We start from the raw sequence: 72,089 nt of genomic DNA on the forward strand, positions 1-72,089 counted from the left end.
AAAATCATAATAATAGATATAAATCAAGAAGCGCTTAAGTATATCAAGGGCTTCTTAAATACTCTACTTTGGGTTGCCTTTTGGATTGCAGTTTGAGGAAACTGTGCAATACAAAAAGGCCCAACTTGTAATTGTATAGATTCTATACGCCAACTTTGCACTCAAATTGTGCAAATTTAGTAACTAAATTTCTCGTTCTCGTATGGGTTTAGAGAATTTAGTAACTAAGCCCTGGAGGGAACTGAACTCACACAGACACTTAGTTGAGGATTTAAGAGGGTGGGCTAGATACGTTTTTAAGACTAGAAGGAGATGAGTTGTAGGATCTTTGAAGATGAAATCTAACTAACTAATTTCTAATTTCATACAAAAGACTATTGAGGCAGTGTGAATTGAAAAGGTAAAAGTATTTTTGCCTGGACTAAACACCGCCCCCACTTCCATGTGCATTAAAATCGATTTAGATGGTGCTGGCAATTCGGACCACTCTTAGTGCAGGCTTTGCTTTTTCAGATGCACATTGGTACCTAAAGCGTAAGGCCCGGCCTACACATTAAGACCTAGAAGGGGTAACTTAACCCATAGTAAATATGGACGTAAAATTTGTTTTATGTTCGTGTAAAAACATGAGGTAAAAACATCAGAATGAGGATCCGAAACTCCTTTAAGGCTCCTTTGTTTTTCAACGTGCCGTAGAACAAATCTTAGGCCTATTTTTTCACTTGGCTGAAAATTAGGGAAAACAAAGCTCTATTTTGAGTAGAATTTTATTTTTCCTACTGTTACAAAAAAATTTATTTTCCCTAATTTTAGCCACTTCTCACTCCCTCATCACTCATGTCCTCTCAACGCTCTCATTCTCTGTCTCTCTCCCCCCCTCCACCACTGTTGAAACTATCATTCCATGGAAAACGTTTTAATGGCCACCAAATGTGGCTTCTTTTGACAAAATTTTACACTCATTTTAAGGCTCTGTTTCTTTTGATGCAATTGGGTGTAATACTTGTTTCACACCCATTTTATGTCCAAAGACACCGACTTAAAAAAATATGAGATTCAATAATCAAGCGCCCTATAGTTATCAAACTCTCACGAGTCGTACAAGTCATCTCTCGAGTCGAGTCACTAGGCTTTTTAGGCGAGTCGCATGGGTGACTCGCAGATTGTCAAACTCTTACGAGTTGTAGTTGTACGAGTCAACTTCCGAGTCGAGTCAGATTGAAAAAATAAGACTCTTACGAGTCGAGTCGCTGGGCCTAGGCTTTCTTTTTCGATGGTTGAAAATTTGAAAGTTGGAACTTTGAACTTAATTATTTTTGTGCCTGCAAATTACAAGCATATAGTTATTTATATTTTTGGCTTAGCAATCTATCTTTGTGCTATTGGGTTATATTTTTTACATGCCTCATCTTTTGATATTTAATTATATTTTTTCAACTAAATTTATGTTATAGTAAAAAACTCTTACAAGTACGAGTCATAAAATTAAGAAATCGAGTCACAAGACGAGTCATGGGTTAACAACTATACCGCTTAGTATAGGCATAGTAAGCACATGTTACAAACTCAAAGTTGCTTGATTCATAGTCTACTTTGACCGACGGTTTTTTTCAGTTATTGGACCCATTTCACTAATCTCATAAACAAAGATCAATCAGGAGATCATCATTCTGTTACCATAAATATTCAGTAATACTGTACTAAAATTCTAGTATTTATCACCTACGGAGAAGGAACGGGGTCTACAATCCCTAGCGTTAATTTAGAGAAGTTTTATATGGTAATTATGTTATGCACTCCTCATTTTATTAAACACTTCCTTAATTAATTGTTGGCAACTTATTGCGAAATTTGACATCCTTTTAAAATGAAAGTGTTAAATGAAGAGATGAATATGATCATTAAAACAAGGGAGTGCTGATATCATTTCCATAATAATAACAGGAAAAAATTCTGTTGATTTCATCTAGTGCAACATGAAACTCTGGAATTTTTTGTTCAGCTGCTGATTCAATAATTGGAAAAATATGGGATCCATAAAATGATACGAACACTCCAATAATCCAGTCATCTTGGCTGTAATCTGTTTTATACTGTAACTTTACAAGAGAGAAAGATAAAAATTTGAGCTTGAGAGAGCAGTCAATTTTAGCAGAGGAAGAGAAGAATATAAGAATATTGAAGAGGAACTTGCTCCATGATAGCTTTCTCAGCTGGATGACCCATAAACCAAGATGAGATAGATCACAAATCTTAACTGTCCAATCGGTGATAGGCAAATGGACAATCAAAACCAGAAATGGGCAAGAGTCTAAACACAAACATTCAAAAGCCCATTGATGGGATGGCTAGTATCATCTAGCCGATGAATCTTTTCAGCCGCCTACGATCTACAATAGGTCCCACTGCATGATCTTGATCACTGTACACATGGCAACATGTACAGTGGAGAACGTATGTCGTATAATTTTCCTCCTCACATATTTAAATCTCTTTCTGGGAGGCCATGATTTCATTGATCAGTTAGATTGCTCCCCTACGACGCTGAATCACTGTACAAGTGGCCACATGTACAGTAGAGATTGTATGACCACTTGCTCCTCCTCACATACATTGAAATCTCTTTCCAAGGAGCCATGATTCCACTGATTTGTTAGATTGCTACCCTGAATTGAACTTTCATTGATTTTTGCATTGCCTGAGCTTTCTTTCCAAGGAGCCATGATTCCACTGATTCTGATCCTAGATTATACACTAACTGCTGATGTTTGCAATTCTAATTACCCTGTATTTTGTTTGACAAGAATGTAAAACAAAATTACCCTGTATTTTCTTTCCAAGGAGCCATTTTCTTTTATACTTCAACACTACTCATGTGTGTCCCCTCTTTTTTAGGGTTGGTCATTACATATGAATTTTAATATCAAGGAGCTTTGAACTGAGGACCTTTACTCCGATACCATGTGGCTCTTCTTTTTCTGGGTTGGCCATACACTTGGGACATGTGGCCCCTCTTTTCAGTTGTCTTTACGAGTGTACTTTTAATATGGAGTTGTGAGTTTTGAACATAGGCAATTGCTCTGATACCATGTGAAACTACCAATTACTCACTCCTCATGTGTGGCCCCTTTTTTTAGGGTTGAATTTTGCCAGTCAATCAAAAACCCTTTTGCCTCACTCCAGTTAATGAAACTTTAGCCGCATCAATTAATTATTCGTTAGAGTCCACTCCTTTCATTGGTCAAGTTCTCTTCCGAGTTCATTTTAAACAGTGTGAAGGACTTGAAATTCTTTATCTGTTGCATTTAAGGTTGTTTTGATGGTGTGTTGTCTGTTACACTGTATATTGATGTAACTTGATCTTTGCATTGCCTTTGTTCTCCAGTTATCAAGCATAGTCTGGTGGGCTCTCCTTAAACCCTAGCTTGCCATACATTCACATACGTGAAAAATGAGCAAAGAAAGAGCTTGATGACAAGATAACTAAAAGAGTTCAATCTAATAGAGAGACAAAGAAGCTGGACATCTCAAGGCTTCCCAGGTTTTAGTATCTTTCCACTGGAAGGTGACAGCAGACCCATTGAATGTGTGGATTATTATGATGGACAAAATGACCATTTACCCCTTGATTCCCATGAAAAATGCCCATGTGAGTTGTGAATCACATGGGCTGACAGTCTTTTTAGCAAAGGTGAAAATTAGTAGTTAGGTAGAATATAGCATTTTGCCCCGTGCCACCCTCGCCATCCTTTGGACCTTGTTTAAGGGGTGAGATTTAGTGCCCCCACCTGGGCACGGCACGTGGTGATAATAAATGTGTTTTTGAGAGAAAATACAGGAAAATATGGGCGATGATAAATTCGCACCCCTTTGAAGGAGAGTATGTGGCAAACTTTAATGCTTTTTGACGTTTAAAGGTGGGTGCGAATTATCCTACAAGGGGTGCGAATTTATCATCACCCAAAATATGTTGTGTCATGCTATTCACTATTTAAACACAGAAATTGACACGCACCTGCCACGTGAATAGCAGCCACACACTGAATGTTGTGGGGGTAAATTGGTCTTTCTACCAAGGCGAACATTAAGGCCATGCTTGGCAACAATTAATTTTTTTTTCATGGAATATTAGCTTACCAAGTATTGAGAGAAGGGTAGGGAGAGTCGGTGAGGGAGGAATTGAGAGGGCATTAGTGAGAAGCTAGTGCAAAGTGACATGGAAAACAGGGAAAAGAAAAACTAAATAGAGTTTTTGTTTTCCATGTTTTTTCAGCCACTTCGCCCCATCTCTTCACACTTGGCCTCTCAATTATTTCCATCTCCCATGAATTAATATTTCATGGAAAAAACTCCCCATGGTCTAACATGGCCTAAGGTTAAATTGGTCTTTCTAGAATGGTGAACATTAAGCTCCCCATACCCGGAGGGTGAAAGATAAGCAATAGAATGCATGTAGCCTAATTAGTTTTCTCTTGAACATCCAAATCCAACTTTATTTGGGTAATGAGAACTACATTTTCTTTGTGGATCAGTTATTTTCATTTTCATTTGGAAAGAACAGTTTGAGAGATGTTTTTTTTCTTTTCGCCCTCTTTTTTTTTTTTCAAAGATAGTGCCAAGACCTAAGGACTTTGTGTCTTGAAGCTTTCTTTTGCAATACGTCTTCTTCACCACTTTCAAGAAGCCACACTAATTCAAACTCTTTCAACTTCTGCTATTTATATGGGTACGTTTCTGCTTCTGAAACTGAAGAAATCCTTGGGATTTTTATCTTGATGCCTTAAGAAACAAAAACCCACATCTAGTCCATCAGATATCCACTCAACTTTCGTACTTCAAATCGATTCTTTCAACTCTTTCCACCTTGTTTTGCTCAATTTGAGACTTAAAAATTCATAGCAAGAACCTGGAACAGATGTTCAAATCATAGTTTTAAAACTCACCCACGTCACGTCACGTCACTGTGGACTGCCCCGAGTCGACTCCTGTTTCCCTTGACCGCATTTCAATTTTTGCCCTACAGTTCAATAAAAACTCTTTTGACTCTCCCGAGTTGTGACCGCGAATACTCAACCGCGTTCTTGTCCGGGTCCGTGCCGAGTAGACCCAGGATTTTTCTCCGGCCGCGTTCTCATTTTTAAACACTCTTTCAAATACATCCTTCTTTTCATGGTTATTGTTTTCACTTGCACTGATTTGCTTGTTTCTCCTCTCTGAACTATTTGGGAGGGTGTCTTTCCAATCCTATTTACATCAACTCAATTTCACATAGGAAAACCAAAACCTATCCATTATTCTTGAAATTAAGCCCAACTGGCTTGATCACTTCGTAAGGATGAAGTCAAAACAAGTGCAAGTTTTGGCACCAGCAATTGAGTGCTCTATAAAAGGATGAAGTCAAAGTTAAAGATTGTTTTGGTTCCCGGACCGCTGATTATAGGAGCCGGACCGTCCGGCCTGGCCACGGCAGCATGTCTTAAAGAAAAAGGTGTTCCATCTCTTATTCTCGAGAGAGAACAATGCATAGCTTCACTATGGAAACTTAAAACGTATGATCGTTTAAGGCTTCATCTTCCTAAGAAATTTTGTGAGCTCCCTCTAATGCCTTTCCCACCTGGATTTCCCACATACCCCACAAAAGAGCAGTTCGTAAGCTATCTAGACTCTTATGTGGAACACTTTTCGATCAAGCCCATATTTGGGGAGGAGGTCCGATGGGCCGAGTATGATCCGAGCATTGGGTTCTGGCGGGTCAGAGCTAATGAGTCCGAATTTGTTTCCCGGTGGCTTATTGTGGCCACAGGAGAGAATGCAGAGGCCATTTTGCCGGAGATTGCTGGAATTTTGGATTTTCGAGGACGGGTTTTGCATACGAGTATGTATTCAAATGGGGCTGATTTTAAAGGAGAGAAGGTTTTGGTTGTGGGGTGTGGGAATTCAGGCATGGAGATTTGCTTGGATTTATGTAATAGCTGTGCTCAAGCTTCCATAGTTGTTAGAGATAAGGTAACTTATTATTTTCTTCTTTTTGCCCTAATTATTTTATTAGTTCATGCTCTTTCTATCTTGTTTCGTGCTATGGTTCTTTATTTCTATCTGAATTAGTTTTCTTTGGCTTCCTTCTTCCTATCTAATGTTTTCACTTAAATGGCTTTCTAGCTTTGTCACCAAAGGTTGCTTTGTTACGGGAAAATCTTTCAATAATTCCTTGTGTTGGGATTTCATATTTTTTAACCTTAATAACCTCTTGCATGATGCGACTCCTTACAATTGTTTTTTGTTTTCTTTGTGTGTGCCTATAGGGAGTTCAATATGGATTTTCTCTATGTTTTATTTTCCACCTTGTTTGTTCCTGTTGATTTGTTTCCATCATGTGGGTTTTGGATTTTTCTTGTGGTATTTCTCCTCTCTTTCTCCGGAGCACATGAGTTTAACACTTTACAACCTACGATCTTCCTTTTCTATAGTTTCGGATTTTTGTTGTCGCAAACAACTAATTCCACTTTAATCTCTTCTTCCTTTCCATTCCATGATGTGGTCCTTTCTTCTCTCTTTTTTACCTGTTTTCTCTCCTTTTTCATACGGGAAGCACTTTTTATGGGAAAATATCATTTCCAATATTTCTTATTATTCATTTTCAAAACCTTATTGTTTATTATGTGGGTGATTGGGCGGATATGATGTATTTGTATCTCACACTATTCTTGTTAATATTTGCTTTTCCTTTCAATCTTTTAATTCTTTGGAGGTTCATATCTTTAACACTAATACTGGATTTTTAGTACAAAATCTCATTATGGTGTGGGTTTTCCTTTTTGTTATCTTTTGTCGTCTTGCAGTTGCATATTTTGCCTAGAGATATACTTGGAATATCAACCTTTGGTCTTTCAATGTGGTTGCTCAAATGGTTCCCTCTACAACTGGTTGATAGTTTCCTCCTCTTCTGTTCATGGTTGATTTTGGGAGATACAGGCCGATTTGGGCTCAAAAGACCAGAAATTGGACCCCTTGAACTGAAGAATACGACAGGAAAGACCCCGGTTCTAGAGAATGGGACTCTTGCCAAAATCAAGACCGGCCAAATCAAGGTATTATTCCTTTTTTTTAATGGCATTGAGTGATGAATGATCTGTTAAAGTATAAAAGATAAAATAACGCCTTTCTCCAACAGCTTCTGGAGAAGTTGGAAAGTTATCATGGTATCAGAGGCAAAGTTATCATGGTCTCGAGTTCAAACCTCCCGGATAGCAAAAATCCACATGTGATGGTCAGCCCAAAGTGGGACAACATGTGCCACGTGTTTGCCAAGTGGGCCACACGTGCGGAGGAGTGTTAAAGTATAAAAGATAAAATAACGCCTTTCTCCAACAGCTTAAGCTATTGGAGAAGTTGGTAAGTTATCATGATCAAGGTATTTATCTTTGTTAGTTTTGTTCCATTACTTGGTGTAGAAGAATAAGACGGGCAAAAAACGAACAGATTATATGCAAAGTAATGAAAAGATAATAAAGATGCAAACAGAAACACAAATACAGCAGGTACGTCGTTTGACAACATTGCCTATTTATTGGGAGAGAACACATCTTCTATTATGAACAGTAAGTGTAAGAGATTACAAAGGCATTAAATATTTAACCTGATCCTTATATGTTGCTTGCTCATGACTCATGAAGATCAAACCCAAAAGTGCACCTGACTTCTAAGTGAACCTCCTTCTGCTTCCCACACGCCCTTGCCTTTTTTATTTCTCTTGTCACCTCACACAAGGTATAACAATATCTTATGGAGACAGGTTGACCTAAGTTTCTATATTTCCTTACTAATCAAACTATGATACACAGAATAGAAACTCCACAGTCTGAAAACCGTCCAAGACATCTTCGTTTCCTACTAAAATTAACAAGCTCCAAAAGAGAAATCATGCTCAAACTAGGATGAGTCCTACTAATGTCTTGTGGGAAACCACGATCCTAACAATCTCTACCCTAGCTAGTTTCCTAACGACCTCAAAATTTTCAATAAGCGTCTCTAGCAATCTGTTGTCCCACAAATCACTATTGACATTCTGAAGCACCAGCTACACATAATCGAATCATCATCATCCTGACTCTATCTGATTTGATCAATATGGCCAATACACATGTGTAGCCACTCGGAGTCAACTCACCTAGTCAACTCTGGAGGGGCAACTTGATTCATTCTCCCCACTAGTAGGAACTAATCTCTTACCATTGTCTTCACCCTAGAAACTCAATTATCACATCTGTCTTTGCTTTAATTGCTAAAGTGATCCTACACACGGCCTTGCCACTTTGTGCACTCTACCTTCTAGCTGACCATCTTGATCACCCAATGCCTCTAAACCATACTCTATAAAGTCTGTCGTCCCACACAAAAAAGAAAATTCCGGAAAGACAAGCATAAACTCCATACACAGTTCAATATAAACAACCTTAGATTGAGTAAAAAAACAATATGACATTGTAGATAAATTACAAAACTCCACCTCCAATAATAATATTTTGAATAAGATTTTTACCTCAGCTATTGTTCTCTGATTGGATTGTTCCAACAACTCTAAGGGCCAGCATCCATGCTGAGAAGATTTTGATTTGGATTTCTCACATTTGCAGCCCATTTTGCGTTGTGATTTGGATCCGGATCGAATCCTTGGATTTCCAAATCAGCGACTGAGAGTGAAAACAATTAGATTTCCAAATATGCTGTGGAAATAAGTAATTGGAAATCCACAGATCTGGCAGTTTCCCTCACCCTCTTTGCTCTTCAACCTCTCCCCTCCACTAGGAAGTACCCCCTTCCCTTTCTGTCTCCCTCAACATGAGCTGGCTGATCTATTCATTTTGTATTCAAAACTCAATTCCAAATCCAAATACAAAATATCAGGTATCCTAACGGGCCCTAATACTACTTTGTATAAAATAAATGAAGGGTAAAAATTGAAGCGTGAAGTAATAGAAAGATGATAAAGATGTAAACATATATGAAAGGTATACATCATTTGGAAACTGTGCCTACATCCACGGAAAAGAACTCATCTTTCACAATGAGCAACAAGCACAAGAGATTACAAAAGGATTAAACCATAATCACAATCCTTATATGCTCTATGCTCGCAAGTCGCAACCTAAGAAGATCAAACCCAAAAGCACGTCCAATCGAACCTTAGATCCCTAAGCCTTTTGTTTCTCTTCTCACCTCACACAAACTATAACAATACCTTACATTAAGATTAAGATTAGAACGTAATTAAGTCTCCATCTCTCTTCCCCTCCTGATCTACCTAACAAAGGAGAAACTCCACGGTTTAGAAGCTGTCAAAGACCCTCTTTGTTCCCTATTCAAATAAGGAAACCTCCAAAAGTGACACTTCTCTTACGGAAATGCAAGTGAAATTCCTTTTCCAAAAAAAAAATAAAAAAATGCAAGTCAAATTAGGATGGGACCCAGTAATATTTCATGAGACGAGACACAATCCCAACACTCAAGTGGCCGTTAGGCGCCTTTAGAAACAAATCCAAGTCCTAATAGTGTTTAGACTATGAGGCCTAAAACCAACCTGATCCATCTTATTGCATGCCTTCAATTCTAGATTGTACTCCTCAGGTGGTTCCTGGTATACAGCGGTTCAAAGGAAAAGAAGCAGAATTTGTAGATGGAACAGTGGAGGAATTCGACTCCATAATCCTAGCAACTGGTTACAAAAGCAATGTACCTTCATGGCTCAAGGTAAAATTCAAAAATCTTCCAACATTAAATTTATTTTTTCACATTATATTAAGGAAAAGGTAAGCATGTTTATCTGGGAAAATACAAACCTTATCGGTAGAAATATAATCAAGGATATTTCAAAAATCTGAGTTTTGAATGTTTTAGAACAAGATAATTAAATAAAAGAGAAAAGTGCTTAATTTCAATAATTTTTTTTGTTCTCACAGTTATGTGTAATATATATGCATATATGTACAATGGATGTATATTAATGAGAATTTTTTCCCTGGATATTGGTTTTTGAAAGGAGGGAGATTTCTTCAGCAAGCAAGACGGGTTTCCGAAAGTGCCATTCCCAAACAGTTGGAAGGGTGGGAAAGGACTATACACCGTAGGATTTACAAAGCGAGGGTTGTTAGGAGCTTCCATGGACGCCAAGAGAGTTGCAGAAGACATTGCATGCCAATGGAATTCTGAGACCATGCATCTGGGATTAGAGTTGTAGATTAAATGACATAATGTATTTTGAATCCATGTTTTTTTTATAACATTGTTCTAAGGGTTGGTCAGTGGTCGTGTTCCTGCTATTGTATCATCTTTCTATAGTTTTATTATCCTGGTAGGGATCTGCCTAACCCCAGCTTACCCGTAAAAAAAGAGAGAGATAACATTATGTTATTAAAACCCCTCTTCTTATGCAATATGAGATTTCAATGGCAAAGCAAAACGAAACAACAAACACAAGCAATCACACAAAAGACATAAAGATTTATGTGGTTCGGCAAAGCCTACTCCACGGCAGAAGCGACGAGAAAAATACAGTATAAGATTCAAAGATTACACAAGAAGATCAGTTTCTCTCACCGGCCAAAACCCACTAGAAACTCTAGCACACCCTTGCCCCCCTTTTGAGCTCTCAACCCTCTTTCCAAGACCCGAATACGAAATAAGCCCTAAAAGCCCCTTTACATAAAGAGGACCATAAGTTAGTCTTATCGGGCTGAAAACACATAATCGGGCCGGACATAGCTCACACATTACCAAATAAACAGGCCTTATCCGGGTAGCACACAATATTTCAGACCTTAATCAGGTTTGAATTCAAGACACCCAACTCAACACATTAAGTATTTCACATCCAGTGTTTAGAACTCTTCGAGTCAATCTTCAACTTGACCAAGTTGATTCGATTTTAACTTCTGCGGGTTGTCCTCCAAGTCCAAGTTTTGATCTATCAAGTCAAACAAAACTCCTTTACTCATGAGTTACTGAAAAACCGACCACGTCCGTCATTGGCTCATCAATTCAGCATTTCGAACCCACTATTTTAGAACACTTTGAGTCAATATTCAACTTGACCGAGTTTACTCGGATTTATCTTGGTCGAGTTGTGTCCGAGCCCAAATTTTGTTCTATCAAATCAATCAAAACTCCTTTGACTTATGAGCTGAAAAACTGACCCCATTAATCATTGACTCACCTGGGTTGAGCCCCTTTTACCTTGGCCGAGTTATTGTCTGAGTCCGAGTTTTGAAACACTAACTTAGAAACCCCAAGGATGCTAGCTTAATTCAGCCTCCAGTACTATATATGCTAACCTCCTTGACTGGAGAATGGATTTAGTCGCTATCGGAGGACCCACATAAAACCCATTTCTTAGAAGAAATAGAGAACTCCAAAGCACGCAGATGTTTAAGATGGAGAAAGTAGAACAATTTTTTTTTGTTGGGTTCTGCAATGTCTCTTCGCACTCGCTGAGGCGGCCCACTCTGAAAAACAGTTGAGTAGTGTGGTCGCAGTTATGGGTTGAAAACCTAGTGGCAAGTGGTATGGTCCCCCAAACTTTATTTACTCACATCTCAGAAAAAGAAAGAAAAGATCCTTCCAATATCTATAAAGCTATGGAGTGGTCAATTGATTCTCCAAACGCATCACCCATATGTGTACCAAAAGCTTTCTCTAGGCTTATATTGCTTAGCAAAAGCCAATCTAGAAGTCACTGATATCTGTATCCAAAAAACAAAAAAAAAAGTCATTTATACCTACCTTTAATCAAGAGAACTGATACATCCGCCACCAAACACCCCTCCACCCACACACACACACACACACCCCCCCCCCCCCTTTTTTTTTTTTAATAACTTGGGCAGCCACCCCTGGTGTATCTATGACTGCAAAGGGGCTGATTTACTTCACGTGGGAAGGATTCAACGGGCTTGATTGCCACGTACACTGTAGTTGGCTGTCCCATGTAAAGAAAGGGGCGACTTTATCATTTCTCTTTAATCAATCTATGATATATTTAGGGAAATGATTTCAGCACAACTATGTTTTGATACATGCGCTCATGTATCTTGCCATTTAGTATTTAATTGCCACGTAAATGCTTTTTGGGAACCGTAAAAACCCTTTTAAAGCTCTTTAAATGCTGAAAGACAACAAATATGAGCGTCTTGTATCAAAAATGTTTATGTTGAAATCATTTCCCTTTATTTGAAAGTTTGGAAAGGAAAATTATTTCTAAATTTTCTTGCTTTTTTTTACACATGAAAAAAGATTACTTAAACCAAACCTATTCTTTATTTACGTAGATGGACCTTTAATTTATGATAAAATCCTCTAAGAACTTTTTTTTTCCCAAATCCACCAAACAGGTAGGCTAAATTTTGACTTTTTATGACATATTTAAAGGAAATATCCTAGTATACATTGGCAGGTGATGTGCTTCCGGGTATGCACCAACCCTGATAAACTTGCTGCAAAATACAACCTATGATTATTTTAAGCGTCGACGTGAATAGAATATAGATTCCAAGTTTTAAAAATATTAACTGCATTTATAAATTAAAGAGTGTTATTGAAAATGTTTATAATCCATGGGAAGCATACACGATAGAAATAGTAAACAAATCATAAGCCACACAATGAAGACACCAGTTGGAGTGGTTTGATGTTACGGTCCTGAGTGGGGGCCTGCCTAGGTATGAGACTGGGTGGGACCCAGCCTGGTATGGGACATGTTTAAAGGGCCTTGCCTAACGCGTTCCATCAGCTCTGGAGCTTTTATCGTATCGGTAAGGTACCTAACATTTGGTATTAGAGCAGCCACCACGTCTCATGTTCGAGTCACGGAAGGGGCGACCTGTGAAAATGGCTACCTGGAAAGGCCAGAGTGAAAGCCGTCACAGAGTGGGTCGTCGAGGACGGCGGATTCGGAAGCGTGGTGGTATGATACGGTCCTGAGTGGGGGCCCACCCAGGTATGGGACTGGGTGAGACCTAGCCTGGTATGGGACAGGTTTAAAGGGCCTTGCCTAACACGTTCCATCAGCTCTGGAGCTTTTAGCATATCGGTAAGGTACCTAACATTGACAAAGATTGCCTATATCTAGGGAAGAGAAATTAATCAACTTCTACTATGAGCAATAAGCACAAGGGATTTCATGGAGATAATCAGCAATCCCTCGACCCAATTTTACATACTCAATGCTCACAATCCAAAAGAACAGAGTACCCAACATACATGCATATATATATATATATATATATATATATATATATATATATATATATATAGAGAGAGAGAGAGAGAGAGAACGGTTCCTACACATATGTGTAGAGAGTTCTCTACACACTAGCTTAAAATACAGTGGAGGCCCACATTGTTTGGGTGATCCAAGCCATCCATTTTAAAGGCCCTCACATAGATAGGGTGTCTACAAAAAATCAGATCCATACGATTTGTGGAGGTAAAATGGATGTCTTTAAACCTTCACAAATTAGTCAATTTTTTGCCTCCACAGTTCGAATGGTTAGGATGATCCTATGGATCTGATTTTTTATGGACACCCTATCTATGTGAGGGCCTTAAAAATGAATGGTTTGGATCACCCAAATAATGTGGCCCCCACTGTATTTTAAGCTAGTGTGTAGATAACTTATCTACACATATGTGTAGGAACCGTTTTCTCATATATATATATATATATATATATATATATATATATATATATATATAGAGAGAGAGAGAGAGAGAGAGAGAGAGAGAGAGAGAGAGAGAGAGAGAGAGAGAGAGACCGCACCAAGCTTAGGTACGGTCGAGGGCCCCAAACTCATGTGAGCCCACATTGTTAGGATGATCCAAAGCATTCATTTGAAAGGCCTTTACATAGATGGGGTATGTACAAAAAATCAGCTCCATAGGATCATCCTAACCCATCCATTTGTGGAGGTCAAAATGGACAGACACCGTTTGCCACAAATCTACCCATTTTTGCCCTCAACTTTTGGAGGGGTTAGGATGATCCAATGGACCTAATTTTTTGTACACACCCTATTTATGACGGGGCCTTGCAAATGAATGGTTTTGATCAGGACAAAAAATGTGGGACCCATGTGTTTGGGCCCTCGACAACACCTAAGCTTAGGTGCGGTCGCCGCACAATATTATTCCTCATATATATATATATATATATATATATGAGAGAACGGTTCCTACACACATGTGTAGATAAGCTATCTACACACTAGCTTAAAATACAGTGGGGGCCATATTATTTGGGTGATCCAAACCATTCATTTTTAAGGCCCTCTCATAGATAGGGTGTCCACAAAAAATCAGATCCATAGGATCATCCTAACCATTCGAACTTTGGAGGCAAAAACTGAACTAATTTGTGAAGGTTTAAAGACATCCATTTTACCTCCACAAATCGTAGGGTTGGGATGATCCTATGGATCTGATTTTTTGTAGACACTCTATCTATGTGAGGGCCTTTAAAATGGATGGCTTGGATCACCCAAACAATGTGGGCCCCCACTGTATTTTAAGCTAGTGTGTAGAGAACTCTCTACACATATGTGTGTGTGTGTGTGTGTGTATATATATATATATATATATATATATATATATATATATATATATATATATATATATATATATATATAGAGAGAGAGAGAGAGAGAGAGAGAGAGAGAGAGAGAGAGAGAGAGAGAGAGAGAGAGAGAACGGTCTCTACACACATGTGTAGATAAGTTATCTATACACTAGCTTAAAATACAGTGGAAGCCCACATTGTTTGGGTGATCCAAACCATTCATTTGATTGGCCCTCACATAGATAGGGTGTCCATAAAAAATCAGCTTTATAGGATCATCCCAACCCTATGATTTGTGGAGGTAAAATGGACGTGTATAAACCTTCACAAATCTGTCCATTTTTCGCCTCCACGGTTCGAAGGGTTGGGATGATCCTATGGAGCTGATTTTTGTGGACACTCTATCTATGTGAGGGCCAATCAAATGAATGGTTTGGATCACCCAAACAATGTGGGCTTCCACTGTATTTTAAGCTAGTGTGTAGAAACCGTTTTCTCATATATATATATATATATATATATATATATATATATATATATATATAGAGAGAGAGAGAGAGAGAGAGAGAGAGAGAGAGGGGTTAACCTCATATGGCTTATATGAGGTGGCACTCACAAAACATAAGGGGCCCACATTGTTAGGATGATCCAAAGCATTCATTTGAAAGGCCCCATCATAGATAAGGTGTGTACAAAAAATCAGCTTGATTGGATCATCCTAACCCATCCAAAAGTGGAGGGCAAAATGGATAGACACTTTTTGCCCATAAATCTGCCCAATTTTGCCTCCACTTTTGGAGGGGTTAGGATGATCCAATAGAGCTGATTTTTGGTACACACCCTATCTATGATGGGGCCTTGCAAATGAATGGTTTGGATCATCCAATATAAATTCCTTGGAGAAAACTAATGTTGTGTTTGGCAACCATTATTAAAAAGGTATTCTCTAGCATTTTTTAGGTGCCGAGATAGATACAAGTAAAAATTCCAAAAATCTCGTGCTACCCTACCCGTAAATCCCGTTTCCTGATTTCCACCGTCTGTTTCCGCTAAAAAATGAAACTCTTCAGAGCAAATTAGGCCATGTTTGTTTTCGATTTTGAGAACTGATTGTTAGTCCCAAACCGATGATTGGACTCAGTTGTCAAAATCCAAAACAAATACCGCCTTAGAGTCAGCTTCCTAAGATTTTCTTTAATCCCTTTCTTCCCATTTAATCAAGCGAGAATGAGAAGCCTAGCACAACACACTAAGCAATAACGTATTCCGATTTTTGGAAGAACGAAAATTTTGGTGAGGGGATATTAATTGGTGATTGTTCAGTGTTTGGTCGGGCTGGTTTCTTCGGGAAAGGACATAGGTTGATGATGATAATGAGCCCACACATTAATATGAAGAAAATGACTGCACCACACCTTGTAGAATGTCCGTGCCAAAGAGATCAAAAGTGCTTTGTGTTGATCTTGTCACTGGAGCATATTCCTCCTCTCTGCAATTCCATCACTATCCCCTTAAACCTCCAAAGTCCGGGTTTCTAGTCAAAGACGCCTCTCAATCATTGTTCCATAGTCCTTATAGCAAACTGAGATGACCATTCTCACCCTTTTTTGTTTTTTCTTTCAAGTGATGTCATTCTGGTAAGCTTAATAAGAATCAAAGAACCCCACAAAGTATAAGCTTTTCCTTATTAAAACAGTGTTTTACACTTCAATAATGCTCAAAGATCCACTGCAACAGTAACCTGCTCCTTAGCAGGGGTGCAACTTGGGTGGGGCTCATCCTGATTTTGATTCGGGTTGGGTTGGGTTAAGGTTGGGGAAAGCCAATCTGATTTAATTTCAGGTTGGGCTAGGGTTGAGGCATTGGGCAAACCGACCTACTCTCTGTTCTCTAATTTTATCATGATTGTCAAAAAAAAAAGGCGAATATATCACTTCCCTTTTTCTTGTATTTTTTGGTTTTTGCCTTAGGCTAACTTGAACCCCACCCGACTCAACCTGACCCCTGTTTGGAAAAAAACGGGTTAATCGGTTCATGTTAGAGTTGAGAAATTTAGAGGTGAGTTCAACACAACCTGACTCTAGTTGGAAAAAAATGGGTTAATCATGTCAGGTTAGAGTTGAGAAATTTAGAGGCAGGTTGGGTTAGGGTTGACCATCATCGACCTGAGACTCGGTTTAGGGCTGACAGAATTCTACCTCGCGTTTGGGCTGGGGTTGGTCTCAACCCGACCCAACCCAGGATTTGACAAAAACTACAGCCATGATCTGCATTAGCCACATGGGTTCTCAAGAGTAGGACATACGGGAGGATTAATGGAGAGTACATCTATCAAAAAAATTGAAATCGCCATCGGTCACGTGCCTCCACCCTGCTTCTCTCATGCCACACCATAATGGCCATGTTGCCCATTTTCTTTGTGGTCCAGTGTTTGGTAATTCCTGAAAAGCTTCATCTAGGTGAGGGGATGGTTGCTGCAATAAGCACTAGCAGCGGTGTCAATGGATCCACCTATGTCATGGTCACGTTCAAATCCCTTATCGGTCTGATCTTTTTCGGAGTACTTTTTGGGTATAAATTTATGAGTTTGTCGTGATCCATTTTGAATGGGACTGAAGTCCTTTTTTTGGTAGATAAGATGAGAGGGAGAGAGAGAGAGAGATGAAAAGCAGGATGTGTAGAAAAATTCGACAGGCAAAAACGGATCAGATCACAGAGCAAAGTAAAAAGGAACAAACCACAAGATGCTCACACAGTGATTTTACATGGCTCGGCCAAGAGGCCTACATTTATAGGCAATAACAAGATTGCAACTCCTGGTGGAGACCCACGGATGAAAATGTTCATGTATAAAGTTAGAATTTTGACGACTTTCTGAGTATAATTTGAGTCTAATTCAGGATGGATCGAGTCACTTAACCTAGTAGACTGTTCATTACTTAAATAAAAAAAAGATTGAGGACGCATATTCAAGACTCTTGTTGAATGGATAAGCTATCTGAATACAGTTAAGGGATGCAAGAACAGAGAATGAATCAGAAAAAAAAGAGGGCAGCCAAATTAGAGACTATAATGAACAATAGACACGGTTCTATATATGATCATCTGAAAGTGAGGTTAAAGGAGCCATTGAGCTATCTATCTGCCTCTACAGTTGTTAGATAGATTCTGCCCAGATATGGTGAGTGCAAGGATTAAATGGTAAACATAGTCACAAAAAAACTGGTTGATTAAAAAAATAATGAAGTTGATGATCTTAGAAAAATGGCCACATCCATGATGGGAAAAGGACAGAGGTATATGTTATATGATCATCAACATATATCATTAGAATTTAGGTAGAACAGTGCCTGATGAAGACCATCCTAGCGCCCTAGTTTAATTTTTAGTGTTTTTTTGGGTGCCTTAAGTTATAGGAGGGTACCACGATCATTTCCCACCAATGTCAATTTATTTATTTGATTTACGAGGGTTCAAATAGGCCCCACATGTATTACGTGAGAAATTTGTAGCGTCCATCTCAGAAGGTATTTCGCGGATAGCCTGTTGCATGTGAGAGCAGCCACACATGCTCACTTTTCAGCAGAATTTGTCTTCATTCACAAGGTGGCTGCTCTCACATGCATCAAGCCATCCGTGAAATGCCTTCTGCAATGGATGCTAGCAAATCCCGTTACGGGAATGTGAGGTGGGAGAGTTTTAAGTCATTAGAGTATTTTAGCCCAAAACTGTTAGATCTGTTTAGGGTTTAGAACTTTTAGTTCTTTCTTTTTCTTAGATATTGTAAGCCTCGTGGCACTTTTCTTGGAAATACGATGGATTGATGAATGAATGAAAATAATATTTTCTTGTTTTCTTGCAAACCATGGATGTGAAGCTAATTTCTTAATGTGTGATGCCTAATGCCCTTTCTACAGATCCATCCTACATCAGATTCGGTATCAAAGTGAAGTATCTATCCTTCCTACGATCGTCTGCATCAGTACCTTCTCAAAGAAGTGGCATTTCTTAATTCCAGCGAGAAGAATGTGGGAGATAAATCAGTAAATGTTTCGTTCGTTGAGAGGCAACAATGTATGTTTTTTTTAAAAAAAATAATAATTAAAAACACACAAACACATACATATAGATAATAATAAAATTAAAATCTATTATAGCTAACTTATAATATACCTAGTTGCACACACACATACATATATGGGATTTGCTGGGGACAATCGCAGAAAGCATTTCACACTTGAGCTGTTGCATGTGAGAGCAGCCACCTCAGATGAATTAAATGAATAAGACAGAATCTTAGCCTGTGTAGCTGCTCTCACATGCAATAGCCCAGACATGAGATGTTCATGCCTTCTGCGATGGTCCCTAGCAAATCCCATATGTGTGTGTGTTTAGCTATAGTAGATTTTAATTTTATTTTTCCAATTATGCAAACAAATGGGTGCATGGTATGACAGAAACATCAACAATGTACCAATACAGAGTCAAAAGCATCCATACTGCAAAGAAGAACTTGAACAAAAAAAGAAACTCACAGAACTGCCTTTGGCCATGTATTGACTCAGTAACAGAGAATAATCAGTATGAAATAGGAAGAAAAAGAGAGTTCGAACTTGAATGAGAAAATCTTTAGATGTTATGTGTGTGTGTGTGTCTAGAGAGAGAGAGAGAGAGAGAGAGAGACGAAGAAAATAAAAAATACATCTCAAAATCCCACATACTCTTAGCAATCAGCACTTAGTTTTGGTGCTTTACTTTCCTCTGCCAAATTGAGAGAAGCAGAAATCTAGGAAAATAAGATCAAAACTTAGAAATATGTCAAACTATTACTACATTATCACTAAATATGGGTTAGAGTGGAGAGATCGAGCTGAATTTGGTTTTGAGAAGTTTTATATCTGTGATCTCAGTGACTTAAGCTGAACAATTGGCGGTTGTTTCCACCCGGATTCATGGATGAAGAAACGGAAATAATTACTAATCAGTTATCTGCCAAGTGAATAATACTTTGCAGCCCCAAAATTCAGGGAAAAACAACAAAAGGCATACAAACCAGAACATGTAGACTGTGTACATATGTAAAATGTGTGTATTAAAAAAAAGGAGTAAATAATATAAAAATGCTTTAAAAATTGTGCGAATAGAGCCATTAAAAAAAAAAATTGTTCAAATAGAGGAATGTGCTTAGTGTTGGTTTGAAAGAGAGGATTGTCTTGATTTCATGGGGAAAATCAGATAAGGAGATGAGATCCAAGGTTTTTTGGTTTATTCACTGCTGAAATTTAGTCCTTTATTCATTCTTTTGACCATGGTTATCCTTTTTCTTTATTCATTTGGCAAAACAAAAGTGAGCAACAGTTCTTAGGGTACTAAGAGTATTGTTGGCAATATGCTTTCCAGGAACAAGTGCACCTTGGAGGGGATATATTATTTTGTTAAGTAGATCAGTTTTAGTCTTCGGCCTAGGACATTGATTAGAACACAATATGCCACATTGTAGAGACTAATTGGATGGTTAGTCTATGGATGTAGGCTCAGGAATTTTGAATAGTCTGGACACGGGGTCACCTAATATTTCTTACTTTGTTTGTAAAACTTTTCGTTAATTCCATCAGGTCTACAAGCATTGGAGAGCCATTCATAAAACTTTAACTGTTCCCCAAATTTCTTTCTTGGTGATAGGGAGAAGATATTTGTCTACAAAAATTAATTTGTTTTGAACGAGGTTACATGAGTTTGTGGTTAGAGGGGAGGCATGGCCATAGAACATTTTAAAATGAGTAAGAATAGTGTTTTGGTCCGTTTTGTATGAAAAATTATAAAGCTCGTCCCTTTAGCTCTCTCTATCTTGAAACATTTTTTTTTTTGCAGACCCTTACTAATCAACTTTTCATCTTCTCAAACTAGACTTCCTAATTCTACTCAAACTAGAAAAAATAATCAAAAGAAGCCATAAAAACTCTCGTCCAACTCTATCCCTAAAAAATAGGAAAAAATCAACTTTTCATCTTCTCTTTAAAACTACCAAATAAAACTAAACTTCCTAAAAAAACTCCTAATAAAATTCTAACTCCTAAAAACTCTCTAACTCTCGTAATTCCAAGCTACGTCTTGGACGTCCAAATCACAATTCGTCAAACATAAAATCCTAAGTGAAACAAATTGCAAAAATTAAAAAATAAAATAAAAATTCTAGTAAACCTAAGACTTTTAAGCTCTCTAATCAACGTGGGCCTGATGCAGTGCCAACATGGCAGCCATGTCATGCCTAGGTGGTTTTGGTGGAGTTCCAAGATGCATTCCTGCAGTAATGTTGCTGGCCCATTTTGAACCTCTTTTTTGGACCTCTAAATGGAATAATTATGGAATGTAGTAAACTACAAAGTTGTAGGTCTCTTTGAGATGTTTCCAACAAGTACTTGTGCTCGAAAATTAGACAAAAGGGTAGAAAGTTATGACAGTTTTTGTGGACTGTGTCTGTGGGTTCCCAAAACAGTCAAAGTTAGTGAGTTCCAATGCAATTAATGTTATGTTAGTCCCTAAGCTAGCTAGTGGAGGAGCTTGAACGAATTTGCTTTGGTTTTTTTTTATTTAAAGAGTTAGAATCCATCTTTAGAGGGGATTTTGGATGTTGATGAACTTATGTAATTGATGGAATATCAATTGGGTTGAGCTTTGCTCCCATTTTCTTCTTCTTCTCTAAGTTGTGTTATTGATTTCTAATTTCTCTTCTTCTTCCCTCTTAAGCACCTGCATTATCTGGTATCAGAGCCAACGTTACTCTCTTGGGCTAGCTTCGATTTGATTTTCATGGCGGCACGAAGAGGTAGAGGAAGGTGTAGTAACCAAATGATGGAAGATTTGAGAGATGAAAGAGATGATGAACTTCAAGTACTTCGAAGACAAGTTGAGCAACTTACCATGCGACTTGAGCGCCAAGAGGCTCGTAGTGAGCGTGGTAGATCAAGCCATGGAGGATCTAGTGATGAATCCGATATGTATCCCTTCGCTAATCCTCGTGAAGAGGCTAGGTTGGGAAGGTTCTATCGTGATTTTAACACCGTCAAGATTGACTTGCCGGAGTTCCATGGTCGTCTACAACCCGAAGAGTTTCTTGAATGGCTTAGTACCATTGAGAAGTTCTTTGATTACAAGGAGACACCCGAAAGCCAACGTGTGAAGCTTGTGGCTACAAGGCTTCGTGGCTACGCTTCAGCATTGTGGGATAGGGTTCAAGAGATGAGAATCCGCAAAGGAAAGCGTAAGATCTCTTCTTGGGAGAAAATGAAGTCAAGGCTTAAGGAGAAATTTCTTCATTGGATTTTTTCCAAATTATCTTTTCTCAATTCAACAACCTACGCCAAGAATCAAGAGTGCGTTGGACTACACCGAAGAATTCTACAAACTCATGGCTCGTAATGATATTCAAGAGGGTGAAGATCAACTTGTGGCAATGTATGTTAATGGTTTGAAGTTTTTCATTAGTGATGAGGTGGAAATGCATCGATCATTGAACGTCAATGATGCTTATCAACTAGCCTTGAAGGTGGAGGCCAAGCTTTCTCGTCGTGGTGCTAAAAAGTATGTGGATGTTCGTAGTCTCTATCCTTCTTCTAAAGGTGAATCTTCACATGGTGGAGGTACAAAGTCAAGGTTCAAATATTTCAACAAAAATTTTACAAAATCAGCCCCTACACATCAAGTTGGAAATCAGCTCAATCGCCCCAACAATTCAAATGCTTGTTTCAAGTGTGGTCAAGTTGGCCATCGTTTCAAAGATTGTCCAAAGAGGCAAGTAGTGGCCTTCGGTGATGAAGAAAATGATGATAATTTTGTTGATGATTCAAATCAGCCCATATATGATGAGGAAGATGACATACAACATGAAGAAATTGAACTCGAAGAAGGAAAAAACTTGGTGATCCAAAGAGCACTTGCTACATCAAAGGTTGAATCCGATGATGATTGGCTCCGTTCCAATATTTTCAAGACTCAATGCAAATCTTATGACAAGGTTTGCACCATTGTGATCGATGGTGGGAGTTGGAGAACATCGTATCTCATGACATGGTGAACAAGCTCAAGCTCAAAACCGAACCACATCCAAAGCCCTATAGGATTGCATGGTTTAAGAAGGGTAATGAGGTAAAAGTTACTAAACGATGTTTAGTTTCATTTTCTATGGGTAAGAATTACCATGATCAAGTTTGGTGTGATGTTGTCCCTATGGATGTGTGTCACATACTCTTAGGAAGGCCATGGTAATATAATAGAAATGTTATCCATGATGGTCGTAAAAATACATATGCCTTTCGAATGGGAAAAGTGGAGATTGTTCTTTTGCCTAGTAAGGAGGAAAAGACACCCAAATCTTTACAAGATGAGGGTAGTAATTTTCTCATTTCATCAATGTTTGCAAGAGAAAGTGAGAGTAGTGGAGTCATTTACATGCTAGTGGCGAAAGATTTGAAAATGTCCTTCAATGTGTCTAGTGAGTTAGAACCTCTCTTGGAGGAATTTAAGGACTCCCTCATTTAAGAGACATTCAGCATCAAATTAATTTGATTCCCGGTTCTAATCTTCCCAACAAAGCTCACTACCGTATGAGTCCTAAAGAGCATGAAGAGTTGAATAGGCAAGTCATGGAGTTGTTGAAGAAGTGTTACATCAAAGAAAGCATGAGCCCTTGTACGGTGCCGGCATTACTTACTCCAAAGAAAGATGGAACATGGCGTATGTGTGTTGACAGTCGTGCTATAAATCGGATCACTATCAAATACCGGTTTCCCATTCTAAGAATTGATGATATGTTTGACATGCTTGCCGGTGCAAAGATATTTTCCAAGATTGATCTTAGAAGCGACTACCATCAAATTCGAATCAAGCCGGGTGATGAATGGAAGACCGCTTTCAAGACATGTGAAGGCTTATATGAGTGGCTTGTTATGCCATTTGGTCTCTCCAATGCTCCAAGTACCTTCATGTGGGTAATGAATCAAGTCCTTCGCCCTTTCATTGGAAAGTTTGTTGTTGTTTATTTTGATGACATTCTTATTTATAGTCATGATAAAAGTGAGCATGTAGAACATTTGAAGGTTATTCTAACCACTTTGAGAGGTGAAAAACTCTATGTAAACCTCAAAAAGTGTTCTTTCATGACAACTAGCCTAGCTTTCCTAGGCTTTGTTTTGACTTCAACATGGATTAGAGTGGATGATGAGAAGATCAAAGTTGTCCAAGAATGGTCTACTCCAAAGAGCTTGCAAGAAGTGAGGAGTTTTCATGGATTGGCCTCATTTTATCGCCGATTCATAAGAAATTTCAGCACTATATCAGCCTCCTTGACGGATTGCATGAAGAAAGATGGGTTCAGGTGGACTATGGAGGTCGAAAAGAGTTTTCAACTTATAAAGGGCAAGTTGTCTAGTGCTCCTGTGCTTGCTTTGCCGGACTTTGAGAAGATGTTCGAGGTTGATTGTGATGCCTCTCATGTGGGCATTGGCGGAGTACTTAGCCAAGAAGGTCATCCCATTGCCCTCTTTAGTGAAAAACTCAATGAAGCAAAAAAGAAGTACTCTAACTATGATGCGGAATTTTATGCCATTGTTCAAGCACTTCGGCATTGGCGATCATATCTTGTTCAAAGGAAGTTTGTTTTGAATTCCGATCATGAAGCTCTCAAGCACATCAACAATCAAAGAAGCCTAAATCGAAGACATACAAAGTGAGTTTCTTTTTTACAAGAATATACTTTTGTGTTAAAGCTTAAGAGCGGAAAGTGCAATCAAGCGGCGGATGCTCTTAGTAGAAGAGTGGCTCTTCTTAATTCCGTGAGTGTGCAACTTGAAGGGTTTGATACCATTAGAGACATGTATGCTAATGTTGAAGACTTTGGTGAAATTTGAAAGCTTTGCAAAGAAGGGAAGCATGGAGATTATCTTCTTCAAGATGATTTTCTCTTTAAGGGGAGTCGCTTCTGCATTCCAAAATGCTCCCTTAGAGAGTATGTTATAAAAGAACTACATTCAGGAGGTTTGGGAGGACATTTTGGAATAGACAAAACTATTTTGCTAGTGAAAGAAAAGTATTTTTGGCCGACCATTTACCGAGATGTAATGCGTTATGTGAAGAGGTGCAGAATATGCCAAACATGCAAGGGACAAACTCAAAACACCGGTACCTACACTTCACTTCCACTTCCTAATGCTCAATGGGAAGATGTTAGTATGAATTTTGTGGTTGGCTTGCCGAGAACTCAAAAAGGTAATGATTCCATCTTCGTAGTTGTTGATCGCTTCTCTAAAATGGCCAATTTCATTCCTTGCAAGAAGACTATGGATGCTTCCTATGTTGCTAATCTTTATTTCAATGAGGTAGTTAAGCATCATGGTGTTCCGAAGTCCATTGTTTCGGATAGGGATACTAAATTCCTTAGTCATTTTTGGAGATGCTTATGGAAAAGAATTGGTATTCTTTTGCTCTATAGTAGTGCCTATCACCCTCAAACCGATGGATATGCCGAGGTGGTGAATCGAACTTTGCGAAACTTGCTTAGGAGTTTGGCGGCAAAGAGGCCCAAGCAATGGGATATGGTGCTCCCTCAAGCGGAGTTTTCTTATAATTATGTTGTGAATCGTTTTACCGGTAAGAGCCCATTTGAAGTGATCTATGAAAAAACTCCAAAACACTATCTTGATCTTGCACCCATTCCCGATCCATCGTTGTATAATAAGAAGGCGGAAGATTTTGCTACTACCATGACAAAGATTCATGAAGAAGTGAAGAAGAATCTTGAAGAAAATACTGAGAAGTACAAGCAAGCGGCCAATACTTATCGCCGAATCAAAATCTTCAATGAAGGTGATCTTGTGTGGGTTTATTTGAAGAATGAACGATTTCCAGCTGGATCCTATAACAAGCTCAAGGAGAAGAAAATTGGTCCATGTCAAATTCTCAAGAAAATCAACGACAACGCATACAAGATTGAGCTCCCTCCAAATATCAATACTCATCCAACTTTCAATGTCAAAGACTTGCCAACTTATCATGGAGAGCTTGATGAGAACTCGTAGGCGAGTCTTTCTCACCCGGAGATAATGGTGCAGTGCCAACATGGCAACCATGTCATGCCTAGGTGGTTTTGGTGGAGTTCCAAGGTACATTCCTGTAGTAATGTTGCTAACCCATTTTTGAACCTCTTTTTTAGACCTCTAAATGGCATAATTATGGAAAGTAGTAAACTACAAAGTTGTAGGTATTTTTGAGATCTTTCCAACAAGTATTTATGCTCAAAAATTGAACAAGAGGGTAGAAAGTTATGATAGTTTTTGTGGACTGGGTCTGTGGGTTCCCAAAACAGTCAAAGTTAGTGAGTTCCAATGCAATTAATGTTATGTTAGTCCCTAAGCTAGCTAGTGGAGGAGCTTGAACGAATCTGCTTTGGTTTTTTTTTATTTAAAGAGTTAGAATTCATCTTTAGAAGAGATTTTGGATGTTGATTAACTTATGTAATTGATTGAATATCAATTGGGTTGAGCTTTGCTCCCATTTTCTTCTTCTTCTCTAAGTTGTGTTATTGATTTCTAATTTCTCTTCTTCTTCCCTCTTAAGCACCAGCATTAGGGCCGTTGATCTCGTGATATAGCAAGCTGTACCTGCATCACATATATACATTTCAAGGTAACTTGATGTTAAGATAATATTAAGATTGTTCAGGTACCATATAACTTGCGTATACCTTTGAATCATTTTTACCGACAAGTTGTATGGCAGGTCTGTCCCTTCACTCTCTTGCTCTCTATCTCTCATCTATTTCTATATCTCCATTTTTTACTCCCACGTGCGATTCTTTTTTTCCCCCTCTGTATATAAATGTGTTAATGAAGTCTTGATGAATAAGTTTACATTTAATTCCCTTCAACCAAAGAGAATGCATGTTACACTGCACTTAACAGATTGGTTGAATGGCGGTTGTGGCCACCATTGATGTTTGGTGCTTCGGTTATGACATGGTGTGAACAGTTAGGAAGAGCCGGATGCTCAAGCTACTAACTCGAAAAAAGGTAAAGAGTTTGAACGCATATATGCATTCTCATTTGCATTTGTGAATTCATCAATGTGTTTCAGCAATTTGCAATTGCGTTTCAGCAATTAGAAGTTAGTTTACCTAAATAAATTAATTCATGCTATGATGGCAAGGTCATAAGATATACGTATACACATATATGATATTTCTACCCATTTTGTTCGTCCTTTCCTGAGGCTTTGTTTCTTTCTATGTAAACCTGGCTTGAAACAAAGAAGTTCCTTTTGGCCCCATTTCTTTGGGCATACAAATTTTACACCCACTTTTTTCACTTAAAAATGGGCGTAGAATTTGCTTTACGCCCATTTTAGAAAACAAGATTCAAAGGAATAAAAAATATACAACGCCATGAGTTTGATGCTACCACAAGTTTAATATACAACTTCATGACATAAGTTCATGCTATACATGTTGACATGACTTGGATGTATAGAAGCACATCTTCAAGTAAGAGGACTAAATCGAAAATGTCCTTTGAACTTGATGACTGCTTTTGCTAAGATTAAAAAACATACTCGCTTTCTTCAATGGTTGGAGGATAATCCCACCTGTCTCTCCAAGCAATCCTGCCTCTCCAAGCAATAGTAGGTGATGAAATCCCCATTCAACTCATTTCGCCTCGTCTAAGAGAGTGCATTGAACCTTGTTGTTTTTCCTATATTACCTATTCCATTGACATGATTAGCCTGTAAAACACAAGCTTTCATTTCAGGAACACAAGTCTGGTGTTCCTTTCTTTTCTTGGTAAGTTTGGGCAGATTCTTGTGAGGGTGTCCTTGTTTGCTCTTTCCAGTAGCTCCTACCAGAATGTCTGCTCTTGGAATCACCCATTCCCTCTGTCGTCCTCTAATTTGGCCAAGCGAGTATACAGAGACTCAATCTCATAATAAAAAACACCCAACCTATCCAGCATGGCCTGGGTCTGGTTGCTTCGCGTCGCACGTAACGTCTTAGTTAAAGCCATAAGCCATAGAACGGAATTCTGTCTTTCAGGCCTTTTTAATTGTATAATTGCAAAATCTATTATGGATAGATTTCTTCTTTGTTTTTCCCATTCTTTTTCTCATGATTAGCCCCCCCTAAAGTATAGAGTATGATTAGCCTCTAAAGCACACTACAAAAATAATTAAGACATTTGATTTTCCTCCCTAAAAATTAAGACATTTGATTAGCATCTAAAGAATAAAACATGATTAGCCTGTAAAGTACACTCTAGGAGTACAAACATATTAACACATTTGATTTTCCTCCTTGAAAGTTAGCCTAGAGATTTGAAGTATGAGGTAAGTAATTGAATGATATTTAGAAAAAATGACATATTCGTCCCTTTTCATCGATATGTTTTGCCCGGGGTGTTTTCCCTCTCTCTTTGAAGGGAGCCACTGAGTCCCTCTAGATCCATCCATTGAAAGGTGAAAGAGGTTAGAGAATTAGAATGCGACCCGAGCACTTGGAAAGCTTTTTGAAGAGCTTCCTTCCTCAAAGCAATGGATTTTATGGCCATAGGAATTGACTTCTTAGAAGAAGCCATTTCTGCAAAAGATTGACCTCCCACTAGGTGTCCCGAACAAAACCCTAATAGCAGAAATTATACGTGATTTTTCTATCCCGGAGAAGGAATCTGACCACATATATGATATGAGGGAGAAGTGGGGCTTAGTAGGTGTCATTTAGGAAGGAGCATAACAGCACTGTTTTTTAAAAACAATTTGCATAAGGGAATGATATGATGAGAACTGGCATGACCTAATAAAAGAGAAGAGTTGAGAGTCTAATTCCTGGCCCACCTGCATGACCTTAGTATGATCTGGGCCGTTAATCTAGAAGCCCCCAGTGGCAAAGATGTTGCGCTTAGAATCATCCCGTCCTAACTCCTAACTCCTAACTCCTAAACCCGACCCTACATTAATTCGGGTTGTATTTTTGAAAGCCTAACCCCTACTAGAATGAGATATGACTACTGTTACAAGGTAGCCCCTCACCTTTGGTTGATCCAGGCCGTCCATTTGATAGGGCCTACAATCGATCTTCAATGGGACCAAAGATTAAATGTATTTTCTTGTCATTAAATGTAGACAGTAGAATCAAAAGCTATATAGATGACTGTCCAAATATAGCGATCGACTAGAAAGACATTTAATTGGTTGGAGGATTGCAAGACGGTTGTGCTCTTTAAGCCATTGGAGAATGGAGATCCACCTTCATCACATCTTTGGTCGATCTTGACCGTCCATTTGATTGCACCTAGATAGATATTCAACAATCCTCCAAAAATTACGTGGTGCATTTGAGATACAGATTATTGCCTAGCCAATAGGTGGTTGGGATGAACCAGTGGTGGAGCCCACTCTGTAATAGTGAGGGCCCATTGTATTACAATGAAGTGGCGCTGTTGAATGGAAAATCAATTTTGTGGTGCCGATTTTGGAAAATTCTCTTTCATGCTCAAGTGTGCACATTCAACCACGTTTAGGAATATATTCAACTCCCGCATGCTGAAAAAAGCTTTCAGAACTCACAGCTCAACTTACAAGAGCTACTCCTCGAAGGAAAAATCAAAGCCAGAGAAGTAGCAATGGCACAAAGAAAATTCAATGTCCAGTTCTCCAGACAAGTGCTCAAATTTTCAAAGGCAAGGTCGAAATTTGAGGGTAATCTTCAGAAACTCAATTTCTGCATCGTTCTACGTTGTAGAAGAGGCGAATGTGAAAATAATTTCAGAGAAAGAAACGAACAGTTTCACAAACACCCCGGTCTGATTATCAATGAAGGCAAACTCGAAGAGGAAGGGAAAAAGAGAAAGTGTAGAAAGCTGGAAAGGCTTCTGGGTAGTCTTCAAAAGCTCAGTTTCGTCGGTTTTCTACCTCTTCAAAGTAGAAAATCCAGAGAAAAAATAATAAATCAGAGTGGCCCAGATCAGGTTAGGGAAGAGGAAGGGGAGATCAAACTAGTAGAGAGCGTTAAAGCTAAGAAAGATGAGGGTTTGGAGGAGAGAGCTGTAAAACAAAGAGGAAGACAGAGAAAGGGGGATGAGGTTGAAGGTTTGCTGTAACGTTTTGCAGAGGCTGAAAGAGATTGAGCTGAAGGAATTAAGTGATAAGGATCAAGATGTTGATGTAAAGGACGTGTTTCTTCACTACTCTTTGGTCACAAATCCTTGTTTTGTGGATCTTGTGAACAAATTCATATTAGATGTGAGTGATGGGATTCTCAAGCATTGATAGAAGACAGTTAACCACACAATGCACCAGAGTAACTGCTTTACATCTGTATAGATGGTTGTCCCTTGTTTGGTCAGTCTTTATGTATGTTCTGGAAAATATTTTGGTAAAAAATTCTTGTATTTGCTGGAAAATATTTTGGTAATAAATTCTTGTATGTGCTGGAAAATATTATTGTAATAAGTGTTTTCCTGTTTTCAGCTTACTGTTCATTACACCATGAATGCAAGAAATAAGGTCCCCCCCCAAACAACACACACATATTCCTTAAGGCTTAGGCAGACCTGCGGAAATTTATTGAAGATAAAGAAAAAGGAGTACGATCTTTCATATCCCTAGTCAGACCAACGGATACGATCACATAAATGTGACACATTGGGGCCTAGTGTCAAGTGTGTGTGTTAGGACCATAGTTAGCAAAACTCCATTTTAAACGGCATATTTAAAAAAAAAACAAAAGAAACATGTTTTATTCATTTCCCTTTTAATACTCCGTTTAAAATCTTTATAGTGAAAAAACTCAATTTTTTAGGAAAACGTTTTAAACGTATTAAATGCGTTTTTTGGCCAGCTTTCCAACTTTACGCCCACTATATTTTGTAAATGACAAAATTTCAAATGCATTTTTTTATTTTCTGGTTTTTTACTGTGTTTTTTTTTGGAACCGATACCGTATTAAACTGAAAATTTTCCCGTCCCATTTTTTTGCTCTATCACATTTTGCTAACTATGGTTAGGACCCAGCCCAACAACCAGTAATTTTAACATTTTGACCTTTTTTTATCATTTTTTCTTGGGCGACGATATTTTCACCCCCTGCATTACGCATTCGCCACCCTTCTGACGTGAAAAAGCGTTGAAGTTGGCCACAGTTCACGCTATTGGGGGGGGGGGGAGAATGCGTGAAAATATCATCTCCCAAGAAAAAATGATAAAAAAAGGGTCAAAAGTAGGCCATGCTCATCACAAAGTTTTCGCCCTAAAATAAGTGAGAAATTCGTGAGGGAGGATTTGCTAGTGTCCATCGCAGAAGGCATTTCGCCGATGGCCATCCGAGAGCAGCCAGCCAGCTCATGAATGAAGACAAAAATTGATGAAAAGTGAGCCTGTGTTGCTTCTCTCACATTCAACAGGCCATCCGGGAAAGCCTTATGCGATGGACGCTGTCAAATCCCATTCGTGTGTATTTTCGTGGAAATATGTGTGTATTTTTGTGGAAATACATGTGTAGGAAAAAGTATAAGAAGACACAGAGATTTGGATCGGATGATCTAACCCATTGACATGCTGGTCCATTTCATAGAAAGGCTGCACATGCCAATTTTTTTTTTCATATATAGGATTATCATAACATTTTTTTTTTTTGCAGCCATTCTCGGTGCATTTCGGCACGGGGGGCCCTCCGGTGCTCTTCTCTATCTAGATAATAGTTCCACAATCTTGAGCTACTCGCCCTGCTTCTCCAATTTTTTTCTTGATAGGTAAGTAGGGATCAAACATATGACTTCAATGTTACTTACAAAGCCTCAACCCTAGGCCCAACCCCCGCTTCTCCAATATTCTATTTATATATATTTTTAGGAAAGTTGTGACGTTCTAGTAAGCTGGGGTTGAACCTCTGACCTGAAGGTTGAAGAACAAAGCCTTGGCCAATTGAGTTAGAGGCTCAACCCTGGTTCTCCAATTCTTGACATTCAAAAAACAATAAATCCATGTCGGGAGCTATGAATTTTTTTTTTCATGATAAATTAGCTTCTGAAGTGGTGAGAGAGGCGTAGGGAGAGAGGGAGAAGGAGAAACTTGAGAGGGCACGAATGAGCATACGAGAATTGGCTAAATAACAACGAAAAATTCAATCATATTCTGGGTCGAGTTTTTGGTTTCCTGATTTTTCAGCCTTTTCTTAGCCACTCCTCATTCAGTCGCTTTGAACGATTTTTGTTCAGCTTGGTTTCCATTGCATTCTCCTAAAATCAGAGAAATATAAGTGTTGACAAATGACATTCATATCCTTAGGTTCATTCTATGAAGCTGATAATTGAGGCATGCCCCCTTTTTTTACCTGGCAGCCCCCTTATAGATCATCCAAATACACGAGCCCCACTATACTTTATTCTGCACATGTATTGGGGTGTATATTAATAAAAAAAATTAGCATAGTGGTCCCTCTTAAATGGATGATCTAAGCATTTGATATGCTTGTGCTTGGCCCAAAAACATAGTATGATTCTAACCAATTGATTTGGGGTTGATCATGTAGTTCGGTTAAGGCTCCAAACTTGAGTTCAAAGGTCTTACATTCCCAAAAAATCATTTGATTTGTTAACGCTTTCACAAATTCATGGGTGGGGATCAGTCTATCAACTCTATAGCCAACATTTTTGGGACATGGCTTATCTACGGCGGTCACAAGCGAATAAATGGATTACATCATCCAATCCAGTGGGCCCCACTGTACACTACCCGTCTACCCTACCCGCGCGCGGCCCCCAATTAAAAAACTCAACAAAACTAGGCCACCATACCATATAAAATCTCTTCTTGGAGAGGGAAAACCCTATCGCTTTCCCGCCAAAAGGTATTTAGGCGCGAGACTGACCCTTCTTCCTATTTCAACAACACGGCCTTCTTCCTTGTCGTTGATCTGTCTCTTACGTTAGAAAAATCTCTCTCTAGAGAACATTGGAGCTGTACAAAACTCGAATCTAAGGTGAGTTTCTTTTAATGTTGTAGTTTCGTTTCTCTTATCTGCAGGGATCTATGATTTTCCTTTTCTTTTACTCTTTTCGATTTTAAAAAAAAAAAAAAAATGTAAATCTCATTTATCGAATCTGAAACTCTGTTTCAATATTTTCTGGAGATCTTTTCTTCTTTCTAGGTCAAATCGATTTGAGTTACCGTCCAAGAATAGCCTCGATTAGCGTTCAGATTAGGGTTTCTCTTCCTTTTCATTTTGTTCTTCAAATCGATATGATTAGGGTTTCTGTTTGAAGATAGCTGCTGTTATGTCTGTTTTTTAAAATCTTTAAATCGATGCGAATAGGGTTTCTTTTCTTTGCCTTTTTGCTTGACAATATCTTTGATTAGGGTGTTCTATTCTTTGTCTCTGTATATTTATTTTCTACAGTACGGTCAAACCACCATATGGTTCTTGTTCTTTTCTATTTTCTTTTCCTCTAGGGTTTCTTATACGCCTCTATTCCCATGTCTTTAATTTTTTGGGTCCGTGTCAGTAGTTTTAGAAGCTTTTTTTTTTTTTTTTTTTTTTTTCTTCTGGCATTGATCTACCATGGACGAATAAATGCTAGCAGAAACAGGGAACAATGCATCCATTGGATAAGTTCCATTTATTAAATAGAACTTTGGGTTTTGCTAAGGGCACTCGTTAAGGAGCATTGGAAACCTAATTTTACACATGTTTTGATAAAAACGACCGAAAACATTTGAAAAGTCCCAAAACATTCTCAAAACATGTGTAAAATTACGTTCCCAATGCTCTTAATGATTAGGATACTTGTTAGCAAAACACTTTAATTAGCTGAAGGTGCCCTTTCCGAAGGTCATGCTCAAAAACATGTGTACAATTACGTTTCCAATGCTCTTGATGATTAGGACACTCGTTAGCAAAACACTTTAATTAGCTGAAGGTGCCCTTTTCGAACGTAAATGCTTAAACTGAAAGAATCAGCATCTAACACATCGTAAAGGCTATTGACATCAATAGACAAGCAACGGGCTCACAGATTATGCTAGGCCCACTTTGATTTGAGCTTTTTAGATACGGTTTTGCTAAGAAAGCCAAATGAGCTGATACCTTTGACCGTCAGTCCACTAGGTTTAGAACATTATTCTATGTGTCTCTTCTACCCATGGATTTTTTTTTTGAAAGATAAAGAATTTCATTAATAGATAGAAGATAGTAGAGGCAACTACAGCCTGACCAAGGAGGACAAGCAAAAGATGCCACAATGGAAAAAAGAAAGGAAGAGACAAGAAATACAACTAAGAACCATCAAGGGGGGAGAAAATCGATTAGATGAAGACAATCACGTTGGACTCCCTGTCTAGCTAGCCTATCCGCCTCCGAGTTAGCCGACCTTCTGACATGAGTATAAGAGATAGAGAAACCTCCAGCCGATCTTTGATCTTGTTAAGCCACGGCAAAAACTTTCATGGAGGAGGGAGGCTCCCCTTCAACCATCTTACCACATTTAAGGAGTCCCCTTCCACAATCACTCTATCCATTAATTGATCCTCTAGAAACCTGGGCTCCTACTTCTGCCTCATTTGAGTATAAATTGCTGATAGGACCTGAGAATGACCAAGATCTCACTCCCCGCTCGTCCCTTAATAGCCCCCCTATCCTTCCAGGACACGGATTCCCCGGAATAGAGCCATCAAAGTTTATCTTAAGCCTCCTCGGCTCAGGAGGGACCCATCTATGAGAAATTATCCGGCCACGCTCCTTGCTATAGTGTATCTCATGCCTACCACGCCATAGGTCGTGTGTTGACACAAATCTGAACTCTGGGAGAATCTTAACCCGTAAATAGTCAAAGCTATTACCTTAGTTGCAATGAAGTAAGGGCTTTTCATCTAATCACTAAACACACGGGCGTTTCTCTCCTTCCATAGAATGCATATAATAGCAAGCAATGACACATTCTAAAGGACTTTTCCTTTCTTTCTCCATGGGCCCATAAACCAAGATTCCAATAGAACTGGCAATGATGCAGGGAACACCCATGAAATCCCAAACCTTGAAATAACCCGACTCCATACATACCTGACAAGTGACAAGCTTACAATTAATAAATATGTGAGAGATAGTCTCGCTCGCCTCCACGCATAAATTGCAATGATCCAAAATCACCATCTGATGACTTCGAAGGTTATCCAATCCACCATGAGAATTCTTGTCAAGCAGAGCTGATCACCCAAAGGCGCAGACCCTAAGTGGTGTGAGGATGCTCCATACTCTGGCTAGGCGGGAGGGAGCAGAGTTCGATACAATCTTGTGGTAGAATGATCTAACGTCGAAAGTCCCGGAAGGGCCCCAGATCCAAACCCTTTTGTCTTCTCATGACCTTTTAATGAAGATTCTGTCAAGTGCTGCCATTAGATTTGCAAAGAAGTTTCTCCTGAAATTGATAATCCAAGCCAAGACACATTGGCACCTTCCTTGACAAAGCAATCCTTCAGGAATGCTTCTTTATCTATCACAATGGAATACACCTCAAGATATACATCCTTTAGAGGGGCCTCCCCACACCACTTGTGCTCTCAAAACTTTATTCGTCTCCCTTATAAACTCGGAACCTAATCCCTTTGTCAAAATTTCTGCTTAAGGGCCAACACATCCCTCAAGATAGTTTTTCCTCTTAGCCCAAACTTATCATCTGATATCCACTAACCTGGGGATAACCCATATTTACCTTCTATGACTTTCACCCAAAGGCTCTACCTATCTTCGCCAGATCTCCACAACCACTTCCCAAGGAGTGCTTTGTTAACCGCTTTTAGCTTTCTGATGCCAAGCCCACCTTCTTTAATCGGTTTGGTCACTTCCTCCCAGCTCACTTGATGGATTTCCTTTTCTTTTCATCCGACCCCCCAACACACACACCAAAAAAAGGGGAAGGGGGGTAAGTATGTAATCCCGGCAACTTAAGTGTGCACTGGTTCTAGCTTCTTGCAAAAAATTCATTTCACGTCTCATGCAATTTGACTATTTAAAACTTCAAAAACTTTGGATTAGAGGTATCCCCATATTCATTTGCACATTATAGTATTATATTTTTTGGTATTTTTACATGCATGCAAACTATTTGGTCAACTATTACTCTCATGAAAGCGGTCCATCCTGTTAAAAGTATAAAAAGATTAAATAACGCCATCTCCAACAGCTTAAGCTTGGAGTAACTGGTCGTTTCACATGGTATCAGACCAAAGGTCCTTGGTTCAAACCTCCTTGATAGTAAAAATCCACATGCAATGGCCAAACCCAAAAGTGGGGCCACATGTAGACCATCCCTAAAAAAGAGGGGCCACACGTGAGGAGTGTTAAGCTTTTGGAGTAATTGGTTGTTTCACACACCCAACTCCTTATAGTTGAGTCGAGGAATAACCCAAAAGTTCACCTGTGTGCCTTCAAAAGGTCAGTTGCTTCGATGTGCACATGAGGTATCATGTCCTAGGCAGCATGTCATCCCCACCTTCTAAATGATATTCAGACTAGTTAAGTTACCTGAATTCACTCATAAAAAATCAGCAGAGTTGGTAAGCTGCAAGTTATGCACGCATATCAAAGAAATGCTCTTTCAGAAGGGACAAATAAGCTGCTTTCATCCCCTTGTTATGCTTATGCTTGGTTAATTTCATTGACAGATTACACTATAGAAAGCTTAAAGCACACCTCGTAGGAATGTGGAAACCACTGGGTGATCATGTAGATATTGTTTCCCCTTTAGCCAGGAATAATTACCATGTTCTGTATTTCTTTTCCTTTTCTTTTAAAAAAAATCTCAAATGTGAAATAATTGATGCTGGAGTAAATGCTCTAATGGGATCTATTAATTTATCTTGGTCAAAACATTGTCACTCACTGAGCTTTTATTGGTGTTGGGTGATGGGATTCTTCATTAGTTCAAGCTATTATTAGTTTGTTGATGATGCAATCTATCAATATTTGGTTTCATCTGATAAAATTACTAGAGATTATGCCGATGTTAAAGTGGATGCTTAGGCTCTGTCTAGTGTGCACTGTTCATCTGTATATGGTGAATATTTTGTTTTGGTGCAGGATCAAGCATGACACAGAAAGTTGCATCTCGAGGTGGAAATGAGAAATATGGATTGTATCCTTAAATCTGTTGATCTAACGTGCTGCCAGCCTGTGCATTATATTCGTACTATTAAGGGGGAGTTTGTGGAGAAAATCCTTAACCTAGATTCATTTGGAAGACCTGCATTTCGGTTCAAGAACTTGAGTGCCATATATGATTCTGAAGGTTCCAGTAACATAGGTTCAAGCTCCAAATTTCAGTGGAAAGAAAACGGAATCGAGTCTGCCTCATCTGGTCGTGGAAGAATGGAAATTGATATGCTATCTCCTATTGGTGGGAGAGCTCTCAGACGTAGTTCCAGAACCCGTGTTGCATCAAATGGTGGCGGCGCCATTGATGACAGTGACCGTGGATATACTAGAAACTGTGATATTGACAAACAAAACTGTGACCCTGTTGACTCTAGCGTTCATGAAATGACTTTAAAGGAACTAAAAGACATATGGAAAGGGAAGAAACGGAAAGTCCAGAAATCACTTGACTATACAAATCCGGATGGTCAGAGGCACCCACATCTTGATGAGGTTCACGTGAAAAAGGAAGAACCCGACCTTGATGAACCCCTCATTTGTTGGAAATCAAAACTGTCAAAAAAATCCAAGTTTGAGAGGAAGCGCCTGCGAAAACCCACATGTTCATCTTCTCCGGATTCTGCGGGTTCAATAGAAGTATCACCAAAACAAGAAGGCACTCCACTTTCCAGTGCAGTGCTAGATGTGCCGGCCATGGGTATGACTAATGCACCAATTATTCATGGGGATTTGCCACAAAATACTTGGGATCCTTGTAGAATAACTAACATTAAAAGTGAGATTGTAGAGACAGATTACTGGGAGTGCCAAAATACAGTTTCTGTTACTGATTGTTCTACCAATGTTTGCTCTGTAAGAATGAATTTGGCTGGTGACTTGTCTACTCAGTCTCCCAAGAGCATTGATGAAGGTGAGTTGGAGATTGGATGTTCAGTTTCTTTCAGTGCAAAAATGGATTTGCCACAAGATTCATCTGCTGAATTGCCTGAGAGAGTTGATGAAGAAGTGGTGGAGACTGGCGAGTCAATTTTGCCCACTGAAAAGTTTCCTCATTGTTATCTTAATGCGATGTCAACTGAATTTCAGCAGCCCGGTGAGTCTAGCTTTCTTTCTGGCAGTGCTGAAGAGGTTTGTGGGATAGTTAAAATGGCTAGTTCTTTAGAAATGACCAGTCACGAATCTCCTCCTTCTTCCATATCTGACCTTAAGATGGTAGGTGTCCTAAATCCCCCACTTTCTGCTGATAGTCCAGGAGTAATCTCTGTGGCCAAGGATTTGGGTTCAAAGATAGTTGAGAGCTGTGAAAGTGACTCTTCTCCACAAAGGATGTTATGCCAGACGCATAGCAGCTCATTTAGCCAAAGTCTTTATATGGATATTGATCATGATATTGGATCCATGTTGACAAATGAGGGAAATGATGGATGTAATTCTGATTCTAAATGTGATTTTGATGGGAAATTAACTAATAAGGAGCTTTTGGAGGGAGAGATTCCAACAGACATTGATAAGGAGGATACCCTTCCTGATCATGAAGATCATTCTACAAGTGATACTAATGCTCTCTACACCTCGGCTCAGAATTTGCAACCATGCATAGTTGGTCCTGATAATTTTCTTTCTTTCTATTATAATTGTCCTGTAACAGAGGGGATACTTCCACTTGCTATGCTAGAGCAAATTGTGTCAGACACTAATAAGGAGGATACCCTTCCTGATCATGAAGATCATTCTACAAGTGATACTAATGCTCTCTACACCCCGGCTCAGAATTTGCAACCATGCATAGTTGGCCCCGATAATTTTCATTCCTTCTACGATAATTGTCCTGTAACAGAGGAGATACTTCCACATGCTATGCCAGAGCAAGTTGTGTCTGCCACTGTAGATGAAGCAACACACTATTTTGTTAATTTCTCTTCTAATGGTCCAGAAGTGCTTACAGCAATGGATGAACTTGAGAGCTACCATGGTTCAAAGCTAGAACATCCTCCAAAAAAGCTTTTCTTAGCCCGAAAGGTGTGACTCCTCAATGTCAAATGCGTTTGGGTTTCTCTTTGTTTAAGTCAGCTCATATCATTCAGTTCTTTGCAGGCAATTTCTCCAACATCTCAGGAAAAACTTCGGCAGGCTGTTGATGCTGAAGAATTATTCGACAACTTGCACCTTTCAAGTAAGTCCTTGTTGTTTCCAATTTACCTCATGGTTTTTGTTTTCTGAAAGATCCTCTCGTTGCTTTTTGTTGCCGTTTTTAATTGTTTCGGAGCATAGGGAGCGACTATGCTTGGAGAAATGGAATAAGAAATAAGTCTTTGTCAACAGGGGCAGGTCCGGAAGAAGGTGAGGGCCATGAGGTGATGATGAGCCCTGTAAAAATCAAGAAGAAATCAAAGAACAATAAACATGGGTGTCTTCCTTCTGTTAATAAAAGCATTCTCAAGTCTTCACACCTTTCTTGCACATCATCATGTGCTTGCACGGATTGCTCTTTTGTCCATATGCATGCTCAGAAGGCCATTGCATTCTCTCAGCGGCAGATGCATGACATTGAGTGTCTTGCAATGAAGCTTGTGAAGGGTTTGAAGTCCATGAAAGTAGTTATGGACGAAACTATCCTTTCTGAGGCATCCCCATCCACATCTTCAAAATTTACTCCTGATGAGGTACATATTTGCTCTCTAGAACCTTGATTGGCTCACAGAAGGCAAATAAACACTCACATGAATACAAATGCTCATGTAAACATACAAGCACTGTGCATATCACACATGCATACACGATCTACTATTTTCTCGTGGTCTTTATTATGGTAGCTTTGGTTGATTTTTGCCTGAGGGTTTTTCATCTCGTAATCTTCACTCTTTATTTCCTATTGCTTTGTAGCATTAGTATACAAACGACCCTTAAGTTTGAATTTCCATGTTGACCATTTGTGGTTATTCAGGTTTTAATTCTCAGATGAAACTTTAAACCAGATTTAGAGCAACAGGCATGCATTCGCAAACATGCTCAGTACAGTAGCTTGGATGCATGCCTTCATACCTGTGGCAATATGCGGTTTTGATTAATTTTTGCAATTCATAGAAAATTTTTTGGTAGATTTTATATACAAACTATAGTTAACTTGCCCTTCCTATTCCTTTTTTTTTTTCAAAATATTTTGTCCCCAACAGATACGAAAAACTGCTGAGACTGCGACGGAACTTGAAGAGACTACAAGAAAATGGCTTTCTATGATGTCAAGGGATTGCAATCGTTTCTGTAAAATAATGGTTTGTCTTTCTCATCTCATTCCTTATAATTGATAGGACTCCTCCATTTGTAATCTGTTTTTATGTTGCAATGCAAGTATCTGTTCCAAAAAAAAAATATGATGACCCATTTGGGTCAAGCAATGGCTTATGGTCTGATCTCTATCATGCCTCCATTGATTCAGAAGTCAACAGAGACCAAGGTTGCTACTGTTAGTACCACTCCCAAGGAGCGGAAAAAGTTAATGTTCGCTGATGAAGCTGGCGGTACTCTTTGCCATGTCAAGGTTTTTGAAGAGAACCCTTCTCATGTGATCTCCGAAAATGTGAAGGCTGACTGGAAGCTGTAAACATCTGCAATAAATTTAGTGAGTTGCTTAAAACCAATCTGTTGAAATATCAGACACTTAGATCTTCTACATTAATGCCTGTTCAAGAACAAATACACTGGCGATGCGTATCCTGTGATTGAAGAGTGAAATCTGAGGTAGAACGAAGATCAAGGAATAGAGCAAAAGCACCATTTGCACTGTGGCCCTATCAGATCATGAGTAATTTTCTGCTGAAAGGCTAAGATTGTTGTTGTTTTTGGCATTGCTTTCTCATTTTTTCTCTTTTTTTTTCTTTTATATGGGAACTTCAGTTCCATTTGAAGGACATGCCTCTATATTAACTTATTTGTATGATTGAAACTAAGCCTGGCAAGGGGTTTAATGGAAGCAGACGACAGATCAACAGGATTTTTCCATGAATTGCTTCTTCTTCCATGTCTTACATTTTGGTATGCAACATGATGATATTACTTTTTTTTCTTTTATTTGTTAGTTTCTGCTGAGTGATTGATTGTCGATGGGTCTGGTAATTTGGAATTTCCATTTTGAGTGAGCTCAGTCTTGGACTGTCCATGGTTTGAAAACTGTAGTAGTTAGATAGTCATCGTGATGAAGGTGCTCTAGCGGAAGCATTCTTGAGTTCTTCGAGTCTTGACTTCAGATGCGCAGAAACTAAACCAGTTTGGACTGACTTTATCAAAATGCAATCTGGTTTTTCCACTCAACAATTTGAAATTTCAGCATATTTCAGCCATTTGGTTGGTGAAAAACCTTCAAATGGATGGCCTGAGCAAAGAAATGCACTCTTTACTTGGAAGACAGATGGAAATATGTGCAGTAAAAGTACACAAGCACCTGACTGTTTGGATGATCTAAATAATTCATTTGTTGGTCCTTGCTATAGATTATAGGGCGTGCCCTCCATATATTTGGTGTGAGATAGACGGCTCAGAAAAAACTATGGTATAGAAACCTCTACAAATCAAATGGTTAGGATCATCCTAATGGGGTTGCTCAGGAAGGAATTTATTTAATGAGCAAAGTATAACTAAATAATGGGATTGGTGATCTTATTAGATTGAGTAAAGTGGTTAGAATATCTTATTCTCCTTTGTACAACTATCCTGATAATAAGGTAAGTCTGTTTGAAATTGCTTTTTCCTCATCCCAAACCATGTGGTTAGGATTATTCTGTACAAAAATCTTAGCATCATTTTTTATGAATTTTTGGAAATTTAACCATATGGTTAGTACTTAGTACAGCGCATCGATTTAGGGCTCTATTTCAATCGGAGGAAGCAAGCCCCAACTTTGAATATTAGGGATCTCTCTCAATCATCTGCTGGTTAACAAGGTCCTTCAGCTCCCTTCGAGGGCGTCTTCTTATTGTTGATGTCCAATGCTTTCTTGCAAGCAGAAAAGGGGGAAAGATCTGGTTGCCGATCGCCGACAATGTCTCCTGGGAACAGTAAAGCGTTTGTGATTGGAGAGGGAAAACAATGTTACAAGGGGAATTCAACCTTTGATGAAAGGAAGAAAGCTGATGGAAAAGGTGAAGAGCTTGAAGCAACTACATACCTGTTTTCATGCTACAACAGCTAGGCCTACACGAGAATACTAGATAGAACAGCTCTATTTTCCTTAAGGTATGGATTTCTAGACCTTGGCGCGGCCTTTCAGTTAATTCTATAAGGATATGTTGAAAAAGGGCAGCCCAATGCACGAGGCTCCAGCCATTGCGGGGTCTGGGGAGGGCATGTATGCAGCCTTACCCCTGCTTTGTAGAGAGGTTGTTTCCGTGACTCAAACCTGTGACCACTATGTCACAATGGAGCAACCTTACCGTTGCAAGGCTCGTCCTCTTTTATATGGATATGTTAAAAGTATTAATTTATCCTTGCTAATAACTGCAATTTTATTTGCTTAATGTATGAGATATTAGTACTTAATTTTACGTGCGTGTGATGATACATGTAATGAAACTGGGATAATTAGTTAATCTAATGTGTAATTGACTAATAAATATCCAACAGATTGGTATGCCACTCTTACAATGACACCAACCCCATAGAGTAGTACAAGTGAATAACATCTACATATGAGTACCCAAAGAGAGGAAAAATATGGAGCTTTCATGTATAATAGTTGATATGAAGACATTGTATTTAGGTGAGGTTTAAGCAATTGATCCATCAATAAGTGTCCGGAAAATGGCGTCTATTATCAATGAAGTAAGACACCTTGTTCACGTGATTGGGCCGCAACTGCAGCATAGAAGGCGGACAACTACTGAGATGGCCGATGACTTGGCGAAGAGTGGCGTTAATCGACCAGCTGTGAGCATCGTTATGGGAGAGCTGGTGATGTGAACTGGAATTTTGGGTATTTTGGGTTTTTGAATTACATGTATGTGGGGTTTCTTAGCCTCTGATCGGATAGAAGGCTCCTAACAACAACCTCATAGAGATATTGTCTAAGTATAAATGATTAAATAACATCAACTCTAACAGCTTAAGCTTTTGGAGTAATTGGTTGTTTAAACACAACAACTCCTTGATATTAAAAAACCACGTGTACAACCATCCCTAAAAAGAGGGGCCACACGTGGCGACGTTGAAGTATAAATGATTAAATAACACGAAGCCTAACATCTTAAACTTTTGGAGTAAATGGTTGTTTCACATATATAACTATCAATATCATGGAGAAGTGTAGCGTCCCTACTCGTTACTCTTGAAAATGAGTTGCCATCTAGATTAGGGATTAGGACCCAATTTTATCTATATGGGTACTGAGGCGTACAATTCCATAAAGAATTTTGCCATGTCAGGAACCCTCATGAAGCCATGAATTCTCTACCCTTTTTTAATAATATGGGGGCTTTTTCTTCGGCTTCGTTGGATCCTGATTCTTACATTAACCCGTGAGGAAGGTAGAGTTGAGGATTTGATAATTTTACTATAGAGCCACGTTTTTAACTATTAATGCAGGATTTTATGTACATGGGTTCGTTCTATTTTATGGAAGGAATGTTTAGGAATTTGATATTTTGATTATTAAGGCAACTCTGACTCTCATTATAATAGGGTTTAATTCTGTAAATTGATATTGGCCTTGTTTTTTTTAATGCCACACCTCTCTCTGTGGTATACTATTCTATTTACCTTGTATAGGCTGCTAGCTAGTTAGAAAAGTGTGAAATAAAGAGCAGGGTTCCAAATCCATATTGATTATTATTAGGGATTTACTCAAGGGCTCTCCCCCCTCTTTTGCTATATTGATTATTACTTTGACTAGCAGTTTCTAAATAGAAGGTTTAGTTGCAATACTATTTATTATTAGGGATTTACTAGGCAATTTTGTGGAAAGCCATTTCGCGGCTCACTTTTGCAGGAGAGGACAGCCACACAGGCTTACCTTTTAGCAGATTTTGTCTTATTTATTTAATGCATTGGGTTGTTTGTTTCCTTAATAGGAGATGCAAAATGGCTTTCCACGAAATTGCCTCGCGGTCCAGCGACCACGAGTGTCTACCGGTTAAGACCTTTTTTTTTTAAAGAAAAACAATAAAAAATTAAATGTAGTTCTAGCAGCGGTTTGGACCACCGTAAAAATCATACCTTTTCCCAGGGATAAGAGGACACATCTAGCCGCGGATTTTGATCCGGTAAATGTTATGCCAACGGATATTAAATGATAATGAACATGAAATACCTTTGACCATTCACACAAAGAGTTGCAAATGACCCCTCATATGTATAATTTCTAATTTTTTTGCTTTCCTTTAATGCAGTCAACACAAGTCCCAAAGTTTGTAAAATCAAGAGGCTCTGGAATACCAGGATGTTGATGCAAATTTGATGCTCTCCTAAAGTGGGCTTTCTTTTAATGGGTGGTAAGTGGATGGCCTGAATCTCAAACATAGATGAGAATGACACCCACATCGTGCATTCCTTCTGGTAAGAATTGCATCCAATGCATGTAAGCCCAATGGTTTTTACCTTGGCATTCCCATCTTGTTTTGATGATTCCAATACACAAGTGATCATTTATCACTAATGTGTTTGATTGTCTAAAGTTGTAGATCATGATAAAGTAAGATCAAGGATGCTTGGATTGAAGGCCAGGAAGCCCACATTGGACCACTAATTGGAAGGCCAAAGTCATCAAGCAAGAAGTCATGAAGACTTGAAGACATGAAGAATTCATATTGAAGACCATTTTTTGTCTTTTAGAATGTAATTGATCCAAACCTAGATTAGGTTTTTTAGAGGCATAATTAAGGTAATCTCACACACCCTAAATAAACAAGTGATTGTATTTGTGGAGTTCCAACACCTTGGAACCCTCATAGCAATCCCATCTTGGTTGAGAACTGGAAGCCCAAAACAGAATTGAAAATCTGCTCTGCATAGGCTTCTCGGAACTCCGAGAGTTTTTCGGAACTCCGAGAATTATTCTCGGAACTCCGAGAAATATTCTCGGAACTCCGAGAAATATTCTCGGAACTCCGAGAAATGGTCAAGTAGACTTTTTCCAACTTCTGTGTGGCTTCTCGGAACTCCGAGAACACTCCAACGGTCTGAAAAAGAGCCGTTTGGAATTTTGCTGGAATTACCTCAATGCCATTGAACGGTCATATTTTTGTTTTCCTATAAATATGGGTGTTCTAAACATACAAACCATCAATCCTAACACTGTAAAACTTCATTTGAATATCCAAGAGTGAATCAAACTTCAATTGTGCCTCTCATCACCATCTTTAGGATTTGGATCATAGGCTCAAATTTGTACATCCATTTTGTAACCCTTGTGAGGGATTTTTTATTTCTTTCTTTCAACCTTCGAGTGTTGTATTCGGGCGAGTATTCGGAGAAGCGAAGCCCATTCTCCGTGGTGAGGATAGCCACCGAGGTTAAAGCTATTGGGGTGAGGATAGCCACCAAAGTTAAAGCTATTGTAATTGGCATTCGATCTTCGCCAAGGTTAAGAAGATCAAATAGTGAAGCCATCAACGGGTTTGGTTGGTGGAGTGGAGTAGGCCTCGGATTTGAGGACCGAACCACTTTAAATCTCGGGTGCACTCTTTCTATCTCTTTGCTCTCTTATTTGCATTGCACCATTAAATTTAACTTGTATGCTTGAATATTGATTCTTGATCTCTTAATCTTAAAATCGGTTTAAAAGGTTTTAAATTGGTAGATTCGATTTCTTAAAACAACCATATTCTCCCTCCTCATTGTGTTGCCATTCTAGTATAACTTGGGACCCCCCTACACCGATTTTTCACTTGGTATCAGAGTCTTGGCTCTTAAAAGATTTTAAAATTTTTGTAAAAGTTATTTCAAAATCTAACTAGGGAAAGATTTTATTTGGCAACTTCTAATTGTGAAATGGCACACCAAATTGGAACCGGACTTCCGGAAGGCCATTCCACAACTAGACCTCCTTTCTTCAATGGGTCAAACTATGGACATTGGAAAACAAGGATGCGCATCTATCTTCTTTCGATAGATGTAGAACTTTGGTACATTGTTGAAAATGGATACAATGTACCTTCCAAACCATTTGAAGAATGGAATGTGGTAGAGAAAAGGCAAGCTAATTTGAACTACAAAGCAATAAATTCCTTGTTTTGTGCCTTAGCTACCGAGGAGTTTAATAGAGTTGCTCTTTTTGATTCCGCCAAGACTATTTGGGATACCCTTGCGACTACCCATGAGGGAACATCACAAGTCAAGGATTCCAAAATAAACTTGTTAAAGAGCAAGTATGAAATGTTTAGAATGAGTCCAAACGAGAGTATTTCGGAAATGTATACTCGTTTTTCTATTATTTCTAACGAACTAGCTAATCTTGGTAAATCTTATCCTAACGATGAGCTTGTGAGTAAGTTACTTAGGTCTCTTCCTCCCCATTGGGATTCAAAGGTGACCGCGATTCAAGAGTCAAAAAATCTCAAGACGCTAACCATAGAGGAGCTTGTAGGATCTCTCATCACCCATGAGATGCTCCTTACTAGCCGACAAGAGGAAAAGAAGCCAAAGGAGAAGGAGAGGGAATTTAGATCCCTAGCACTCAAGGCTTCCAAGGAAGACTCATCAAGTGAAGCGGATAGTGACGAAGAGGAAGCTTTACGAAGATTTAAGAGCTTGTGGAGAAAGAAGCATAAGAAAGATAAGAAAAAGAAAGAAGAACGTGATGTTGATGGAGCCTTAAGATGCTTCAATTGCAAGAAGATTGGACACAAAAGACCGGATTGTCCACTTCTAAAATCAACTTCCTCTAGGTACAAGGGTAAGAAGGATTGGAAGAAGCATATGGCTCTTGCCGCCGGTTGGGATGCGTTAAGCACATCGGGCAAAAGCTCAAGTGAAGGGGAAGAAAATAAAAAAGATGATCTTTGCTTCATGACATTCACCAATGAAGTTGAGGTAAACTCTAACCCCTCATATTCTTCATCTAGTAGTAAAAGTGATAGCATACCTTATGATGAATTATGTGAAACCTTGCATACCCAAATTTCCAAAAACAAGGTTCTTAAAAAATCCATTTTAAAATTAGAAAAAGAACTTGATTTTTTGAAAAGAGATTTATCTTCTTCCATATCTCAAGAACAAGTTAATCTTGCAAATCATAAACTTGAGATTGATACCCTTAAGGGTAGTTTGGATGAGAAAACTTGCCAACTTTTAAAACTTCAAAATATGGCAAGCTCCTTCAATTCTTATGAAGATGAAAGAAATGAGCTTTTAGTTCAAACATCCCATCTTCATAATGAAAATGAGAGACTTAGATTATGTTTACATGGATTTTTAAATGGAAATAAAATTATTGACATAATCCTAAGTAAAACTAGTCTTAGACCTCAACATGCTTATCATGATAGGACTAGTGTATCTAACCCTCTTGTTAGATGCCATTTTTGTGGAATGAATGGTTGATTACCAATTCCAATGTGCATCCAAGAGTAGGGCTAGATGTGGGACCAAGAAATCTTGGGTTCCCAAAACCCCCAAATGATGTTATTCATATTGTGTAGATTATGGGTTTTTGAACTTAAAATTGAATATATTTCATTTGTATGGTTTTTTTGATAACCCCTCTTGTATTGTAAAATTATTTTAACTAGGGGGAGTTAAAATTGAATTTTTCTTTGAAAAATGGGGAGCTTTAAAATTGTAAATTTTAAACCCTTTGTTTTTCTTACCCCTTCTTTTTGTTGATGACAAAGGGGGAGAAGAATCTAGAGTAAAGACTCTAGAGTAAGAAAAATGTGAAAAGAGTATATGCTTTGATTTGCAAATCTCTTGTGCTTGTCATCATAAAAAAGGGGGAGATTGTAAGCCCAATGGTTTTTACCTTGGCATTCCCATCTTGTTTTGATGATTCCAATACACAAGTGATCATTTATCACTAATGTGTTTGATTGTCTAAAGTTGTAGATCATGATAAAGTAAGATCAAGGATGCTTGGATTGAAGGCCAGGAAGCCCACATTGGACCACTAATTGGAAGGCCAAAGTCATCAAGCAAGAAGTCATGAAGACTTGAAGACATGAAGAAATTCATATTGAAGACCATTTTTTGTCTTTTAGAATGTAATTGATCCAAACCTAGATTAGGTTTTTTAGAGGCATAATTAAGGTAATCTCACACACCATAAATAAACAAGTGATTGTATTTGTGGAGTTCCAACACCTTGGAACCCTCATAGCAATCCCATCTTGGTTGAGAACTGGAAGCCCAAAACAGAATTGAAAATCTGCTCTGCATAGGCTTCTCGGAACTCCGAGAATTATTCTCGGAACTCCGAGAAATGGTCCAGTAGACTTTTTCCAACTTCTGTGTGGCTTCTCGGAACTCCGAGATTTTTTCTCGGAACTCCGAGAATTCTCGGAACTCCGAGAATTATTCTCGGAACTCCGAGAACACTCCAACGGTCTGAAAAAGAGCCGTTTGGAATTTTGCTGGAATTACCTCAATGCCATTGAACGGTCATATTTTGGTTTTCCTATAAATATGGGTGTTCTAAACATACAAACCATCAATCCTAACACTGTAAAACTTCATTTGAATATCCAAGAGTGAATCAAACTTCAATTGTGCCTCTCATCACCATCTTTAGGATTTGGATCATAGGCTCAAATTTGTACATCCATTTTGTAACCCTTGTGAGGGATTTTTCATTTCTTTCTTTCAACCTTCGAGTGTTGTATTCGGGCGAGTATTCGGAGAAGCGAAGCCCATTCTCCGTGGTGAGGATAGCCACCGAGGTTAAAGCTATTGGGGTGAGGATAGCCACCAAATTTAAAGCTATTGTAATTGGCATTCGATCTTCGCCAAGGTTAAGAAGATCAAATAGTGAAGCCATCAACGGGTTTGGTTGGTGGAGTGGAGTAGGCCTCGGATTTGAGGACCGAACCACTTTAAATCTCGGGTACACTCTTTCTATCTCTTTGCTCTCTTATTTGCATTGCACCATTAAATTTAACTTGTATGCTTGAATATTGATTCTTGATCTCTTAATCTTAAAATCGGTTTAAAAGGTTTTAAATTGGTAGATTCTATTTCTTAAAACAACCATATTCTCCCTCCTCATTGTGTTGCCATTCTAGTATAACTTGGGACCCCCCTACACCGATTTTTCAATGCACATCAAAAGCTGGGAAGTGGGTATCCTTTTGTAATATAGTGACCCTCTTTGTTTCAGCGTTGCTGCATTTTCTTGGTGTTTTGGCTCTGTTCAGCTAAACTCTATGTTTTTTGGTGGGTAATATGAGGTTTGGCAGGACCCCAACCAAATGTGTTAAATGAATTTCTCCGAAATATTTATTTCACCAAAAGAGCAAAGGAGGCGATGGTCCCATTTCCCATCCGACTCTTCCAAACTCATCTTATTACACTTTTAAAAGGAAATTGATATATTTGCCCCCTATTTGTACTTGGGACAGCCCCCATTAATTTATTTATGACTCCTCTTTTACGCTAGAGGAGGCTGTCCCAGATAAAATAAAAAAGGACAAGTATAAACTTATGTGCTCCACCGGAGATTTTTACAAGGGAAGTGATATTTACGCCCCTTTTGATCACCAGGGACACCTAGTGCTAGTGTACGTGGCAATCAAAACAATTAAAACCACTGGAATTTTCTGATGTCAAGTACATTTGCCCCTCTTTAGTCATTGATACACTGGCGCCGGGTGTCCCTGGTGATTAAAAATGGGGCGTAAATTAAATATCACTTCCCTTTTACAAATAGTTTATAGGCACTGCAAAGCGTCCAACCTAATGTTGGATCACCCCGGCCAAGTTGGTGGGCTCCACATCGAATCACACAGGAATCCGGTGTGTTCAATTGATTCTATTAATTACACAAAGATGTCCTTCTTCCTCTGGATTCTTGCTTGGGTTCTCTTTTTCTTTTTCTCATTTGGGGAATGCGTGTTGTGGGGATATGAAACTGTGTTGTTTCTTTGCCTAGATCGAAACATGAAAGATCTCGAGTAGCCGTATCTCTGATTTTTCTTAGGGTCTATTCCAGTGAGGGTAAATAGGAGGTAAAACATTCGTTTACCCTCTATGTAAAACTTAAGCGTGTTCCAATAATCAAAATATAATCAACTTTCCTCGTAAGTTATTTCCTTGCTACCATCTATTTACTCTGAAAGAGGCGAAATGGCATACACTCAAGGAGGTAGTAATCAAATTATGCCGTATCATGTTAAAATGACTAGAGTCCTCCTATCATGGAAAATGACCTTATATACCAATGACATAAATATGATCAAAATATCTCCATTCAGGATAAAATGACAAGAATACCCCCGTGTCATGGAAAATGACTAGAATACCCCTATAACACAAAAAAGATCAAAATTTGCCGTATCAGGTAAAATGACCATATGCCCCTGCATCATGGAAATGGCAGAAATACCCCTATATGACCATAATACCCCTGCATCATGGAAATGACCAAAATGCTCCCTATATAGGGTGAAAATGACCAAAAGACCCCTGAGTCATTGAAAATGAACTAAAATATCAACATGAAACGATGAACATACCCACCATATAGGGTAAAAATCACTAGAATACCCCCGAGTCATGGAAAATGACTAAAATACCCCAATATCAGGTAAAATGAACACAATACTCTGAAGTCATAAAAATGACTAAAATACCCCTATACCATAAAACATGATCAAAATATGTCATATCATGTAAAAATAACCATGATACCTCTGCATAATGGAAAATGACTAAAATACCTAAGGTGAAAATGACCAAAATACCTGTCATAGAAAATGACTAAATTACGCTTTATGATATAAAAATGATCAAAATACCCCAATGCAGGGTAAAATAACTAGAATACCCCGGAGTCATGAAAATGACTAAAATACCTTCATGACAAAAATGATCAAAATACACTGTATCGGGTAAAAATGACCAGAATACCCCCGAGTCATGGAAAATGGCCGACATACCACTATCCTGAAAATGACCAAAATACCACTAAGTTATGTAATATGATCAAAATACCCTTATGACATTTACCCTCTACAATATGTGGTCCTGGAATGCTAGAAATAATATACCCCATTTATATTTACATGGTAAGTAGATTACATCGAAATGATTTACCCTGAAATGGATTACTGCCTCGTATTTACCCTCATTGGAACAGACCCTTATGAAAAATCAACATCTAAATTGCAAATAATATATGCCTTTTTCTGACATTCGTGCGAGGAAGCACCAAGATCCAAACGAAGAGTAGTCACTGTAACAGTCGAAGCAGCTCTGTTTTAGTTTCTCCATCCTTATGGGGTGAAACTAACAATTTTCAATGGCACGGTCCTTATTTAAATAACGACACTCCTTTCTTTAGTTTAGAATCCCAATTACCTCGTAGAGTTTGGTTGTAGAATTGTCACACTCCTTTTTTTTTTTTTTTCTCATTTGGTGTAACCGTGTAAGTAGTCAAATAGGGAGGAGGCAAGCTGCAAGGCCCCAACCGTCCATGTAGATTTGTCCGGTTCTAGGCCGCAGTCCTCACCGGTTTTATTTTTTCTGCGGAAAATGTGTCTACATAGGGAATGGGAGTTAACACATATAACCCATGAACTTTCTCTCTCCACTTCCGATGTGAGACTATTACACAAGCCATGTAGAATTGTGACAAGTAGTGTTTGGTTGCCTTTCTAAGAGTAGGGGTAGGGAAAATCAAGCACAAACCGCCCATTTCTCTGGGAAAATCAAACACAAATCTGTCATTTCTCTTTACCAGATTCCATAGAATTTACGTCTCAGGCATAACATGGGTAGGGTCCACTGTTTACACATGTTTTGATGTTGTCGGGCTATGGTTTGGACCCAGAATTTTACACATCATATTTTAGGGAAATGATATAGGGAGATGACAAATTTGCACCCCCTAAGGATGATTCGCACCCTGAATTGTGGCGTCAAAAGACGTGTAAAAGGGTGTGAATCATCATACAGGGGTGCAAATTTATCATCTCCCATGATATATTCACCCTCTTTCTTCCCATGGCTATGGCCTTGTAGTGTAATAGGAGTACTCATAAATACACTACAAGGGTGGCCCGGGAAAGAAAATAGGCGAATACAGCACTTACCCATATTTTATGCTGTAGGGCCCACCATACACCTCATGGTTTGATGGGATGGGCCCTGCAATCTCTACCCAAACCCATGCATGGTATAGAGAACATTACACCTCATGCATAGCTTGGTGGGGCACTATTTCATGTTTTGAAGGAATGCAGACCCACGATCTCTACGCAAAAAAAGAGGATGGGCCCACCATTTTACACTTCATATTTCATGGGGTGGGCCTGCCATTTTACTGGAATTTATTCCACGCAAATTGTTTCAAAATTTTTTTTTTTCCTATTTTAAGGAAAATCATAAAATTACTAGCCACTGGCATTTTTATAAAACTTTTTAACCTGATTCATAACGTGTGTGGGCCCCACCATTATACACCTCATGTTATGATGGGATGTCGCCTCCATCTACGCCCAAACCATGTATAGGGTAGGCCTCACCATTTCACACCTCATCCTTTTATGGGTTGGGGTCCACCATTTCACATCTTATATATCACAAGAAATTATATGGTGGCCGACCGTGTGGAAAAAAAGGCAGAGAGAGAAAACCTGTCACCCTTGATTTGGGATTCAACAAGAAGTAAAAAAAGGAGGCTTTTGTTGGATAAAAATCAAGAGGGGGGTGGGTTCTCTCCCCGACCTTTCGGCCACCGTATAAAATCTCATATATCACTTTCCTAATTGTTTTTTACAACAAGAGGAATTATAAACTGAGGGGCGCCCTTGTGAAATTGGAGTGAGAGGGTGCCCCCATTGGCTGCAGGTCAGCATCTTGAGCTTATGATGGCTGCAAGTCACAGAGTATTAAATGCAGTTTGGTGATTTGTAGCCAATGAGGGGTGCCCAAGGGCGCCCTTCAGTTTAGCATTCCTCTTTTCTCTTTTACAAATATAAATATCTATGTACAGTTTTTCTATCGATCCACACTCAAGGTGGCAACTGGGCCGTGCCGGCCCGAGGCACGCCCGGCACGGCACGATTGCTACAGTGGGCCGTGCCGGGCTGAAGGTTTAGGCACACGGCACGACACGCCTGGCACGACAAAAAACAATGGAAAAAAGGCTTTATGTGGCTGTATTCTCGTGCCGGCACGGCACAGCACGACATGGGCCACGGGCGGTGCGGTGCCTAACCTCCGGCACATTCGTGCCGTGCCGTGCCTGGCCCGCGGGCCGTGTGGGCTTCGAAATTTCGTGCCGCCGTGCCACCTTGAATCCACACCCATGCATGGCATGGGCCACGAATGTTTACTATGCCAACATCCCCCATCCCCCGCCCGCGGCATTACGCATGTGACGTGATTTGACGTGAAAAGTGGGCAACTGTAACGCTTGTTTATAAGGGGGTGCATGCCTAATGTAGGTGGGGGTGAAAATATCATCGCCCTAATTTTTTTTTGAAATTATGAATATATCCGTACGTTTCTCTGTTTCTTTTGTTGCTCTCAATAATAATTTTGGCATTTTAAACCCATTTTTGGCCTTATTAAATTTAGGGTTTGGCAATCGAAGGCATCCATTTTAGAATTTGGAGTTTAAGTTTTAATCAATTCATCCAATGGCCAGCATTGTTGGGTTGGGAAATGACTTTTCAGGACTCCCAGCATCTGTGAGGTGGGCCCAATATGTTGATAACTGAGCCCTATTACTAACTGTGTCCGTCTATGGGACTATGCCTACTATGCTAATATGCTATCAGCTCTGTGAAGTATAGAAAAAATGGGATCCACACGGCTAAAATCTAACCCCCCCTTTCATTCTCTAGGCCAGCCCCATCTAGTGTATTTATGACTACTATAGCGGGGGGTGGCCAAAGGAAGCAAAAGGGACGAACATATCATTTCTCTTTTAAAATCAGTCAAAATTTTAGTGGGTCCCATTTCGTGTTATTTTATGTTATGTTGTCAATCAAAGTCAGTTCACTGTTATTTTTTTTTTTGCCGAAACAGAAGGTTCCGTAAAATGCGGACAAAAGAAAAGCTGAAAAAAAGTGTCATAGAGAATCAGTTTTCCATTCCCCCATCAAAAAACAAAGTGCATGCGCTACCTGATTTGCTAAACGAATGATGCCACCGTTTGGATGCTAAAAACCTGGTTTTTAATCCATGATTTAGCCTATAAAATTCATGTTTATGCTTATAGAGTCCGTGTTTTAGCGTGTGAAATACCGGATTATACAGTCCTTGTATCAAATATGTTTTGCTATCATGCACCCCCCTTTCACCACCACCTTCTTTCCACCACCACTCTCTGTCTCTTTCTTAGTCTTCTTTCATAATCCCTTTATTTACGTCTCTCTATCATAACTCTTTTTCCTTTTGGTCCAACGCCAGTTAGACTTCAGATTAATTAAGTGGGCTAAATTTGAATGGGCTTCAATGGGCCCAACATATTTGTGAAGCTTGTTTTTAAGTTTTCTAATTTACTCAAGAATTAAGATATAAAAAAATCTTCTGCTGATTAAATTAGTCTAAGGATATGACTACATAGGCTAATCACATAGTTTATATGACCCTTTCGTCTAATATTAAGACTTTTACAATTTAAATGTGGGTTTTAATATGATTTATCTTCCTTTTTTTTTTTCAAGAAATAATATGAGTGGCCCAAAGTACAAGTGTGGGCCATTTGTTCGAGATCCAAACCATTTTAGACCTTGTTATAGATGGTACATGCACACCAGAATCCACCCGCATTGGATACTATGAAAACTTATTTCATGGAGTATGAGCTGAGGAGGGGAAGAGACTTGCGAGGGCAGGAGTGAAGAGTGTATGTAAAGGGCATGAGAAATTCTTAAATACACTGAAAAAGTACACTACTTCAAATTGGGTTTTTTTATCCTGTTTTTCAGTGCCTTTCATCCTCTCCTCACTCCATCTCTAGGTCTTTTCCTCTTCACCCATTTCTCACAATTTGCCCTTCCTGATATTCCATGGTTGCCAAATATGTCCTTAGAATCATTTGATGGAAGTAGAGTTTGGTTCTAAACCTTACTAGATAAATGGTTTGGATCACTGAATAGATTCATTCGTTCCCACAAAGCATGCTCCAATTGCCATTCATCTTAAATCAATAGCTTAAAAAGAGCTGCATAAGTAGGCCCCCATTGAAGATGGGTATTCAAATTTCATTAATTGGAATATCCAACCATCCATTCAACAAAGACAATTAAAAATTAAATAAAATGGCAGTTCATCATATTCATGTACAAATCTCAGTGATGTAACGGTGAGGATGATCGAATCAGTGCAAATTAGGTATGGGCTCACCTCTACTGGTTATTAATGCATTCATGGTTTGATCCACGGGCCATTGACAATATCACCAGAAAATGAACGCTCTTGATCTTATTCATGTGGCACACATCTAAAGGGGTTTACACACAATCTTTGAGATGAGAAAAAAAAAAAACTGTATCCCAAAATATTTATATCCGAAGCCCAAGCCCTAAATCTGTCGTCGTATTATCAAATCCCAAAGGCCCAAAGAAAACCCAACTTAAATTTAAAAGCCCATTAAGCTACCCCCAGCTCACTAATTGTAACGGCCACTCCTGAAAAACTGCATGCATTTCTGACAAGAGATAGAAAAACAGCAAAAGAATTCAACACCATTTTCTAAAAAAAGCAAAAGAATCCAACAATCTCATCATTCATTCCATCATCTTCTTCTAAAACGAACAAATTTAAAAATAACTAAAATAAATTATTATTCTATTTTCTCTCCTCCTCCTTCACGGACCTTCAGAAAGAACACCAGTAGATTTACAGAATAAAATCTCCCATATCTCAGAAAAAGCCTCAACGATAAGATGATGGTGGGCCCTCGAGTTCAAAGACAGAAAACAATGAAGAAGCTGCTCCAAATCCTTAGCTTCAAACATCTGTTTCTCCAAAATCATCTCCATCATTGATCTCTTAAAATCTTCATAAGGATCTTCCGATCGTTTCACCACTGCAAAACTCTCCCTCACCTTCCCTTCCACGCTGCATGGTATTAGTCGCCGGAAAACTGAAACCCTCGCAGGAGAATCAGTTTCCGGCGACGGAGGACAAAACTCCGACGTGGGTTTTGCTTTGTTACCATTGTTGTTCTTTCGTCTCCCCAATTTCACCTTCTTTGAGACCTTTTTCTTTCTACCGAGTCCAGGTAACTCGCGAATCGGTTTTAAATGTGAGTTGAAATCGGACGAGTCAGTGGAGAAGCTTCGAGATGAAACGAGTGTCTCTGTTTCATCGTTGTATAAATCTTCACGTTCTCTTTCTTCGCTGCTAAACCAACCACTGTCAGCAGAGGAAGTGCTGACTCGGATTCTCGGTTTCGTCGTTTTCTTCTTTTTCTTTCTCTGCTTTTTCTTGTTCTCGTCGGAAGGCGGGACAGAGATGATTTTCCGGCGATGGGGTTGCACGTGCGGGTGCTGCTCGACCACGTGCCATTTCTCGTCCTTCTTCCATTGGAAATCGGATCGTGATTCTTGTGAGTACCATTGTGAGCCGTCCTCGCCGGAGATGATCTGGAGGCCGGACTTTGACCTGCAGCCACAGCCGACGGAGACTAGGGCGGAGGACACGTGTCTGCGGAAGGAGGAGGAGCGGGTGGGTGGGCGTGGAGGGGAGACCGGGAAATTGATGTCGATGGGTTTGGGATTGACCGGAGAGAGATGGAATATGACCGGGAGTGGGTTTTCCGGCAGGGATGAGGGGTCTTTTGAACGGCAGGATTGGAAGGATGGGAGAACGCGAGAGATTTTTAGCTTGAGGCGCTTTGCCATCTCTTTTTTGTGTGAGAACTTTGGGAAAGGAGAGAGGTTAAATAGTAGAACAAGTAGGGGTGGAAATATCAAATACAATGCAGAGAAAATAAGTCAAAGAGACAGCTTTTAAGCGTCTCGGCGTCTCCTTTCTATGTTTGGGGCGACCGGTTAAATCATAGAACAAGTTGGAGTGGAAATATCAAATACCTTACAGAAAATGAGAGAGAGAGAGAGAGAGAGAGAGAGAGAGAGAGAGAGAGAGAGAGAGAGAGAGAGAGAGACAGAGCAGGTGGCGGTGCAAATGTAAAAGAAAGTATGGAAAATAAGAGAGAGAGGGGCGTGGAGATATCAATTCCATTAGAAAAATGGGATATGATGCTATATTTAGAAGCTTATAACATGTGAAGGGCATGGCAGGGCCCACGTACATGATGCTACCATGATCCTTACCCTACCACCCTGATACTCGTGTATATAAGATGTATATAGATGAGGGATGATGAAAAAAGTTTTGAAAATATCATTTGAAAAAAATCTTTGTAGACAAGCATCATTTTCGTTTTTGGCCACTTTGAGGTGTAGGACGATCGGGTCCATGAACATCATTGGCCACCACAATTCCACCCTATTGCTCTTACACCGACTCTCATCGGATCATCCTGGGACCTTTAATTTGTCATGACATCCTTTGGTTAAGATGTCTTCAGACCATTGATTTTTGCACCCTTCAATCTTATAAATGAGATGTCTTCATCCGCGTAGCTAGATGCACTTTGCTGCCAAAATATGAACCATCAGATCACCAGTCCTCATTCACTAAGAAAGTGTGTTACGTGTTGGATGAGGAAGCAAATCACACTCTTAGTACATTCAGGCCCGGCTTGTTTTGGATTTTTCATTCACAGGTAAAATAAATTTCATGACGATTTTTAAGTGGAAAATGCTTAAAATTTTACGACCTTTTAAGTCAGAAGGAGCCTAAAGTTTTGTACAGCAGACTTGAATCATTAGATTATGATTAGATTAAAGAAAATGAGGTGGATAATGATGGTCCACTAGATCAAATGGAGCGGATCAGAAAAGGAACCATATGAACGGCTGACCACGGGACGTCCTCAAACTATTATACGGCGCTTGAAAGAAAAATAAAATTAATTACCAATTAAGAAGAGGTTGAATCAAATCCAATATAGAAAATGTAAATTGGAATTGGAGAATGAAAATCTTGTTTTTTTAATCGTATAATTAGGGAGAATAATGATCCCAGAGAGAGAGAGAGAGAGAGAGAGAGAGATTTTGCAGGTAATATATTGATATCAGCACCCCCAACATTTTAAACTTTATGTGGTTTGTTTGTAGAGATGGGCGGGAAAAGACGCCTGCATTGGAAGCCGGCAGCGCCTGTGGAGGAACTCGTCGACACGCGATTGGCTGTTGCGCCTGCATTGCAGTCATTTCATGCCTAATTTCTCGCGGCGTCTTGTCTTATCGCTCCAATTTCTCGGGTTTACTTATTCTAGAATAGGTGCAGTGCCTAATATTTACCCTGTTGAAAAACATACGTGGGTACAAGTACGGGCTGTAGATGATCCAGATCGTTCATATGGAAGGCAATATCCCAAGGATCACTCCCTTCACACTATCCAAAATTCCTATCCATTAGATTTTTCTGTCAGGCCATTCATATGTTGGGCCCCAACGTAAGAAAATTGATCCTGATCTTTCGAGCTATAGAGGTATCTTATTTTAGGAGTACATCCTATTTATGTTGTGCCCAAAACACAATGAATGGTTTGGATCTTTGAACAAGGTGGGTGACACTTTGTACGATCTAGATTAAAAACGATTAGATTCACAAATAGCTCCTCGTGGGTCCCACTACCCCCTCACTGAGCCCCTCTAGAAGAAAAAGGTTCCTGCTTATCTAAATGCCTTCTCTAAGTTTTCCAGCCGTACGCTGACTGATTCTTAACGAAAATAAAATACACGTGAGAGCGTCTTATTGAGGATTAAATTTGAAATAATAAAAATATTTTGATCTCTCTCTCTCTCGCCATTTCTTTTCTCCATTTTAAAAAGGAAGAAAAATTCCAAGTAATGACGAGGCCGGGTCGTGACGGACAACTGGACAAGACGAAGCTTTGTCCGACCTGGTTAAGGAGACCTGTCCACGTCATCATCCAGTTTGTTACTTGGCCTCTGTCTACGCGACAACAGAGAAATTCTTTGATTGTCATTACGCATTTGTCCTTCGGCTCTTCGTACGGTAAACCATGGCCTTTTCTCTGCTTTTGATATATATATATAAAAGAGAAAATAGAGAATTATTGTCCATTTAACACGTCAATGGAGATGATTTTTACCTTTTTTTTGCCCTCCCCACATATCTGTACATATTATCTATGTGTGGCCCGTGTGTACAATTCACATCACAGGCTGATCCAAACCGTCCATGTGATGGAACACAACATCAATAGGTTGTGCCCCAAAAATCATTTCCATAGGCTGATCCTAGCCCTCCAATCTATAGAGGTTTCCATAATATGTTGTTTCTCTTAAATCAAATGGTTAAGATCACCCTATAATTTTTTTATTAAAAAAGCATAAAGGAGGGGGTAAGATTGAAATTATGTGGCTTTATAGGATGATCCAAACCGTCCATGTGATGGAACATAACATCAATCGGTTGTGCCCGTAAAATCATTTCCATAGTTTGATCCTAGCCTTCCAATCGATATAGGCTGATCCTAGCCCTCCAATCGATAGAGGTTTCCGTAATTGTTGTTCCGCTTCAGGTGCCCGGAATCCGTCAATATTTTGCAAGTGTCCTGCATGCGTAATGTAAAGTAGTTCTTTCGTCATTGTCATGTCTTTACCTCTTCTCGGTAGTTTTTTTCCATAATTGTCATAGACAGGTACCTGTGGACCCCGATCCGAGGACGAGTGCGGCGAGGGACGCGAGGTCCCCACAGCAATCCTCAAAGATCTCCACAACGTGAAGGAGAGCTCTGCGACGGAACTCTCGAAACGGATGCCACCCTCACAGCATAGCATGAGTGGCGATATAAATAGAAAGAGACACATCCTGATCCGGAGCCAGGGCTCGAAACCAAGATATATCTAAAAATAACTCAGAGTCGCCATCCATGGACAAGCCATGGAACCAAAACAAATGCTCTGTTTGCAATGGATAACCAGAGATACAAAAGGTTCGTGCCTGATGACGAATGGAGAAGGTCTGAAGAGCGCCCCCAATTCGCCCGAGTGCGAACACTTGGTCTCTTATGCCATTTATTATTAACCTCGAAGAGTTTTGAGCAAAAATCATGTGAAATGGGAACAATCCTCAGGAGTCGTCTATCTAAGCATGCATTTCCTGAGAATAGAAATAATAAGCACACAAAAAATAAATGAAAGAGGTGCCACCTAATTATTGCTAGGTTATGAGTGACATACCTAACTGGTGTCTAAGTTCTGGTGTACAAACACATGCAAGCTACAGCTAAAGGTATAGGTCTGCACAAGAAAGTAAGAAAACACAACAAAATATGCAATATAACACAACAAATCCTAAGACTCTAAATGATTTAGCCCGAGTCCTCGGATGGTCTGGTATTCATCCAAAGAAGCCTACGTATCCCCGCCTCCACGAGAATCAAGGCAACGTAGTTCTTCGCGCCTATTCTAAGCTAGGATGCCTAAGACACCTAGACCTCTATATTAGACTCGATCTAAAAGACCGGACTAGTTTTTAAAGCTTCTTGAACGATTATTTAGATTCCAGTGAATTGTGAATTTTAAGACACCCTATATGCCCTAACTAAATGCAGGTTAGCCCTAAGCTAATGCAGGTGGTTCCTACAACCTATGTGTAACTAGGCTGTGCGTCCTAAGGAAAACAATGGGATCACTAACGCATCTTAGACCTAGTCATCAGTCGGCAATGTGAATCGCCAACTGACCGGACGGAGGCGCTCCTATAACTCTAGGACAAACCCCTAACTCTAAAACAAGCACACAACAAACAGACAACAAAAGACAAACTCCTAACTTTAACACAAACACACAACAAGCACACAACAAAAGACAAACTCCTAACTCTAAAACTCTCTATCTAGGACAAACTCCTAACTCTAGAGGAAGATCTTGTTGAAAACAAGGTTTTGAAGAAAAAAGGGTTAAAGCATTTATTTACAAAGTTTGGCTGGACTTGGGATGAAGATCCCAAGCTGCACTACGTACCTCTTAGAAGAGGATCAAGCCAACGTAGTTCGAAAGGAACTCTCAAACTACGCTTCTAAAAGAAACACTCATACTTCAGACTTTTTAAGGTTTTTTATATTTTCAAATGTTTTTGATATTTTTAAAGTTTTCAAATGTTTTTGAGTTTTAAATTTCTAATGTTTTTGGATTTTAAAGCTTTTCCAATGCTCTAAACCTTTAAATGTTTTCAATCTTAAAGGGGACACGCAAGTAATACCATAAACTAAGGCAAAGCCTTAAAGCAAAAAAGGGGAAACCCCAAACAAGCAACAAAGGTCTCAAAGAGACGATCCACAACAAGAAACTGGAGTCTCAAAGAGACAAACCACAACAAGAAAGATAGTGCCCCAAGAACAGAGAAAACAATCTAAGATCCTAAGCAGGGAAGGCTCTATATGAATGAGTTAGTCTCTAATCAAAGTGAAGAAAAAGATTATCAAATAAACTCAGATTTCCATTCAATTATTATAAAAATAAATCAAGTGTTAAGCAAAGAAGAATTTTCAATTAAAAAATACACAACCTATAGCAATCATAAAATGATAAACAACATAAATTAGTCCAGACCAGCCGCTGGATAGCCTAATAAAGCAGAAACAATATCAAACACTTCTATGCCCAACCACAAACACCACCCCAATATGGGGATGAAATCAGATGATGCTAAAGTAATCATCTGATATCATAATATACATGATATTATTTCTAATCCCGCCTTGAAATCAGACAGTACTCATGTCGATAATATCGAATAGAGTAGTCATCTGATCTCCTTCTTTCCTAAAACAATTTATTTAAATAAAATTTAAACAAATATGATAAGCTTCAAAATAATCTCACCTGAACAGTCCATTCATAACCACCTTTAGAACCTAACTCAAGGCTTAAGATAAGCAGAGTATTAAAAATATCAACAGATTATACAAATATATTCAATGATATTCCCAATTTATAAAAAAATTTAGTGCAAAACATAGCTGAAAAGTGGACAGATTTTTAGTGCGAAAATGGTGAGCCACAAAAACACAAAGACGGGCTCCAAGTAACCTTATCATTGCCCAGAGAAGGGTTCTTTTAAAAAAAAAATGGTTAAAAGAAATCCAAAAGGTTGGGTAGGCCTACTAAACAAAAGAGGGGAGCGCTACTTGGATTGAGCGAGTCCCCTAAGGATGACGGGCTTGGGATGTCGCCCTCATCGAAACATAACAATTAGCGGTCTCGGAGATAATTATGACCATCAATGCTCCTTTTCACAAGTTCTAACCTTAAAATTCTGAAAGGCCCACTATGGTACTCACGATTTCAAAATATCCAAAATCCACAAAATAAAATGCCAATCTCAACAAAAGAAAAAGGTCATATCAACAATTTCTTTACACCTCTAAGCCTTTGCTTATCTAAACAAGACAATGCATTCTCTACTATCAGATAATGCCCAAAACTCAATTGAAAGCCACATATCACTGAACAGGGATGAAATATTGGGTAGAAAGTGAGCTAGATTTGTGCCAAGACGAAGCAGAATTGTGAACTAAAAAATGAGCAAAACCCCACGGAGCAAAAATATTGGACAGCAGATATGCAATATAGAATACCAATTATGAGCTCACATTCCTCCCAAGGTCTTAACAATTAAGTACATAGCTAGTGGGGTTGTAGCCATGTGCCTTTGTCAAAACAAAAATCTCACTAGGGAAGCATATAGGTTTACAGAACAGCGGCTCTGAGTCATAGCTTAAAAAAAAGAAATTCAACCACGAAGTGTATAAGCCTATATGACAGCAGCTACCTGTAATAACCGTTCAAATGAATTCTTATTTTGTATTAATGATAACAACAAGTGCAATGACCAACACCATGACAGAAAGGTGACATCGACTAAGCAAAGCTCATGATTCTCTCAGTAAAGATGCCAAAAATCCACATAAATAAGATATGGACAAACTACCTCCGAGCCAGGGAAGATAAGCCAATGCAAAAACCATTGTACACGATTAACTGATAAGTTGGATGACCATAAGAGCAATTCAACGAGGCACGAAAGATATTGAGGCAAAACCACACATCACTATCGAGTATCACATATGCAAAGCAACCAAAGAAAGGGAAGAACGAAAGAAGACTCGAACCCTTTTTAGTATAACAATGCCCAACACAAGGAAAACAATCAAATAATCATAGGGAAAGAACAGAAATGGGTTGAGTTACCTGATTGATGAACTGCTAGTTGCGATGAGCGTAGATCACCTGAATCGATAATGCTGGCCGATGGTTCGACTTAAATTGCCGGAGATGATCGGATTCTATGGGTTAGAAAATGAGATGGGTACGAAGAGGAGTTTGGGCTGGGATTTGAAGAAATGGGTGGAGCGTAGTTGGCCGGTCGGAGGAGGCTTGGCTGGAATATTGCCGGAGCTCGACGGAGCTTACCTCTGCAATTTCTCTCCTCCCTCAGTTCTCCCTCTCTGCTGTGTTTTCTTGGAATTTTCCAACGAAAATCCAAAAATCCTCTCTATTGATGGATGATTTGGGTAGAGCCTAATGGTGGGTTAGGAAGAAGTGGAGAGTGCTCGGTGAGATGAAGAGTCTCAAATGGAAAATGGTTTGATGGTGGGGTGGCTGCGATGGCTGGGATTATAAAGGTGGCTGGGATGAGGGATTTGAGGAATCCGGTGTAGAAGTTCCGGTGGAGAAGAAGAATATGGGTTTCAATAGGGCTTAGGATAACAGGGGTTTGAAGAAATGGGGGTAGAGGTGGTGAGATGGAAGAGGAAGGAGGCCGGATTCCGTGGTGCTTTGGTCGGATTCCGGCAAAATCGCCGGAATCAATGGATAAGGGTTTGGGTGACTGGGTTTTGGGATCGATTGAAAAGGAGGGTTTGAGATGGAGGTGGGGGTCGGATTCCGGCAATAAGGGTGAAGATGGGTGTTGATGAGCTGGATTTGGGTAGTGAAGAGGGTGGGTTAGCTAGGGATAGAGGTTAGAAATGAGAAAGGGGGTAGAAACAGGGGAAATCAAAGGTGGCGGTGGAGATGGTGGCTGGTGGTGATGATTCCGGTGGGTTCGTCGGAGCTCGGTGGATAAGGGTGATGGAGCCGGAGAAGAGGGTTTGCCGGAAATGGGTTGATGGTAGTGGGTTTGGGGGTTTGATGGAGGTGGTGGCCGAGCCGGAGCTGCGGCTGGAGATGGCTGTTAGGGTGGTGGTCGATGGTGATGATCGGAGAAGGGCTTGTCGGATTCTGACAGAAAATGAGGCCGGAGAAGAAGATGGTGGCGATGGGGTCGATCGGAGCTGCAGAGATGGGTTTCGACTGGGGGTAGAGATCAAGAAGAAGAAGAAGAAGAAAAAGAAGAAGAAGAAGAAGAAGAAGATGGCGGCGATGGGGTCGATCGGAGGGAGATGGGGGGTGTTGGCCGGAGGTGATGCCGAGGAAGAAGGTGGCTGCGGCTCCTTTCTCCTCCCTTTTTTTTTTTGCAATTTTTCTCTCTTTCTCTTCTAAACCCTAACTCGATGGGTTTTAAAGGGAAAATGGTAAATTCGCCTCCCCCACTATTTCATGGACAGCCCCCTCTACAGATAGCTCACCCCCCCTTATACATTCGAACCACGCCTCTTTCCTGGCTCGCCTCGTCTGCCATTTCTCGGCAGATTTTGCTGAAACTTTACGGGGACTTGAGGGGGATCCTAACCTAGCTTAGGGTGAAATTAGGGACCCTGAAACACTCATCTGATGGAATTTTTATTCAAAATGATAGCTTGGGGTACGGTCAAAATGGGGTGTCTACAGTACCCTGTGTCGTTACTTTTCATATGTAGATTACAATTTTACCCTCACATAGATAGTATGTACAGGTATTCGGGGAGGGCAAAAAACGGTAAAAATCATCCCCATTGACGAGTTAAATGGATAATAATTCTCCCTTTTCTCTTCTGCTATATATATATATATATATATATATATATATATATATATATATATATATATAGGAAAGTGTTTCTAGTCCAGCCGACTAGAGATCATTCTCTAGTCCGCCACCCAAAAACACATGGGTCCCACATATTTTGGTGATGCAAAGCATTCATTTGATGGGCCCTGACATAGAGACGGTGTCCACAAGAAATTAGCTTCATAGGATCATCCCAACCCTATGATTTGTGGAGCTTAAAATGGACGGCTATAAACTGCCACAAATCTGTTCATTTTTTAAGTTCACAAATCGAAGGGTTAAGAAGATCCTATGAAGCTGAATTTTTGTGGACTTCCTATCTATGATTAGGCCTATCAAATGAATGCTTTAGATCACCACAAAATATGTGGGACCCATGTGTTTTTGGGTGGCGGACTAGAGAATGATCTCTAGTCGGCCGGACTAGAAACACTTTCCTCATATATATATATATATATATAGAAAAGTGTAGCTACACATACATGTAGCTAACTTAGCTACACCGACGGCCTAAAATACAGTGGGCCCCACATTGTTTGGGTGATGCAAACCATTCATTTGACGGGCCCTCACATAGATACGGTGTGCCCAAAAAATCAGCTCCATAGGATCATCCCAACCCTACGATTTGTGGAGGCAAAAAAGGACGTGTAAAAACATTCACAAATCTGTCCATTTTTGCCTCCACAGTTTGACGGGTTGGGATCATCCAATGGAGGTGATTTTTTGAGCACACCCTATCAATGTGTGTGTGTGTGTGTGTGTACTAGTGGGACACCCCGTGCGATGCACGGGGAGTGGGAAAACATTATATTTAGCTTCTCATGATAGACAATACAGAAACTGCATATTACGGAAACCTTATAGATCGGAGGGTTGCGATCATCCCATCGAAACGATTTTGGGGGCACAACCTATTTGCGTCACGGCCCATTAAATGGACGGCTTGGATCATCCTATGGTGTTGACCGCAAACTTAATTTGAAAAAATCTGGGTGAGGCCCAGAATTTGGTCTTAATGTTAATGCACGGCCCACACCATAGGATGATCAACACCATTCATTTGATGGGCCACAATGTAAATAGGTTGTGCCCCACAAAATCATTTCCATTGGATGATCACAACTCTCCAATCTATAGAGGTTTCCGTAATATGCAGTTCTTCTTTAGATCAGAGGGCTATGATTATCAAATGGAGGGTTTGGATCATGGGGCAGTGCGTACAGTTCATTTTGAAAAATACAGGTGGGGCCTACCTTGTTCAAAGATTTGAAGAAATTAATTTTTGGGCCCACCAACTGCAGGGGATAGACCGGTTCAAAGATTTGTAGAAACTAATTTTTGAGCCTATCAAAAAGATTTTGAAAAATATGGGAGGGTTTGACCCGACCTGTAAGGGTCCGGGTGACACGGGCCAGGTCAAAATGACCCGGGAAAATTTACGAGTCACGAATCTTGAACCCGTACCTGGCCCAAGAACTGTACGGACCACATCATAGATTGATCCAAACTGTCCATGTGATGGAACACAACATCAACAGGTTGTGCCCCAAAAATCATTTCCATACGCTCATCCTAGCCGTCCAATCTATAGAGGTTTCCATAATATGTTGTTCCTCTTACATCAGATGGTTAAGATAACCCTATAGATTTTTTTATTACAAAAGCATAAAGGAGGTGGGTAAGTTTGAAATTATGTGGCATTCATGGGTGCCTTTGTTAAAAAGCATAAAGGAGGGGGTAGGATTGAAATTATGTGGCTTTAATGGGTGCCTTTGTTAGAAAGCATAAAGGAGGGTGTAGGATTGAAAATATGTGGGTTGAATGGGTACCTTTGTTAAAAAAAGTCAAAAAAGTGATGTGTAATTCTCACAGATTTTTGGGAGAAATTGAAATAATTCCCTTAGTTTCCATTCCTCTATATATATATATAGATATACTAGTGGGACACCGTGTGCGATGCACGGAGAGTGGGAAAACATTATATTTAGCTGCTCATGATAGACAATAGAGAAACTGCATATTACGGAAACCTTATAGATCGGAGGGTTGCGATCATCCCATCAAAATGATTTTGGGGCCACAACCTATTTGCGTCGCTGCCCATAAAATGGACGGCATGGATCATCCTATGGTGTTGACCGCAAATTTCATTTGAAAAATCTGGGTGGGGCCTACAATTTGGCCTTAATGTTAATGCACAACCCACACCATAGGATGATCGAAACCATTCATTTGATGGGCCACAATGTAAATAGGTCGTGCCCCAAAAATCATTTCCATTGGATGATCACAACTCTCCAATCTATAGAGTTTTCCGTAATATGCAGTTTTTCTTTAGATCGGAGGGCTATGATTATCAAATGGAGGGTTTTGTAGACACCCCATTTTGGCCGTACCTTGAGCCTCCCTTGTTTGAACAAAAACCCAACCAAATCAATCAACTAGGGTCCCAGATTTCACCCCGAGCTAGCTTAAGGTTCCGCTAGGGCCCCTGCAAAATTTCATTGAATTCCGAGTGCGTTTGCCCTGCGAACAAGCCGAGAAAAGACCGTTGTGTAAATCAGAAAAAGGGGGCGAATTTATCCGAGATGGGGGCGAATTTATTTTGGAAAATGCAATTTAGGCCGAAAAAGACGCGCAATTTCGCGCGCCTATCAAAGTCCGCGCGCTTCATCAAGTAGTAGTGCCATTATCAACAGATATATTTTTCTATATATACAAAAAAATCAGAATTACAAAAAAAAAAAAAAATTCGCAGGGAGAGAGAGAAAGCAGATCTGAGATTTCAAACCTTCTTCGTTCTGATTCTTCTTCTCCGGTGGTGTTTTTCCGATCAATCGTCTGCAAGACTCCGGTCATAATCTCCGGTCTCCTTCTTCTCCATCCGTTTCTCTATTTTTCGATCTTAGATCTAGATCTTAAAATCCCTAACCTTCTGTGTCATCTTCTCCGATCTTCTTTTTCCGGCTTAGCTCCGATCATCTGGTTTTTCCTCCCTTATTACCTTAACTACTGTTATTTTCATTTCTCTTTCATTAATCCAGCTACAAACCCTAGCTTGCCTTCCTCTTCTCCGATCAATCTCTGCTTTAAATTCATTGTTTTCTTATATTCAAAACATTAGATCTGTCCCTCGAAATCTTAGATCTATCCATCAAAACTGTAGATCTACTCATCCAGAAGCTCAGATCTATAAAAGAGGAAAAGCAAATCTCACTTCAGGATTTTACATCAAGGCTCGGATCAAGGCTCAGATTCGATTCAAAGATTTTGTGAAGCATTGATTGATTTTGAAAGGCTTGAGCAGGAAATTAGAAAAAAGAAGAAGATCTGTCCTTAGTTTTTAAAGAAAAGAGAGGTTTAACTCAGGTAAGTCATTTTAACTATAAAGTATATGTTCAATTATTATTTATTTTTTATTCTTTTCTCTGTTCTTTTAGATTTTTGTTTTTGACCTTAATGATTTGTGAAGATTAGAATGAGGCTCATATTTTTAGTAGAAAAAATGCATTCTGGCTTAAATAATGCTGTGTATGAAGTTACAGGTTTATAAAAGTTATTTTATTTTATTTTTGCATCGTGTCTTATGATTATATAGGTTCGGATAGAATGAAAACGACATAAGTTTTTCTTGCAATTCTAGCTAAAAATTTCATCCTTTTTAACAATCATATTTTTATATTTGTAGAGTTTAATAAGATAATGTAAAGCTAGCATTCTGTGAGTTCTATGTGTTTTGATTACGTCACTCTGTTTTCTTGCTTCCTGTCAATTGAGTGCTTATTTATCTTGAGGATTTGGCTTAAAATCTGAACTTAAGGCATAATTTTACTTGAGAAAATACTCAGTTCAGTTACATCATCTGTCTTTAATACATTTCTGTTTCAAAAGGTAAAAAAAAATAGGCCGATTCCTCTATCTTGAAGGAGTTTAAGTACTATATGTAGATCACATATATGATATCCATTTCCAGTCTTCTTTTACATTAGTTATGTTATTCCCCAAATTTACACAGAGACTTTGCTGTAGCAGTTTTGATGCATGATCCTAAAAAGAAAAAAATGAAAATTCTATATGATGAAAAGTAGGTCTTAAGAAGGGTACTTGATGTTGTTCATCATGATATTGGTCGAAATGATCTATGGTTTAAAGTTTATTTTATTAATATATAGGTTCTATAAATGATACTAACATGTATAATTATATTTGACTGCTTCATGATTTCTATCAGTTTTCCATAGTGTCGTTTTTACTAATTTGTGTAAAAAAATAAAATAAAAATGATTGTTGTTGTCTGTTGGTATAGTGGTAAGCGGACAAGACAAATTTGTATAAATTTTTAGATTGTAGTTGTAAAAAAAAAATATTAGTCTTGGAGAACAGAAACAGGGGATTGACATTTGAGCTGTTGTGGTTTCCTGTTTAATCATTTAATTTTGATAGATGTCCTTTCATAATATGAATACCCCCTACATCCTAACATCTCCTAACAGACCTAAAGAATTCAAAGCCCCACCTCTAATTTCTTTAGTTTTCCTTCTCAATTCTTACATTGTTAATTTATTTCCACTATTTTCTTCTCATCAAAATGCAAAGATACATTATTTGAAATCGGAACTCATTTGTGTAGATGAAATATACAGAGCTGCTATTCCGGAGATACTTGAATGATGCAATCAATTGAATTCCAAATAATTGGTTTTGACTTGAATCATTATTTTTTTTTATTTTTTATTATTTTTATTTTATCCACATGGAGTTTAATTGCCATGTATGTTTGTCCATATAATTGTTTTGCCGTGATGTCGTGCATTGTACGTATTTGCTTTTGGCTGGGCATTGAGACTACTTACATTTTGGTAAGAGCATTCTCCGGTTTTCATTCCTCCTTGATTGAAAGTTATTAAGAAAAATGTTTTTTTTTTAGGGCCAAGTGACTGTGATTGAGAGTAATTAATATTTATTTCAAATACTGTTGATAAGGCTGTGCATTCTAAGCTCATTTGTTAATTGATATTTATTTATGTGTAATTACACAATTGGCAGCCCTCACATCCCATTTGATAATTTCAGCCCCATTCCATTTAATATGTACGACCCTCACATCCCATTTGATAATTTCAGCCCCATTCCATTTAACATGTACAGCCATCATGTCCCATTTGATATATACAGCCTCATCCCATTTGATAATTTCAGCCCCATCCCATTTGATGATTTCAGCCCCATTCCATTTGATATGTACAGCCCTCATGTCCCATTTGATAATTTCAGCCCCATTCCATTTGCTATGCACAGCCTTCATACCCTATTTGATATGGACAGCCCTCATCCCAATTGATATGGACAGCCCTCATGTCCCATTTGATATGCACAGCCCCATTCCATTTGCTATGCACAGCCCTCATACCCTATTTGATATGGCAGCCATCTCACCTTTGATATTTGCAGCCCCTCATCCTCTTTGATATTTGCCACCATCTCATCTTTGATATTTGCAGCCATCACCATTTTGATATGTACAACTCTCTTGCCCCTTTGGTATTTACGCTCTTTTTTAATATTAACAGCCCTTACCTCAAGTAGAAAAGAGACCAAGTCTGGTATCACTTGCAAAAGGACCGAACAATTAGTCTTCTTTTATCTTATACAGTGACTTTCTTAAGAAAGTTATAATAACATTGCACTTGTATATTTTATTATGCTTTGAAAATAGCCTGCCCACTCTTTGTAATCAATACGGTTTTATCTTGATGGTGGTGGCTATAACTGATATATCCTCGTGTTCCATTATTAGAGCATGTGTTGAAATTTATACCTTTGGTATCCAATTCAGTCACCAACAATGGAAAATTAAAATTTTTAAATAAGTTATAAAAGTAGTTGGAAATCCATAGATTTATAGATTCTTTTTACTCTTGTGGCTTTTCAATTTCTCCTATGCAAAAGGAAGTGATTTCATTAGATTAGGAGAGTATTTTTTTTTTTTATGTCTGCAAAAAGAATTTTTTTTATATTGTCATAGTTAAAATCAAATGAGTGTTTTATTTTTTATTTTGTATGTTGTATATTTGAAACTTAAGTATTTTGTTTGTACAATAAGAACTGTTTGTACAGGATTAGAATGTCCAGAGTGGGTTGCAATGAATGAAATGTTGTGATGCTTATATGATTTGATAAAAAAATTTTAAGTTTTGAGTTAGATTCTGAAGATAAATGGATCGTTCAGGTGAGATTATCTTAAAGCTTATTATACTTGTTTCTTTTTTTTATTTAAATAAATTGTTAATAGGAAGGAGGAGATCAGATGACTACTCTATTCGATATCATCGACATGAGTACTGTCTGATCTCAAGGCGGGATTAGAAATATTATCATGTGTATTTGATATCAGATGATTACTTTGGCATCATCTGATTTCATTGGAGTCCCCGTTTTGGGGTTTGTGGTTGGTTTAGAAGTATTTGATGTTGTTTTTTTACTTTATTAGGCTATCCAGCGGCTGGTCTGGACTAATTAATGTTGTTTATCATTTCATGATTGCTATAGATTGTGTATTTTATTATTGAAAATTCTTCTTTGCTTAGCACTTGATTTTTTATAAGAATAGAAATAGAATTTGCGATTATCTAGAATCCCCTCTCTTTGCAAGGGCGATGAAGGCGCTAGCCTAAGCCCATCCTTAGGGGACTCTCTTAGTCCGAGTAGCCTTTCCCTCGTTTGTTTTTAAGACGTGCCCAGTCTTTTGAGATACCCTTTGAGCTTTGTCATTTAGAGCTTCAATTTAGGGAGACAGGCTATGTCTCAGACAGAGAAAGTTGTATCCTTTAGAGACAAGTTTTGTCTCATTAGTGAGTCTATCCTTAGGAGACATGCTATGTCTCGTCAGCACCTCTCTTGGAGCTCATCTTTTTGTTTAGGAGTCTCATCCAATCTCTTTTTTTTTTTTTTTTTCTCTTCCTAACCCTCCTCTTTGTGCGTCGTTTGGTTTTGGGAGAACACTCTACTCGGCTTGGCTTCATACCCCTATCCTATATGGGTATCTGGTTGCACATTTGTTGCACCCTAGGGCTAGGTAGCTGTCCGGCCCGGCTGGGTGTTTTACCTTTG

At 39.0% G+C, this 72,089-nt stretch overlaps 3 protein-coding genes across 5 annotated transcripts; 2 read left to right on the plus strand and 1 right to left on the minus strand.

Moving 5' to 3' along the window:
- The first annotated feature begins 4,430 nt into the window (after positions 1-4,430).
- LOC143875584 (indole-3-pyruvate monooxygenase YUCCA2-like) lies at positions 4,431-10,316 on the plus strand. Of its 2 annotated transcripts, none has more exons than XR_013250148.1 (4): positions 4,431-6,006; positions 6,840-7,088; positions 9,611-9,747; positions 10,037-10,174. XR_013250148.1 is itself a non-coding variant. In XM_077377179.1 (4 exons), the coding sequence occupies exons 1-4, from the start codon at positions 5,392-5,394 to the stop codon at positions 10,232-10,234; spliced, it is 1,185 nt and encodes a 394-aa protein (XP_077233294.1). In that variant the 5' UTR covers positions 4,445-5,391; the 3' UTR covers positions 10,235-10,316. The 2 variants fall into 2 exon arrangements, 1 of the variants encoding a protein (XP_077233294.1); XM_077377179.1 differs by having other exon boundaries at positions 4,445-6,006; positions 9,625-9,747; positions 10,037-10,316.
- A 22,152-nt stretch (positions 10,317-32,468) lies between these two features.
- LOC143875896 (uncharacterized) lies at positions 32,469-40,856 on the plus strand. Of its 2 annotated transcripts, XM_077377481.1 has the most exons (7): positions 32,469-32,621; positions 36,714-36,768; positions 36,875-38,807; positions 38,883-38,961; positions 39,111-39,451; positions 39,962-40,060; positions 40,225-40,856. In XM_077377481.1, the coding sequence occupies exons 2-7, from the start codon at positions 36,722-36,724 to the stop codon at positions 40,387-40,389; spliced, it is 2,664 nt and encodes an 887-aa protein (XP_077233596.1). In that variant the 5' UTR covers positions 32,469-32,621; positions 36,714-36,721; the 3' UTR covers positions 40,390-40,856. The 2 variants fall into 2 exon arrangements, with proteins under 2 accessions (XP_077233596.1, XP_077233595.1); XM_077377480.1 differs by having other exon boundaries at positions 32,474-32,621; positions 36,714-38,807.
- Positions 40,857-55,643: 14,787 nt separating this feature from the next.
- OFP7 (ovate family protein 7) lies at positions 55,644-56,821 on the minus strand. Its single transcript, XM_077377482.1, has one exon. The coding sequence runs from the start codon at positions 56,780-56,782 to the stop codon at positions 55,745-55,747; it is 1,038 nt and encodes a 345-aa protein (XP_077233597.1). The 5' UTR covers positions 56,783-56,821; the 3' UTR covers positions 55,644-55,744.
- Positions 56,822-72,089: the final 15,268 nt, after the last annotated feature.

Source organism: Tasmannia lanceolata, unplaced genomic scaffold (assembly GCF_043159265.1).
Source record: "Tasmannia lanceolata isolate RefF3 unplaced genomic scaffold, GAP_Taslan_0.1 ptg000004l, whole genome shotgun sequence".
NCBI classification, from domain to species: Eukaryota; Viridiplantae; Streptophyta; class Magnoliopsida; order Canellales; family Winteraceae; genus Tasmannia; species Tasmannia lanceolata.

What these genes read in the sequence shown, in the direction of transcription:
- LOC143875584 (XM_077377179.1), top strand. Translation starts at nt 5,392, where the DNA reads ATGAAGTCAAAGTTAAAGATTGTTTTGGTTCCCGGACCGCTGATTATA. An exon ending in TCAAGACCGGCCAAATCAAG is followed by an intron (nt 7,089 to 9,624) that starts GTATTATTCCTT and finishes TGTACTCCTCAG; the next exon opens with GTGGTTCCTGGTATACAGCG. An exon ending in ATGTACCTTCATGGCTCAAG is followed by an intron (nt 9,748 to 10,036) that starts GTAAAATTCAAA and finishes GGTTTTTGAAAG; the next exon opens with GAGGGAGATTTCTTCAGCAA.
- OFP7 (XM_077377482.1), bottom strand. Translation starts at nt 56,782, where the DNA reads ATGGCAAAGCGCCTCAAGCTAAAAATCTCTCGCGTTCTCCCATCCTTC.
- LOC143875896 (XM_077377480.1), top strand. Translation starts at nt 36,753, where the DNA reads ATGAGAAATATGGATTGTATCCTTAAATCTGTTGATCTAACGTGCTGC. An exon ending in AGCTTTTCTTAGCCCGAAAG is followed by an intron (nt 38,808 to 38,882) that starts GTGTGACTCCTC and finishes AGTTCTTTGCAG; the next exon opens with GCAATTTCTCCAACATCTCA. An exon ending in ATCGTTTCTGTAAAATAATG is followed by an intron (nt 40,061 to 40,224) that starts GTTTGTCTTTCT and finishes CCATTGATTCAG; the next exon opens with AAGTCAACAGAGACCAAGGT.